At 40.8% G+C, this 59,910-nt stretch overlaps 1 protein-coding gene and 1 pseudogene across 1 annotated transcript; both read left to right on the top strand.

Moving 5' to 3' along the window:
• The first annotated feature begins 12,323 nt into the window (after positions 1–12,323).
• On the top strand, positions 12,324–13,997 carry LOC113100685 (CD48 antigen-like; annotated as a pseudogene).
• A 28,020-nt stretch (positions 13,998–42,017) lies between these two features.
• On the top strand, positions 42,018–45,967 carry LOC113100686 (CD48 antigen-like). Its single transcript, XM_026265315.1, has 3 exons — positions 42,018–42,366; positions 45,458–45,763; positions 45,849–45,967. The coding sequence occupies exons 1-3, from the start codon at positions 42,018–42,020 to the stop codon at positions 45,965–45,967; spliced, it is 774 nt and encodes a 257-aa protein (XP_026121100.1).
• Positions 45,968–59,910: the final 13,943 nt, after the last annotated feature.

The raw sequence follows: 59,910 nt of genomic DNA on the forward strand, positions 1-59,910 counted from the left end.
TCTTTTCCATGCATCCTTGTAAGCTTCCTCATCGTTTCTGTAAAAGATGCCTTCTAAGGTTTTCAGAGCAGACCCAGCAATATACTTCTTCAAATAGTATAACTTATCTGCTGAGGAAATATGTCTTTTGTCGATGAGTGATTGGAATGAAGCTTTCCACTCTATGAAGTGAATTGGGTCACCAGTAAAAACAGTGGGCTCTGGCATAGGAAGTCTGTTTAACGTTATACTGTCTTGGACAGCTTGTGCAAGGTAAGACACATCCACATTGGGTGTTGGCGATGAAACCCTTTCATTGAGTGTTGGCTTAACTGAGGATGAATACACAGGTTTGTGTGTGTAAATGCTTACAGGCTGTAGCAGCTCGTCATTTTGGTTAGCAGAGTGAGTGGTTTCTTCCTTGTCATACACTTCTAGTCTTGCTTTAGCAGCTCTTACCTCTTTCACTGCTTGTAATCTTTCAAACTCACTCCTTTGAGCATCCAGTTCTTTCCTTTGCTTCTCTTCTAGAAGTTGTATTTTTTCCCTTTGTTCCTTTTCCTCCATTATTGTTGCATATTCTGCTTCCTTTGCTGCAAGCTCTGCTGCTGCCTCTATTCGGTTAGCCATCAGGATGGAGTTCACTGAAGGTTGACTTATGGGCGTACTCGACTTTGAGCTGATATGTGAGACCGTAGATCCATAGATGGAGCGAGCATAATCTCAATCAAGCAGTTCACAAAGACGCCCCTTTACTTGCTCACTGTCAAAGTCTCCATCCACACCTGAGATCCTCTCATAAGCAATCTTTACAATATCCTTTGTCACGGCATCGCAAGCATCAATTCTTCTCCTTGTATCAGTGGGTGGCGTTGCATAACTTCGAACCTTTATGTATGCATTCATTACAGTTTCTCTTTCATTTTCCAATATGTCTATAATTGACGCTAATTGGCTTTCAGTGATGTCTGTTTTCAGCAGCCCTCTTGCCTTTCGAGCCTCATCCTTCCATTTTTCATATGCATGCATAAGCCTTTTTCCTGCCTTTTCTGACTCCTCTCTTTGATATGCAAGCATCTTTTCTGTTGGGACTCGTTCACGGACAGAGCGACGTACTTCATTTCTCTTTGCAACTTCAGATCGATCTTCTATCTCATCATCTGTTTCCTTGTTTTGTGCAACCTTTAATACTTCAATTTCCTTCACAGGAGTGCACAAATTTGATCCTTCGTCTGTCATCATTTACATCAGTAAATGGAATCAATAGCGCAAGCTCTTACTGTAACAGCCCGGTTGAAGAATAAAGGATTTAACTCATTCACTGATGTTGTACTGTCTTTCCTTTTGTGTTTATTGTCCTTATAGACTTCACAACACCGTAAGAGCTAAAACAGATGAATAAACAATATTGGAAATTGTAATGAGATCTTATACATAAAAATGAAACAAAACAATCAATCTTACAGCAATAAAATTACGCAATTAACACTAACATTCATCCTAAACAACATAAAATTGTCAACAGAGACACATGCAATATATGTGTGTTACGTTATATAAGAGCATAAATGATCTTAACTACCTTGTTCTCCTTTCCAACCAGGTGTCAAGCAACAAACTCAAAGCAAACAAAATACTGAAAATAAAACAACAATCTGATGCATAAATTCACTTAAAAGTGTCCTTAATTCCTAACGCCGTGTGCAGTCTCCGTCTTTGCGCGCTCTCTTTCTCCGTATTGCGCGCTCTCTGTGCATGAGCGGGCTCTGAGCACTTCCGTCAAGCCGCCTTTCAAAATAAAAGTCTCTATCGGTTAAATAACTTATAGAGTGTAAAATAACATTACAAAATATAACAAACAGTTGACTAATATTAAGAAAGAATATAATCAAATAATATAAGAATAATATATAAATCCTGGAAACGAATTAAATAACTGATGGTTATTTACACCAGGGCTTTCAATGGTTTTAAGGTAAGTTTATTTAATGTTTTCTTTAATAAATATTTTAAATTGGCAGAATTATAACTTTTTTTGCGGCAGCAATACTGTTAAATTTCTATAGGCCAACATTATTTACGTTAAATGATGAACTGTTTACCTCAAACGGGCAACCTACGTTACGTTACTTGCATAATCATGTTAAGGTATCTAAGACGACAGATTAATACAGTTTTATTAAGTTTCAGACAGTGACGGGTGGCTGAAATATGCGAATATCTTTGAAAATAGAGGAGAAATTAGTTTGTGACAGTGAAAAGCGAATTTAATATTTAAGTGATTCAAATTAGTTCAAATAAGTGAATACGACTTTCTGCTTTAATGTAAACGCCTGCATTTGTCCATATCGACATGTAAATCATACAAATTACGTACAATATAGTCAGACCGCAGGTCTAAAAGAACCAACGATCTGGTTCAAATAAACTGGTTCATTTATTCTCGAAAAAAGTGATTCCCTCTTTTACTGTCTATGGTGATTCCCGGTAAAGAATCGACGTCTCAGGGCATTTCAAAGTGAGCGCACGCACAGCGAGTGACGTAGGCCGCGTTAGTGAGGTGATTTGATGCTTTTGTGGTTTATAAAGTCTTTTTACATACAAGTTATAATTTAAAATGTTGTTTTTTCCTGTCAGAAAAGCACATGGATACATTTGTGAGAGAAAAACTCGTCGAGTGCAGTCTTATTGAGGCGTCTAACGGTAAGTTCATGTTTATTATACATTTTACATAATTGCTTGTATGTTATAATCAACTAACGTTAACCCTCACGTAACTTAAACGCACATATATTTTTGTTTCGTGCTTAAAGCTGCACTTTGTAACTTTATGTTCAGATTACATAATTTATGAGCGTAAACCTCATATACCCATTTTCCAGATCGTGTTTTTGACTTGTCCTTATCACTTTGGTACACCTATAAGTGTTTATATATGGACTGTTTTAAAGCTGCGGAGTAACCCAGTACCTACGTGACTTGTCATAGAAATGTCTGTGTGCGCGCATTCAGTGTGATCTCCCTGTGCCAGTGACTGTTCATGTGTGTTTGATATAGCCAGCCCAGCACATTAACATAAAACTGTGATTTATAATGACTGGAACATCCCATTGATTAGACCGTTTGAAAGCACACCTTTCAACCAATCACTAGAGCATATTCTGCTTCTGTAGACCAACTCATAGGTGAATTTAACAAATAATCATGATGGACTTAATTTCATGATGAACTTCACACAGTTAATTGAACTGAATCACTGTTATTAACAGTTAACAAATTAAAACAATTTGTATTTTCTTTTACTTTATTTTATAGGTTGGAACAAACATGGAATTCCTTAACTGAGCAGAGTCCACAAAACCCCATCCAATTGTTGTGGCGATTTAAAAATGCCAGCAGATCTCTCAGGCATTGATCATAATTAAAGGACAGGTAAGGATATTCTGGACAATTTTCAAAAGGAATTGCAAATTGTATATTTAATTGCATTTTTCCACATGTGGACGCATATATTGTGGCATAGTCCAAACGCAATTGAAAAGCATTTGAATTTCAGATGCCTTACACAGAAAGCTGTCAATTTGTGTCAAGGGTGGGACTATACTATGGGGCATGTTTGTATTGGGAGATATTTTGTAGTTTTTACCCCAAATCTCTCACTGTTTGCACTCTGATACACGTCAGCAAAACAACATTGCAGTTCTACTCTGATTGACCTATTTGCATCTTACCCTATATTTTATTCATCAGGTGAAAAGCATTTTGCACAATTGTCTTTGAGTGACGTCACCTCCCAATACAAACACTCTCCATAGTATGGTCCCACCTCTGGCAAAAATTGACAGCTTTCAATATGAGGCATTGGAAATTCAGATGCTAAAGTAATTGCGATTCCATTTGAGTTTTGGCAGGTAACATGTGCGACACAGTGAAAAAACAGACATGGTACACTGTTAAAAATCGCTGTAAAAAAACGGCCAAATTTTGACAGTAACATACTGTTTTTCATTAAAAAAAATGCATTCTGGGTAATATTCATCATTTTCGAGAAGGTAGCCTGCTGCTATATATCGTTAATTAACAACGTTCAAAGTCGACACTCAGCGGCTGTGTTTCAAATCACACCCTACACCCTCATTCACTATTCCTTACATGAGTTTACTAATATAGTCCACCTGACAGAGAGAATGACAACTAATAAGTGAATTGAACTACATGAACTACAACTGACTTCAGCCACAGCTTTAGATGAAATCAACTGAAGATTTAAACAATCAACAAACAGCTTTACCAACTTCACTCATTACTAACCAGACTGACTTTATTTCTATCAGATCAGAGATCACAGATCGAAAGATCTTACTGAGAATTACAGAGATTTAGATGATAATGTTACTGTTTCGTTTGACGTTACCATTGTGGAGATCAGTGTTTCCTTTAGTTGGGCTCCTGACCCTTAACTTTTGTACTTTAAATTTTGTAATATTAATTATACCAATATTAATTTTGGTAGTCAAGTTATTATGGCTGTTTCTGTCAGGCATGATCTACTAGAATGACTTAAAGTGTTACTATAGTAGTCAAATATTAGTTTGGTGTTGCAATATTTGAGTGAATTACACAATTTGTTTAATTTCTTTTTTTTGTTGTTGTTTCTAACATTTTATGATAATGAACTGTAATGTGATAATCTGAACATATTGATTTAACAACAGTTTGAGTTTTAAATATTTTGGCCAGCGGTGTCCGCAACACTCAAAGAGAGACATCAACAATCAGCATATGAATCTCAACAATGGTGATAATCAAAAGGTTTATGATGCAAAGCATGCTGGGTACCAGCACAGGATAAAACTCATCCATGACTCCCAGCATGCATTGCGGCATGAATAAATTATGATGCTGAATTGTTCACTTATTTTCTTGAATTCTTATGTACTTATAATTTTGCTTTTGTCTTAAGTTTTAGTAGCATGTTTTGTGAAGTTCAGAACCTATCTGTTTATTTATTTTGTGGATTGTTACCATTGTTGTGATTCATACACTGATTATTGATGTTTCTGTCTAAATATCAGCACAGGTTTTTTTATGAGTGAAATTTTCTTAACAGTCTTTCATAACTTAAGGCTCAGCAGTGTTTCTTATTTTGCTGTAGTGTAAATATTCAATAAGAGAAGGGACACGGGATTGGATCAGAAATAATAGAGTGTTTGTTGTTGTCAATCTATGAACAGCAACACCAGATTTTTTTTTTCTTCTGGTTACTTGTTTTTTCTTTTTTCCCGCTATAACAGGCTCCAAAAATGCATTGTTACAGCATGTAAAAAAAAAACATAGTTGTTTTAAAGTCACGTTTAAGAGCCCAACTAAAGTAAACACTGATCTCCATCATGGTAGTGAAAAAAAAAACACCTAAACCTATTTAACTCTCAATAAGATCTTCTGTAGACATCTGACAGAAATAAAGTCAGTCTGGTTAGTAATGTGAATCTGGTGAAGCTGTTTTATGAGTTATTTAATCAGATCTTGAGAGATTTTATGAATTATTTTATTTCAGTTGATTTCATCTAAGGCAGTGGCTCAAGTCAGTTGTATTCCTTGTGTTTCTCTTTCCTTTAGTAATTTTGTTTGTTAATAGCAGGTGTTCATCACTCATGCTCAATCATCAATTAATCACATAATTATCTCATTAACTTCACTAATTCAGTGTTACTCAAACACTCTGTAGTGTGCACACATTATAAGTCTTCATTTAAAACTGAGGATTTTGTTGTGGGGTTTAAAGGGTTAAAAATTTAATATGAAGAAAAAACAGCATGAAACATAATTTAACAGTAATAAACTGTAATTAATTTACAGGAAACAAACTGTAGAAAAACAGTTATTTACTGGCACCCCTGCTGCCAGTAAATAACTGTTTTTCTACAGTTTGTTGCCGTAAATTAATGGTTGCCAGCAAAAAAAGTGTTTTTCTACAGTTTGTTGCCGTTAAGTCAAGGAAAAACAGTAATATACTGTTAAATGTAAATGTCAGATTTACCAAATGAAAAAAAAAAAAATAATTTAACTAAAATATTTGTGAACATCCATAGAAAAAAAATGTATGCAAAGTCATACACTGATAATGAGAGTAAATACTGAACTCAACTGTATTAATGTGTTTTCACAAGAGATATCTGTTAGTTTAATAGAGTTTTGTTGTTCACCATTGTTCTGGAGAGTAGAGCCTGTGCTTCAGTCAATGATGAGCCACAATTTCTGATTTTCTGCTGCTTTATATAAAGATGCTGATACAGTGGTGATCTCTGTGTTAAGTACTTCAGCACATACATGTGTGCTATAGCTGACAATTAACTGCAGTGATTTAAGTTAAAGTCATGCATTTAGTTTCTTTACTACTACACATTAAGTGTTTGCATTTTTATATTAAGAAATATTCCTTCTCAGTGGACTCAAATGAAATAAGTTCATAGTACTAACATCATAGGAATGCTAGCTTTTAAACTCGAACTGTTTGAAGCAGTGGGAGTGGAGTTAATTTCCATGGTATAATTTACGGTAAAATATTGTAAAAAAAAATAAGAGTGGTAAATTAATGGTTGAAAGCTGTAAATTAACAGTACTTTACTGGCGCCCCTACTGCCAGTAAATTACTGTTATTTAACGGCAAAATTTTTTACAGTGTATAATTCATAAAACCTCATGTACTTGTTCTTATGATGCATCTATGCTAACAACAGTCACCCGGATCCAGTACGTATCCAGACCAGATGGTGGATCAGCACCTAGAAAGGACCTCTACTGCCCCGAAAGACAGCGGAGACCAGGACAACTAGAGCCCCAGATACAGATCCCCTGTAAAGACCTTGTCTCAGATGACCACCAGGACAAGACCACAGGAAACAGATGATTCTTCTGCACAATCTGACTTTGCTGCAGCCTGGAATTGAACTGAGTGTTTACTGTTGTCCCTTTGCATTATTACACACTATTTTCCTATTTAATATTGTGAAGCTGCTATGATGCAGTATTTGTTTAATATGACAGGCTTATTACTCATAATACATGGAAAATACAGCTGCAAATGGACTTTGCTTTTCCATTTGAAATTTGGCAGTCCCTGTGCATTCATGAAAACTGAAAAGGTAATTTTTGTTCAGTGTTTTTGAAACAGTGTTTTTGTTCAAGATTTGCAATTGTGTTTGGATTATGTCACAATGTGTCACATGTGGAAAACGCAATTGAAAATATAATTTGCAATTCCTTTTGAAAATTGTCCTTCCATAGACAGGCTCTATAACAGAGTACACTGCTCTCAGGTGTAGATCTTTACTTCAAATCTTAAGTGTTTGACAATAGTACACCCAAAAATGTAAGATTGTCATTAATTATTCACCCTGGTCTGAAAGCTCTCGAATTTCATCGAAAATATCTTAACTTGTGTTCTGAAGATGAACGAATGTCTTACGGGTTTGTAACGACATGATATAAATTTATAATATACATTTTAGGAAATCTTTAAATGATTTTACATTTAAAATTACAATTTAATTTTAAAAAATGTGAATTGTCATTGTCATTTCACTGTGTATTTAAATAGCTAAACATGTCAAAATGTAATAGTCAAACAGCTAGACACAGGTCATTCAGAAATAATTTTCTTATTTATTGCAACTTTATTTTTATTTTTTTTGGGGATTTGCTGAAAACAAAACAAAAAGGGAAAATTGCATGTTGTTTGTCATTGGTACAAATTTGTGAATGTCAGATGCCATTAAAATTATTTTTTACCAGTCTAAATAACCTGTATTCTTCATTATTTATTAATCCATGATTGCTTTGTTAAGCAAAAGTGAAATTCTGAGAATAACACCGCAAGAATAACCCAGAACCAAAAAAATGCAAACACACAAATGGTAAAAATGACTATAACTTGGGTTTTCTCAATAACCCAGCATGCTAGTTTACTTTAACCCAGCATGTGTTCTGTCCAAATATTTACCCAGCACTGGGTTGCCAATTGGGTTATTTTTAACCCAGCCATTTTTAGTGTATTAGCGAACAATGAAGCCTACGTTTTGTTAAGTTAACATTAACGTTACATATTTTCTAACTGAATCATAACATAATTGTTTTCACATGTACTTTTAAATGTGTAAACAATTATGTTATGATTCAGTTAGCCTAACGTTAATTGTCTAAGATGCAGTTTTTAAAGATTAAAAGTTTTAAAATGAGTGTTGGGTGATCAGCATCACAAGTGTTGGCTAAGGCGTTAGCTACAGAACGAATAGGCTAGCTAGTTACGTTACTTGTTGCTCAAAAATATGTAACGTTAATGTTAACTTACTTAACAAAACGTAGGCTTCATCGTTCGCAAATATATACATCGATGGTAATTGATTTAACTATGATCTGCCCAGCATTTTATACGTGCAGAGACATTTTATGACTCATTTAAAACTCATTCTAATTCATTCCCATAATCCCATTTCCCACTCTTCTTCGGTGGTAACTTAACCCAACTCCGTGCTTCCTGTAATGAGAGCTGTCAATCAAGGTACAAGGATGTCCCTGTGTGAAAGTGACCAATCATAAGAGGGCCAGTGCCCTCCTTGGTTTCTGCCCCCAAATTGTCAAAAGTCATGTAGACTCGAGCGAGCAGAAATCCACTGCGTGGGCAAATCAGCACTCCGCGAGCAAAACAGCACTCCGTGAGCAGAAGCCCGCTGCGCGCGAGCAGGATTCCACTGCACAAGCAGAGTTAACCTATGCGAGTATGCCAGGCGCTCGCTCGCAGCTACATGTACACCTCTCGGTTGTTGAATTTGTGCGCGAGTACTTTTATCATGCCAGCTGAAGGTTCATTTTTGCGCGTGTGAAATATCATAATGTGCTCGTGAGCATGTCTTACACGCTCATAACTTTTGACAAAAAAAATAACGCCATACTTAAGTAGCCTACATGTGATGCATGTACTCATATGTGTCACGGTGCAGGGTGCCGTCTCAGCTTTCCCTGTGGTCTGTGTTGTCCTGTCTGTTCAGTAGCTCGTGGTCTAGGCAATCAGCGCTGATCATGGCGGGGTTGTGCAGATCACGAGCTGATTCTTCCCCACCTGTCGCTCATTCCCCCACTCCCTTTGTATGTCGCTGTTTTTCTGTCTGTGGTCGTGAGTAGATTGTTTAGAATAAAACAATTGTCGAGAATAAAGATTCTCCTTTTTCTTTACTCTGCATCTGAGTCCTCTGTCCAGTACGCACCCCTGACAATATGATGTTTTTATTTTTTGAAGAAAGGTGTTGTAATAAAACACAACAAATAATGTGCTATTTAAAATAATGTTCTGCAATAGTTATCAGTATTAACTATGTCTGTGTAATGTGGTTCATTGATGGACACTGAATGAAGCACTTGACAAAATCTCAGTAACATCTGAATGAATATTTCCAGTTTAAGAGCCAATCTAACCTGACAAACCCAGGTCATGTGATTTAAAGTGACTGATGAATCGAGTTTTATCTTTATTCAAATTGTTTGAATGTAATTTTAGTTTATATAAATGTTGCAAGTTTGCTTTTTGTTGTTGTTGCTTCACTTATTTTGTACTTAAAGTGTTTGAAGGCTGTTGAAGTGATTTGTCTATTACTGAATAAAAATAATTTCTTCTTACTGATTTTTTTTCTCTTTATGCTAGTAAAGTCCTGGGCCCGTATTCATAAAGAATCTTAATGCAAAAAGTAGCTCCTAGTGACAAAATTCTAAGAAAATTCTTAGAAATGTGGGCGTTTACTCTTAAAATTAAAGAAAAAATCCTAGTAAAGAAAAAAGTAATTCAGAAAGCATTTTAACCCTTAAAAGAGGTCTTAAGGTCAAACTTGTTAGGAGCACAGACGAGGACTTTTAAGAGGCTTAAGAGTTTCTTTAGCAGCAGAGAAAATGGCAGAAAGACGAAGAGGCAGAAGAAATGTGTTGCAGACAATGGATGACAGGGAGTTAATAAGACACTATAGATTAGATAGTGTCTATCACATTTTCTTACTGTTTTTAAATTCATTTTAAGTAAACGTTTTAATCATTTTAAAAGTTTTAAAATTTCTTGTTTTATTTTTGTTATTATTTTTCTTCATGATTATTTTACTTTCTTTTATGTAAAGGACTTTGCATTACCAATGTGCACGAAATGTGCTATATAAATAAACTTGCCTTGCCTTGCCTTGCCTAGATCGTGCAGGGAACATGTTTGTGACTGATCTTATTAGAGACGTGCTAACATCTCCGACACAGTGCAGAAATGCCATAGCGCCAGAAATTAAAGTAATCACTACATTACGATATTTGGCAACTGGGAAAATGCAACAATGCAATATGATGATTTGGGTCTGTCACAACCTTCTGTAAGCAGAGTGATCACACAAACAATTACAGCATTTTCAGAACATCTTATTGTGTCGCAGTTCATTTCGTTTCCACTGGACTTTCCCACCTTGCAGGCTCAAAAAACTGTATTTATGAATATAGCAGGCTTATAGGTGCGCATAAGCAGGGGGAATGAATCGTTAATAGTTTGTGCTATACGCTCCCATGTCTGCTTCTTGTCCCTTGCTGTGACACCCGGCCCGAATTATCCTTTAAGAATGGCCTTGTGTTCATCCACTAACTGGGCTAACAGTAAACACTGTTTGGCTTTCTCGTCCTTCTTGGTTTTGATACCATGTTTGATACATTAAAACCAACATTCAAACCGCCACTTCAATCACTGTAATTGGAAAGAGTGAAACAATTTTTATCATTCTAAGCCAATCAAATACCTTATAGGAAATTAAAAGCATGGTAAATAAAAAAAATTATTTATATACACACATATAATATGTGTGTGTGTGTGTGTGTGTGTGTGTGTGTGTGTGTGTGTGTGTGTAAGAAAGAGGGAGAGAAAGAGAGAGAATTAGAATAGACCCTATACTTAAAATCACTCTTTTTTTCCTTCTTGTACAACCAACCAATCACAGTCTTCAAAAGATTGTGTCATACATAGCAACGGGGTCAACCCCGCCTCCTCACTAAGATGAAAGTTTTTGTCTTTTCCTTACTCAGAGTTGCTCTCAGATCAGTCCTGAATAGCTTTTAAGCTAAGACTCCTACGTAAAAGTTTTTATGCTAAATTAAGAGTTTTCTGAGAGGATTCTTAGAATCTTTATGAATACGGGCCCTGATGTTGTTCATGGAAATCTGATGCACATTTTTAATTCTATTTTTATGAATACCAGAATCAGATGTTGTTTTCAGTCATACGATTGGATTCTTACATTATTGACAGTATGGTTAAAGCTAAAGCCTGTGGTTTCACAGGATGTGAACTGTATTTGTAAGTGAGATATGGGGAAGAGAAATTTAACATCATAACCTTAACATCATGAGAAATTTTTCATTTGTTTTTGAGTGGTTAACTGATCCTTCTTACAGTTTGACATTACACAACATTACACAACTGAATTGCGATGTCTGTTTTTAAAGACGTGAAAAGTCTTGGTGGTAAATGCTGAACTCTTAATGAGGTCAGTGCGTCAGGGGTCTGAGCTCGGTGCATGTGGTTATTTTTCTGGGTAAATGCACAAAGCAGAATTCAGTGTGAGTGTGTTTGTGTTAAATATGTGGTTTTGTCGCACCCACAAGTGAACGTTATGATGAAAACAGCAGTGTGTGAACAACCAGCGTGAAGCTCAGGTGATCTAAAGTGATTTTCTAATTAAAGGCACAGTTCACCTAAAAATTTCAATAACAGCATGATTTACTCACTCTCTCTTTATTAGTGTGTGAACAACCAGCGTGAAGCTCAGGTGATCTAAAGTGATTTTCTAATTAAAGGCACAGTTCACCTAAAAATTTCAATAACAGCATGATTTACTCACTCTCTCTTTATTCAGCATTGTCTTCTCTTCCAGGTCTGTTGTGAGATTTCAAAACACTGCAGTTTAGTGATATCCGGTTCATGAATGAATCATTCAATGTAACTTTTGGCAAGGAGTTTGTCCTTTTTTCGGGGTGGCGTAGTAATTTACTAGATGAGCCACGTTCTACATATGCTATTTCATTTTTTTCTCTGTCTTCAACAGAAATCTTATCAGAGTTAAACTGTGTGGCCTGTGATATATTTACACAGGACAGTGAAACTGATGCTGATAAAGATCGGTTCAATACACACGTCTGATCAAATGATTAATTAACGAATCACCAAAAATCTAAAAATAAAAACAATATACTACAGCTTTATAAACAGGATGTATATAAAATGGAAACTGTATTTATTACAATGCAATATAAATTTCTACTAAAACAATGTCACAATGGTTTCTCATGTGGGTGTGTTATTATATTTGAATGTGATATGATGATTCTTGACAACATTTTGATGTATTTTGTAAAATATTTCATTTTGGAAGTCATTCGATGCCATACTGTGAGTGTGAAGCAACACATGTTGACACTTTTGAGTCAGATCTTGTTTTACTGCGGTCAGTAAATGTGTGTGAGCTGAATGCATGTGGTCTGAAATGCTGAGAGGATGTTCAGATAATGCACAAAGTTTTAGACGGTGTGTGTTCTTGAGAATGTGAGGGGCCAGTTTCATCTCATAACCACAAATAAATCTTCTGAGAACCTGTTAGACTCAAACCTGTGATATATATATATCTGAAATCAGAGTTTCCAGAACCAGCATGATGTTCTCTCATCTCTGCGCTCTCCTCCTTATTATCCCGTGCTGTAAGTAACTTCTCAACACATTTTTTAAAATGACTAAATACTCTGCCAAAAAAATTGCCTTTTTTATCGGTATGTCAAACTTAAGGGAATTATATATATATTTATATATATAAACAATTAACAGAATTAAGATTTAGAGCTGTGTTTGTATATGTAAAATAATATTTGATAGAGTCTGATAATAATATACTGTGTTTTATGTATTTCAGGTTTGTTTGGTGATGAAATGAAGACAGTATCAGTTATTGAGAGAGATTCTATCACATTAAATACAGATATTAAAATACAGAGCAAGGATATGTTATTGTGGATGTTTGGAGCACAGGAGACTCGCATTGCTGAAATATATAACCAGAACATGTTTATGTATAAAAGTAATGCGACTTTTAGAGACAGATTCCAGATGGACAATCAAACTGGATCTCTAACCATCAGAAACATCAGAACTGAACACTCTGGACTTTATAAGCTACTGATCCTCAGCAACAGAGAAATGTCATACAAGAGATTCAGTGTCAAAGTCTACGGTGAGTAAAGTATTACTCTAATAATCTCATTTTAATATTACACTGTTTGTGAATGTGAGAAACCTTGTTTGTTTGTGCTATTGTTTCAGTCAGGACCATTAATTTTCCCAATTTGATATTCACACATCGTTAGAAGTTGTCTTATTTTGCTAAATATATTTTGGAGAATCTGGATAATGTTTTTCCTTCATTATTTTCCAGCTCGTCTGCCTGTTCCTGTCATCACCTGTGACTCTTCAAACTGTTCATCATCATCATCATCATCATCATCAGGATCATCATCAGTGTCCAGATGTGTGCTGCTGTGTTCAGTTGTGAATGTGAGTGCTGTGACTCTCTCCTGGTACAAAGGAAACAGTTTATTGTCCAGCATCAGTGTGTCTGATCTCAGCATCAGTCTCTATCTTCCTCTGGAGGTGGAATATCAGGAGAACAACATCTACAGCTGTGTGATCAACAATCCCATCACAAACCGGACCACACATCTCAACATCTCACAACTCTGCCACACATGTCCAGGTACGTCAGTGGTAATGTTAGTGCTCTTTACAGACCTGAAAGGGTTAAAATGAACACTAATGTCTCCGTGTTCTTCTGTTTCTTTCCTCAGACTGTGTTCATTGTTGTGGTTCTACTGAAGCTGTGATCCGATTGGTCGTCTCTGCTCTGGTGGGCGTGGCTGCAGTTGTTGCTGTAGTTTATGACTTCAGATCTGGAAGAGCTCAGTAAAACAGAACATATAGAGACAGCAGGGGGCGATGTTTTCTAATCTAACAACATATATATTAAATACTTTACAACATTTGTTACATTTGATGACAAGCTGCACAAAACCTTTCAGAATCAGCTGTTTTTTGGTTAATTTTGGGTTGTGTTTGGTTTTGAATCTCTGTTGTGATCAGCAACCTTGTAGGATACATCGTTTCTTTTTCTTCGTTTGCAATATTTAACAAATACAATCTTATCTAAAAGTGAGTAAAGAAAGAAGCAAAAAAAAAAAAAAAAAAAAAAAAAACAAGGATTTGAAAAATAATTTTGTGTTTATACATAGACATAAGAGATATAAAATAACTGATCGCTGTGAGCCTCAGCAAGTTCCTTCTGTAAATGACAGCAGCTGAGCAGTGAAGGGAGAAACAAAGCTTTTCGGAGTTCTGAATCAACTGAACCAATTGTTCTGAAGCGGACAAACATTAAAATTAGTCTATATTATAAAACTGACTGGAGATCCATTAGACGCTTGTTCAAATAATCATAAAACATATAATATTCACATGGACGTACAGTAACATAGTGCTCATTCAATACATGCATAGCTAAACAGATGAGTTTCGAGTCTAGATTTAAAAGTGGCTAATGTTTTAGTAGATCTGATCTCTTCTGGAAGCTGATTCCCCTTGTTTTGTGTGAACCCTTGGTATTTCTAACTGACTCGATCCCAATGATCTGAGCTGTCTGTTAGGTTTATATTCAGTGAACATATCTGCAGTGTATTTATGTCCCAGTCCATTGAGTGAAAGTACTTTCAAATCAGTCCTAAATGTAACTGGATGTAACTGTAATGTAACTTTAGTATCTACTCTGTCCATCTCAAATGCATTTTAAGAGGATGATAATGAAAGTATTAAATATAATCTAGAGAATACAGACGGAGAGAAACAGGGAACAAAGACTAAAATCACTTCACTTTTTACTTCAATCAGTCTAGATTTAGAAAATAGATGCAGCTTTTGTTCAGGAAGTCACTCTTCTGTGTCTGAAGTGACTCTCAGCTGGACTTCTGTAACAGAAGTCTTCTGTATTCTGTATGTCCTCTCATCTGTGCTCTTACCCTGTTTGTTCTGTGATGTGAGAAACTCTTAATATTACATATTACTGTATATACAAATATGGTTTACCATTTTAATTGTGCTTCATTAAACTCCATAAAAAATTATTATATTAAGTCTCTGTCTTATATGGAAGTTCTAAGCGGCCATGCTTTATAATTTTTTTTCCTTTTTGTTTTCTCGTTATAACGACTTAATTTTCTCGTTATCTCGACATAACGAAAGTCGTTTTCTCGTTATAACGACTTATTCTTCTCGTTATCTCGACATAACGAAAGTCGATCGTTTTCTCTTTATAACGACTTAATTTTCTCTAATTAGTTACAAAACTGCACCAGCAGGTGGCACTATAGAGCTGAATATAACTGATGGGGTGTTGTACACTGTTCACTTCACTGTACGCGGAGCTTCCTCGTGATCGCTATAATTTGTGCAGTCTTGTTCATTACTGACATTTAATTAATTCATAAATGTTAAATGCTTGAATCAATATGATTAATTTGTGTATTAAGTTCTTGCTAGATGCATGAGTTTCACCAATGCGTTCTGGGTCAAAAAATAACTGCTTATCAAAACCAAGGTTAATGTCACTGTATTCTGTTTGCACCTGTATCTTTATTTGTGCTTCCTTTAGACACATGATTAGGTAGTTAATAAGCGGAGATGTTCTGTTTCTCTACAGTAGGACGGGATTTAACAATGTAGGCTATTTGTGATGTGTTCGCGGTGTTGCCAATTAAACATGTTATTTACAAAAACAAAACGTTTGCTGTACTGTCTCTGGAAAAATCAACAGTGATTGATCAGCCTTTATTTATGTACAGTATTGTAGACGTTGTTACCTAGGCGAAGCAAAATTTGCTGAAATATAGGCTACAGTAAGAGCGCCTGCATGGTGCATCAGATGCCTGTCAAAGCTGAGTTTGTTGCTATTGCAACAGTAAAATTGTCATGTCGTTATAACGAGAAAACAAACTTTCGTTATGTCGAGATAACGAGAAAAATAAGTCTTTATAACGAGAAAACGACTTTCGTTATGTCGAGATAACAAGTAAATTAAGTCGTTATTACAAGAAAACCAAAAGATTTTTTTTTAGAACAGACTCTGAAACCAAAATATTTTTTTTTAGAACAGACTCTGGACATTCCATGTTACTGGCTACGGTAAGACAAACATGTTTTAAAAACCTCTTATAATAGACACAATGCGCCAGCCCCGCCGACTGTTTCCCCACCGCCGTTCAGAACAACGGGACATCTCGGAGCCCCGCCTCCCCGTGCCACAGACGTATTCCGGTGAGCCTGACTAACCTCAACAAATGTTCTCTTCACTTCACTTTACAGCCCCGTACGTTCGAGAGGGAGGAGTCCAAAGTGGCATTCGTGCTCACGCTACTCACGGGGGAAGGCGGCGCTGTGGGGAACGGCGCTTTGGGAGAACCGTGATCCTTGTTGCTCCTCGTTCACGGCACTCGCCGCCGAGATGAGGAGGGTGTTCGACCGTGCGGTGGCGGGCAAGGAAGCCGCCCGGAAGCTCACCGCACTCAAACAAGGCAACCGCACGGTCGCTGATTATGCCATCGAGTTCCGCACCCTCGAGGCGGAGTGTCGGTGGAACGAGGAGGCGCAGTGGGACGTTTTCCTGCATGGGCTGGCTGATCGCGTCCACCGTGAAATCTACACCCTGGACTTACCTGAGACTTTTATTGGCCTGGTAGAGCTGGCATTACGTGTTGATTCACGCCTTCGACGAGTGGAGGCTATGGAGGAGTCTGGAGAGCGATGCAGCGGTCTTCGAGTCATTCCGGTGGATGCGGTCAGCCCAGCATCCGATCCTGAGCCCATGCAGGTGGGGAGAGCACGGCTTTCCCGGGAGGAGAGGGAACGGCGGAGGTCCCTGGGACTTTGCCTCTACTGTGGAACATCTGGTCATCTCGTTAGAAACTGCCCGGTAAAAGGACCAGACCCGTTAGTAAACTCGAGGCTACTATCGGGCGGGATCTCTGCCGATAAGTCCTCACCATCTACCCTCCTTCCGGTAAGACTGAGATGGGCCACCAACGACGTCACCTGCAGTGCACTTCTGGATTCCGGGGCCGAGGGCAATTTCATGGATTACAACTTCGCTCAGCAACATGGCATCTCCACTTCCTCCCTCGAGCACCCCATCTCCGTCAGTGCACTCAATGGACAGTCACTACCTACTCTCTCACACATCACTGATTTCATCACACTCATCACCTCTGGTAACCACTCCGAAGAGACTCAGTTCCTTCTCATGGACTCACCTCACGCTCCCATCGTCCTGGGCCACCCCTGGCTCAGGAGGCACAATCCCCGCATAAACTGGATTCTGGGAACTGTCACTGAGTGGAGCACCCGTTGTCATAAGTCTTGTCTTTTGTCTGCTTGTTCCACGGTGTCTGTTTCTGTTTTGCAGGATGAGACCGTGGATCTGTCTAATGTGCCCAAGGAGTACCTCGACCTGAAGGAGGTGTTCAGTAAGTCCCGGGCTGCTTCTCTCCCTCCACATCGTCCCTACGATTGTGCTATAGACCTAGTGCCAGGTAAGTCTCCGCCTAAGGGCAAATTATACTCTTTGTCTGTTCCCGAGAGGGAGGCCATGGAGAAATACATTTCTGATTCTCTGGCAGCCAGGATCATTCGCCCTTCCTCTTCTCCAGCGGGGGCGGGGTTCTTTTTTGTGGGGAAGAAGGACGGTTCCTTGTGACCTTGTATTGATTACTGGGGGCTGAACAACATCACGGTTAAGAATACCTATCCTTTGCCGTTGATGTCTTCGGCCTTCGAGAGGTTGCAAGGAGCATCCGTCTTCACTAAATTGGACTTGCGTAATGCTTATCATTTGGTCCGCATCAGGGAGGGAGATGAGTGGAAGACCGCTTTTAACACCCCCAGAGGGCACTTTGAATACTTTCCAACTCGCCTGCAGTCTTCCAGGCACTCGTAAATTATGTGTTGAGAGACATGGTTGATCAGTTCATATATGTCTACCTGGATGACATATTGATATTTTCTTCATCTCTCCAGGAACATGTTCAACACGTCAGACGAGTGCTTCAGCGGCTGTTAGAGAATGGTCTTTTTGTCAAGGTGGAGAAATGCGAATTTCATGCACAATCTGTTTCCTTCCTAGGGTACATCGTCTCGTCTGAGGGAATTCACATGGATCCTGACAAGGTTAAGGCTGTGGTGGATTGGCCAAGTCCAGATTCCCGTAAGGCCCTACAGCGGTTTCTGGTGTTCGCCAATTTCTACAGGTGTTTTATTCGCAACTTCAGCCAACTAGCCGCACCTCTGACTGCCTTGACCTCCCCCAGAACGGCCTTCAGGTGGTCAGATGCAGCCGAGGCTGCATTTGCTAAACTGAAGTGTCACTTCGTTTCGGCTCCCATTCTGATTGCCCCTGATCCATCACGTCAGTTCGTGGTGGAGGTCGATGTGTCAGAGGTGGGGATAGGAGCAGTTCTTTCCCAGCGGTCTTGGCCTTCAGATAACAAGATGCACCCTTGCGCGTTTTACTCTCACCGTTTATCTCCCGCGGAAAGTAATTATGATATTGGTAACAGAGAGTTGTTGGCGGTCAAATTAGCGTTAGAGGAGTGGTGTCACTGGTTGGAGGGTTCGGGGGTGCCCTTTATCGTTTGGACTGATCACAAGAACTTAGAGTATATACGATCAGCTAAAAGGCTCAATTCCAGGCAGGCTCGGTGGGCACTTTTTTTTCGGTCGTTTTGATTTCGGTCGTTTTTGATCGTACCGCCCGGGCTCCAAAAACATCAAGCCCGATGCTCTTTCTCGTATTTTTGGTCCGTCCGAACGCCCGTCCACTCCCGAGTGTATTCTTCCTGAGACATTAGTGGTCTCCACTCTGACATGGGAGGTCGAATCGAAGGTCCTGGCAGCCTTAGAAGGGGTAACGCCTCCGCCCGCATGCCCACTGAACCGTTTATTTGTGCCGGATGAGTTAAGGTCCTGCATCATTAAGTGGGGTCATTGCTCTAACATAGCTTGCCATCCAGGGGTTAATCGAACCAGATGTTTGGTCAAGCAACGATTCTGGTGGCCAGGTATGGCTCGCGACATCCGCGATTTTGTTTTGGCTTGCTCGGTTTGCGCCACTGGTAAGACTTCCAACCGTCCTCCAGATGGGTTACTCCAACCGCTGTCTGTCCCTTCGAGACCCTGGTCCCACATCGCGCTAGATTTTGTCACCGCCCTCCCACCCTCCCAAGGGTATACAGTTGTTTTGACCGTTGTGGACCGGTTCTCGAAAGCGACCCATTTCATACCCTTGGCCAAATTACCTTCTGCCAAGGAGACAGCGGTCACTGTCATTGACCACATCTTCCAGATACATGGCCTCCCGGTGGATGTGGTTTCTGACAGGGGGGCCCCAGTTTGTGTCCAAATTCTGGCAGGAGTTTTGTAAGTTGCTGGGGGCAACGCTTAGTCTTTCCTCTGGGTTCCATCCCCAGACCAATGGTCAGACCGAGAGAGCCAACCAGGATTTAGAGCGTATGTTGCGATGTTTGGCGTCCAAGAATCCTTCCTCCTGGAGTCAACAACTCTCTATGATTGAGTACGCACATAACTCGTTACCAGTGTCTTCTACGGGCCTCTCCCCGTTTGAATCTAGATAGGTTACCAGCCACCTGTTTTTCCCAGTCTGGAATCCGAAGTTGCGGTCCCCTCTGCCCACGCCTTTGTCCAGAGGTGCCGCCGCACCTGGAACAGAGCCCATGAGACTCTGTTGCAGGTGAGGGCGTGCACCAAGGCTAAGACCGATCGCCACCGGTCAAAGCCACCCGTATACGTCATTGGTCAAAAAGTGTGGCTTTCTACTAAGAATATTCCGCTCCGCTCCGTTGCTAATAAACTTGCTCCCAAATTCATTGGCCCGTTTACTGTCACCAAAATCATTAGTCCGGTGGCAGTCCGCCTCAAATTGCCTCCAGCGTACAGGAGGATTCATCCCGCCTTTCATGTTTCCAAAATTAAACCAGTTTTTCATTCACCGCTTAATCCGCCTGCCCCGGTTCCTCCACCGCTGCGACTCATAGACTGGGAACCAACCTATTCGGTTAAACGTATTCTCGACTCGAGGCAGAGGGGACGTGGATTCCAGTACTTGGTGGACTGGGAAGGTTACGGTCCAGAGGAGAAAAGTTGGGTACCTGCCCGGGACATTCTGGATCACTCCCTTATCGATGATTACAATCGACAGGTAAGGGGTGGTGGGAACGCCAAGAGGTGTTCCTAGGAGGAGCGGTACTGTCACGGTTCATAGATATATGATGTCATCTTGTTGTCTGTGTGTAGGTTGCGGGGTGTATCACCTGATTGTTCTGTGTGGGCGTCGCCGCTGATTACTGATCAGCAGCAGCTGCGGCTTATTACATCTTGCCTATATTAACGCCTTGTCTTTCGTCTCATGTTTGTCAGATCGTTTGTTGGAGTCCTGGTGTTGTTCGTGTCTCTCGTAGTGTTGTACCTGCTCTGGATTACTCGTCGCTGTTTCCTGTTGCCTGTCTGTTCCTGTGGATATTCGTTCTGGTCTTCCTCGTTCATCACTTCAGCCACGGTTACTTCACGGACTCCACTCACCACGGACACCATCGCCCATCAAGGTCCCTGTGTTGCCATCTCTCCTGCTGCTTGTTTGTCTTGTCATTTCTGGAACATCTGACTTTATCAGCTAAAGCTCTATTAACTTACTTTTATATTCCTCCATGCTGAAAACTGTAACCAATATCATTTCTTAAGACAGGATGAATTCATCCTTTTAAAGTAATATGTAATGCAGGCTTTATTTATTTATTTATTGTAATGTATGTTTTGTATATTGTTATTCCTTTGGAAAGTTTATTCTTCAGCGTGAAAGCTTAGTGTAAATGACATGCGGAGTCCCACAAGGGTTTATTCTTGCACCGCTCTTGTTTAGCCTGTATATGATTCCACTAAGTCACATAATGAGAAGGAACAAAATTGCCTATCACAGCTATGCTGATGATACCCAGATTTACCTAGCCTTATCTCCAAATGACTACAGCCCCATTGACTCCCTCTGCCAATGCATTGATGAAATTAATAGTTGAATGTGCCAGAACTTTCTTCAGTTAAACAAGGAAAAAACTGAAGTCATTGCATTTGGAAACAAAGATGACATTTTTTAAGGTGAATGCATACCTTGACTCTAGGGGTCAAACAACTAAAAATCAAGTCAGGAATCTTGGTGTGATTCTGGAGACAGACCTTAGTTTCAGTAGTCATGTCAAAGCAGTAACTAAATCAGCATACTATCTGTAATAATAAAACCTTTATATTCATCCGGAAGAAGGAGGCGGGAACCGGCGGACAATCCAATGAAACTTTAATAATACAAAGATAAACACAAAACAGCGCACCAGCCCCTCACGGACGACTGATGCGCTCAAATAAAAACCAAAACATAAAATAAAGCCCAGGCCTGGTCCTCTCTCGTCCTTCACTGTCGCCGCTCCAGTTTTATATCCTTCCACCTCCTCTGTGGGACTCGAGACCGGTGGTGGGTCGCAGGTCACTCCACCGGCCTCGCTCATGTTCCCACATCCCTCGGCCCCGCCCCACCCGTGACACTATCATTTAAAAAACATTGCAAGAATTAGATGTTTTGTTTCCAGCCAAGACTTGGAGAAACTTGTTTATGCCTTTATCACCAGCAGGGTGGACTATTGTAATGGGCTCCTCACCGGCCTTCCCAAAAAGACCATTAGACAGCTGCAGCTTATCCAGAATGCTGCTGCCAGGATTCTGACTAGAAACAGAAAATCTGAGCATATCACACCAGTCCTCAGGTCCTTACACTGGCTTCCAGTTACATTTAGGATTGATTTTAAAGTACTTTTAATCAAATATAAGTCACTAAATGACCTAGGAGCTAAATATTTTGCAGATATGCTCACTGAATATAAGCCTAACAGACCACTCAGATCATTAGGATCGAGTCGGTTGAAAATACCAAGGGTTCACACAAAACAAGGGGAGTCCTCTAGGGCTGTGACGGTTGCCCTGACAACTGCGTCACCACGGTGGTCGGTTGCTACCGCGGTTGTCTACGCTATAGCAAGCATAATACAAAGTTTTGTATATAAGTGTAATAACTGTAATAGTTGCAAATTCTAAGTCTATGGTAATTAACAAATTACCTCAAACACAGCATTTCCTTTAGATTGGCATATTTGAGCGCAGAAAAATACAGTTTATGCATCCAGCAAATTAATTTAGTGTTGGGCGATGGATCTTGTTGGGAAAGCAAATACCACATTGCCGATCTGGAGTCATCTGCATTCATGTCACCCATCAGCCTTTGCACAAGTTCTCGTGATCGCAAACGCTGGCTGGTCAGGTTTGGTGAGGCTTTCTTCAAACTGGCCAAATAAAAACGAGACAGCGATGAATAAAAGATGGTAACAAGAAATACTGCAACGATTCCTATTTCAAAGAGAGCGTGCAGATGAAGAGTTACTGAGCTCGCTTGGTGGCGGAAAAGTAAACCGGACGCAACACAACCGCGTTGCGACAGGTTTAGTCTGTCTAGTGTCTATACAGGACATTTGAACTTTGTGTCAGTACCTCACAGACCGGACAGGGATTTATCATGTCTTGTCGTGCAGCTTCCAGTGTAGCATCACTGATTATAATGAGTATTTTGTCGCGCGGCGTCGCTCGCGTCCGTTAAGCCTCCTTTCCACTGCACACGACATTCGGACACGATTGTCGCATTTCTCCCTCTAGCGGCAGTCACGCATAACTTTCAAACTGGTCGTGCAGCAACCGTTACCTTGGCATATTCACCATGGTAAAATTAATAATTTTAATGAACATAGTTAATGTATGAATGGATCGTCACAAATCAGGTGACCCCCAAAATAAAAACAGTAGGTTTTATGGGGCTAATCAACGTAAATAATGGTTTAATAATTATTAAATAATTATTTCTGCCATAAGTATTATAAACCACCATTTTACATAAATAGCGTTTAAAGGATAATGTTAATGTTAACAAAATATTGGTAATTCTGACCTCGCACCGATAGTTTTGATTAGAATACATCAAATCCAGTTGGGCGTTCGCATACGGTCTAGTCGCAGAAGTTCAAATATTTGAACGTATCCGAGGCTCAAATCGGATCCGAAATTTCCGCATATGCATTTGATCGGAACTCCATGTAGCTCCCGCATTACTTTCCATTGGAAATGAATGACTTCCGGTCTGTCGCTTGTCGTTCGTCGGAGACAGTGGAAAGGTAGCTTTAGACGGGGTGTATTTAACTTTCTTATTTAGGCTACTTTCTTGTTTAACTGCATTGATTCTTTGATATTTATTTAACTGACCATGACACTACTTGCACATAGTTTATTTCGCAGTTTGATATGAAAGGATATGCACAAAGGAAGTGCGCACCGGCGACTTTGAGCACAGGACCGTCCGCGCTCGCTTAACTTGCACCTGATAATAAAGTGAAGTGGAGCGCGTTTGAAACGTCTCCTGTTCAGTCATTCTGTGACTGAATAAATTCACTTCTTGTCATGAGAAAAAGTGACAGAAGCAGTGAGTGGTCATCCCCGCCCCTACGTTAAATATTTTGAATATGTTAAAATGAAAAAAATTATCGCCTTCGTTAACGAGCAAATTTTGACACTAATATATTTATACATTAATATATATATATATATATATATATATTTTTTTTAACACCGCGCCACCGGCGGTTGTTGGTACATGACTACCGCGGTGGTAAATATCAACCACCGTCACAGCCCTAGAGTCCTCCTGTAATGACGCGGAGGCGGCGTTAGAATCCATGTGCAGTTTAATAACTTCCACAGCAGACAAATCCAAACAGTAGGCAGAGAATCGTAGTCGTAGGAGGCAGAGAATCATACACAGATAGGCAGTCCAATCCAAACAACAAGACAGTTGGCAAATCCAAAGACAGAGACAGGGAAACCAGGCAAAGATACACAAGAAGGCAAACTATGGCAATGGGAAAAACGCTCGGTAAGGCAGACAGGCTGGCAATACTTCGCAACGTGATAGTGGCTGCGGCCATGCTTATATATTGCACAAACAGGAAGTACAGGTGAAGCAGAGGGAGCGGAACACAGTCAGTACTCGGGAGAGGGCTCCCTCTGCTGGCGTGGCGTTACAGAATCCCCCCCCACGGGCGCCTCCTGGCGCTCTACGAGGACGTCCCCGTGGTCGCGGTGCTGGACGATCGGGTCTGGCTTGATGAAATTCCTGAATTAACGAGGGATCCAGTATGTCGTGGGCAGCCACCCAAGATCTCTCCTCTGGACCGTATCCCTCCCAGTCCACCAAGTATTGAAGCTGACCCCCTCTTCGTCTGGAGTCCAACAACTCCTTTACCGCATAAGCCGGAGTTCCATCAATGTCCAGCGGTGGAGGTGGCTCCCGGTTCTCGACGTTGGGGTCAGTATTCGGGTGGAATGGTTTCAGGAGGGAAACATGGAAGGAGGGAGAGATACGGTAGTTAACAGGCAGCTCCAGTTCATAAGTGACCGCATTAATCTGTCTCAAGATTTTAAATGGGCCTACGTACCGTGGGCTGAGTTTCTTGCTGGGCAGCCGCAACTTGAGGTCCCGAGTGGAGAGCCAGACCCTTTGTCCCGGTTGATAGGGAGGATGTGGACGACGTCTTCGATTGGCCTGAATTTCCTGACTCCTGATGGCCCTTTGCAGACATACATGAGCACTGTCCCATACCCTCTCGCTCCGACAAATCCAGTCGTCAACTGCAGGTACCAGTGATGGTTCTCCAGACCACGGGAACATGGGGGGTTGGTATCCTAGCACACACTGGAACGGAGTAAGGCCTGTGGATGAATGTCTTAAAGAGTTTTGAGCTTACTCTGCCCATGGAAGGAACTCTGACCATCGATGCTGCTCACGTCCACAGTAGGATCTAAGGTATCTGCCGATCTCCTGATTCATTCTCTCCACTTGTCCATTCGATTGAGGGTGGTAACCTGAAGTTAAACTGATATTGATATCCAATTGTTTACAGAAAGCTCTCCATACCTGGGACGTGAATTGTGTTCCATGGTCTGAGACAATATCCTCGGGGATACCGTAAATCCTGAAGACATGGTGGAACATTGCTTGAGCTGTATCCATGGCTGTGGGAAGACCTTTCAGCGGTATGAGTCTACATGCCTTAGAGAAGCGGTCAATAATTACAAGGATAGTGGTGAAACCCTCAAATGGGGGAAGATCGGTGACAAAGTCAATCGATAGGTGTGACCAAGGTCTTTGTGGTATGGGTAAGGGTTGCAGCAAACCTGATGGGAGTTCCTTGGGGGTCTTAGACTGTGCACACACAGGACATGACTTGACGTAATTTGCTACATCCTTGACCATAGCAGGCCACCAGAAAGAGTTCTGCGTGAGATGTAGTGTGCGAGAGATACCTGGATGTCCGGAACATAGTGAAGAATGGACCCACTGTAAGACTCTTGGTCGAATCCTGAATGGAACATAGTGTCGACTAGCAGGACAGCCTTGAGGCGTAGGCTCGTTGCGTTGTTCCCTTTGAATCTCCTCCATTATGTCCCACGTGACTGGTGCTATGATGATGGACGGTGGCAGGATAGATTCGGGTTGATGATCGTTCAATGGGTGGTCATGCCTTCTGGACAGGGCATCAGCCTTACTGTTCTTACTGCCAGGGCGGTAAGTCACTGCAAATTGGAACCTGATAAAAAACAAGGACCAGCGAGCCTGGCGAGGATTTAATCTTTTGGCACTCTTTATGTATTCGAGGTTCTCATGATCAGTGATTACCTGGAAGGGGTGAGCGGAACCCTCCAACCAGTGCCTCCATTCTTCAATGGCTGCCTTCATAGCCAGTAGCTCCTTGTTTCCGACATCATAGTTTCGTTCAGCATCCGTGAGTTTTCTGGAAAAGTAAGCACAGGGGAAGAGCTTGCCTGGTTGTCCGTGGCGTTGAGAGAGCACTGCACCGATCCCACAATCGGAGGCATCAACTTCCAGTATAAATGGTAAGTCGGGGTCAGGGTGTTTCAGGATAGGCACAGTGGAAAAGCTGTTCTTGAGGTTAGTGAATGCCTGTGTAGCTTGATCAGTCCATTTCAACTTGGATGGCTTCCCCTTCAATAATGATGTCATAGGTGCGGCTGTGATACTGTAGTTCCTTATGAAACGTCGGTAGAAATTAGCGAATCCTAGAAAACATTGAAGCTCCTTCACGGTGGTGGGTTGTGGCCATTCAGTGACTGCCTTGATCTTGGACTGATCCACTTCCACACCCTGATGGTTGACGTTATAGCCTAGAAAGGAGGTTCTTGACACATGGAATTCACATTTCTCTGCCTTGACATAGAGTTGATTTTCTAATAATCTGGTAAGTACTGTTCTGACATGACCCTTGTGTTCCTCTTCAGTCTTGGAGTAGATCAGGATATCATCATTGTAGACTATCACAAATTTGTTCAAGAGGTCCCTGAAAATCTCATTCATGAACGACTGGAATACCGCAGGTGCATTTGCTAGCCCATACGGCATAACCTGGTACTCATAGTGCCCCCTAGTGGTCAGAAATGCAGTCTTCCATTCATCACCCTCTCTGATGAGGTTATAGGCACTTCTCAAATCTAATTTGGTGTAGATCTTGGCCTCCCTGAGTTGTTCAAGTGCTGCAGGAACTAATGGCAGTGGATAACGAAACTTGACAGTAACATTGTTCAAACCTCTATAATCGATGCAGGGGCATAGACCTCCATCCTTTTTCTCCACGAAGAAGAATCCTGCTGCAGCTGGTGAAGTGGATGGACGGATAAACCCAGAGCTGAGAGCTTCCTCAATATATGCGTCCATAGCTTGACTCTCCGGAAGTGACAGTGGATAGATCTTCCTTTTGGGTGACATGGCGTTAGGTTATAGATCTATGGCGCAGTCCCAATGATGATGAGGTGGTAGTTGAGTGGCCTTGGTTTTACTGAAGACTTCCTGAAGATCCTGATAAGGGGATGGAATGGTGACAGGCTTACATTCTGGACTCTCGACGCTGGTGGTGAGACAAGGCTTAGAAAAGACATTATTCAGACATGTGGAAAAACAGAATTGTGACCAACATTTTATCTCACCACTCTGCCAGGAGATGGCTGGGTCATGAACAGATAACCAGGGGTATCCAAGGATGATTTCATGGCATGGTGAGTCGATGACATAGAAAGTAATAGTTTCCTGGTGAAATAGGCCTATCTGCATCTTTACAGGTTGTGTTTGTTGAGTGATGCCGCTTCCAATGGGTTTGTTATTCACGGCTTTTACTTCAATAGGTGGGTCACATGGTAGAACGGGGATATGGTATGTATCAGCAAGATCCCGATGAATGAGGTTTAATGCCGAGCCAGAGTCAATCAGCGCTGTGAATTCAAACGAGTTGTTCTCAGTAGATATCTTGACCATGGTAGTGAGATTCTTTACATTATGCTTGGAAACACTCACCCGGCTGTTATCATTGTAGTCTCTTCGGGCCTTGAGTGGACACATTGCGTTGCGATGGGCCGCACTACCGCAGTAGAAACGTAATCTCTGAGTGACCCTTCTTGATCTCTCTTCGGATGACAGCCTGGTAATTCCTAGTTGCATAGGCTCAGAATTGGCATGATCACTGACATGATATGTTTCAGACATCTGTGTAGTTAAAGGGGCAGGCATGACATTCGTAAACTTGGTTTGAGGGCGATGGGTACGGATGAGATTATCGATCCTGATAGCCAACGTAATATAATCAGAAAAGGAACAGTCCTTACCTTTACAAGCGAGCTCTGCCTGTAACTCCAGGTTTAAACTGCGACGAAACATGGCCTTAAGTGCAACGTCGTTCCATCCACTCTGAGCAGCAATTGTTCTGAATTCGATAGCATGGTCGGCGGCCGATTTGCGGCCTTGAGTGAGTTGCATTAGCTGAGTGGAAACATCCTTGCCCACTGCTGGGTATTCAAACACATCTCTGAGTTGTTTAATGAAATATTGGAAAGATGTTTGTAACATACGGTCGGTTTCCCAAACTGCTGCGGCCCACTCGATCGCTTTGCCCGTTAGCAAGGACATGAGGAACGCACACTTCTTCCCATCAGGGTCAAAGCTCTCCTCTTGATACATGAAAAAGATCTCAACTTGCCGAATGAAACCTTTACATTGTTCTGCAGAACCGTAAAATTTATCAGGAAGAGCAAAATGTACCTTTATGGGCTTGGGTGGTGGTAGCGATCGCAGATACTGCGTGAGATAGTCGTTAGCCACTTGAGCTTTAGCCAGTTGGTCGCGGTACTCCATGAGAACGTTGTTCTGATAAGTCAACGCGGCCTGTAGATCTGTTACTTCTGCTGGATTCTTCGGAGGTGAAGTATTATGTAATGACGCGGAGGCGGCGTTAGAATCCATGTGCAGTTTAATAACTTCCACAGCAGACAAATCCAAACAGTAGGCAGAGAATCGTAGTCGTAGGAGGCAGAGAATCATACACAGATAGGCAGTCCAATCCAAACAACAAGACAGTGGGCAAATCCAAAGACAGAGACAGGGAAACCAGGCAAAGATCATACACAAGAAGGCAAACTATGGCAATGGGAAAAACGCTCGGTAAGGCAGACAGGCTGGCAATACTTCGCAACGTGATAGTGGTTGCGGCCATGCTTATATATTGCACAAACAGGAAGTACAGGTGAAGCAGAGGGAGCGGAACACAGTCAGTACTCGGGAGAGGGCTCCCTCTGCTGGCGTGGCGTTACACCTCCTTTAGTTACTATGCCGCCCGCAGTTGGAATCAACTTCCAGAAGAGATCAGATGTGCAAAAACACTGGTCACATTTAAATCTAGACTTAAAACTCATCTGTTTAGCTGTGCATTTCTTGAATGAGCACTGTTCAATTTCGGAACTGATTGCACTATATTTTCACTGTTTTTTTATGTAAAATCATTTTCTGTTTCTAACTGTTTTTAAATTCATTTTAAATAAGTACATTTTAAAATCATTTTAAAAGTTTAAAGTGTAAAAAATAGTTTTATTTTTGTTATTTTTCTGCATGATTATTTTACTTTCTTTTATGTAAAGCACTTTGAATTACCATTGTGTACGAAATGTGCTATATAAATAAACTTGCCTTGCCTTGCCTTGAAAAAACCAAAAACTGTTCCTCAGGGGACCCTTTATGTATAAAATTGTAATGGAGCTGACAAGTCGTGAGACGTGCGGATCCATCTGCAAGTTTATATTTTGCAGAGACGAGGTCATAACAGGCATGGGTCAAAAATAGGCAAACAGGAAGTGAAGTGCATCACGGAGGAGCTGACGGAACTGGAGTCCACCAGGGTGGAGCAGATGGGGCTGGGACCCATGGCAGATACCGGGGCCAAGGAGAAACAGAGACAAACAACACAGGCAGTGCATCCATGGTCTCAGGGACCAAGGCAGGGAACACAGAGAGTTCATAAATGGTCTCATGACACGACAGAACGAGAGTTCATAGATGGCTTTCATAGCTGTGACAGGGCAGGACGAAGTTTCACCAACGGCATCCGTGACAGGACAGAATAAGAGTTCATAGTCAGCCATGACAGGAGTGAACGAGAGTTCATAGATGGATACTACTGACGCCTGTTTCACATATACTCCATCTGCAGTGCATATGCAGTCCGTGTGCATTACGTATGTGGTGCTGAAGCAGCACGGACTCATTGTGCTTTCACACAGGACGCGTTTGCAGTCCGCTACTGATCCGCAACTGTTTAAGCCACAAAACACACAAAAAATGTAAAATTCAAAAAGCTTTTTCAGCATTGTGATACTCTTTCATCACAGTACAGTAACAATCTTTCAGAGACATTTTAAATCAAATATAAACAACGTATTACTCATGCATTTGACTGCTAGGTTTTTGTTGGCCTATGTTGCTTGCTTCTTCCTGACTGCGGGTGTCGCTGTTGGACAGTGTTTTCTCTACTTCCTGTTGGCCTTCGGTTGCTAATCGTAGCTCCATGTAGCTGTTTTTATTTTTTTTATTTTTTATCTAGAATCTTTATCTTACTATCACTCTCAGTTTTTTTTTAAGTGATAAAATATAACTTAATTCGCACCATATTTCTGATATTATCGATCAATCTTATCAGATTAATTTTGATCGTTCACTTTTATTTTATAGTTTTATAGTATATATATTTTGCAGTACACCTGCAAAGCGTTTGCACTCGTTAGCTTGTCATTAGCGTTTTCATTCGAACCTATCACTGTTTTCTTTTCTCCTCTCCTCTCTCTCGCTCCAGTTTTTCACAAGTTCATCAAACAACCGCAGTAAGAATATTTCATCAAGCACGGTGAGTAATGGCTTTACCTGCTATTGTTATTTGCACCTCTTGCCACATGTACAGTTTATCTATCTCTGTCGCAGATGAGGGATTCACATGTGATAAATGCAGGGAAATAGTTAGGCTGACAGAGAAGATTTCAGAATTAGAGACACGCATCCAAACTTTAATTGAGGAAAGTAAGAATGTTAGGGCTCTAGATACGGCTTTGGATGCATCTAGCATAGGTTTCATAGACAATTGGACGAGCTTTTGGGGCAGACCTGACCTGTTGTAAAGAGATGGTCTTCATCCCTCCTGGGGTAGCGCCACTCTTCTCTCTAGAAATATGGCAAATAGTCATCGTGTTTATACTTGACTAACTGGGGCCCAGGTCAGGAAGCAGACAGACTGGCTAAACCGACCGTCTGCTAGCTGCCTCACGTCACAGAGATCATCTTATTCTCAGCACATAGAGACTCTTTCACCTAGATATCACACTATAGAGACTGTGTCTATTCCCCGAACTTGAATATACAAAAAACATCCAAACCAAGTTAATATTAACAATTTAATTGAGGTTCAACAAATAAAAAACAGATGCAATATGGATAAACAAATGATAAAGCTTGGCTTATTGCATATCAGATACCTTTCTACGAAAACACTTTTTGTAAATAGTATGATCACGGATCATAATCTAGATGTGCTCTGTTTGACAGAAACCTGGCTAAAACCTGATGATTACATTATTTTAAATGAGTCCACCCCCCAAGATTACTGTTATAAACATGAGCCGCGTCTAAAACGCAAAGGGGGAGGTGTTGCTTCAATTTATAATAACGTTTTCAGGATTTCTCAGAGGGCAGGCTTCAAGTATAACTCGTTTGAAATAATGGTGCTTCATATTACACTATCCAGAGAAACAAATATTATGTCACGGTTGGTAAACCGTGATCTCTGGGTTTTGCACTTTGTGGTGAAGTCTGTGTGTTTCGCGTCTGCACTGATTAGCTTGTGGGCGTTTCCGTTAATTGTCATCAGCAGCAGTAGCTGTCACTCATCACTCTCTCCCTATATAATGGCTTGTCTCACGTCTTGTGTTTGTGAGAGCGTTGTTTCATGTCGTTAACTGTGCTTTGCTTTTGTGTTGTTCTGCGTCTGGATGCCCGTGTCTTCCCCCAGAACCTCATCCACTCATCGCAACCATCACAAGCATCACCACTTACCTTCAGCTCGATTCCCCGCAGTTCCTGTGCCATCCTCTCCTGCTGCCAACTCAGCACCACCATCTGGATTACTCACTGCCCCTCACCACCTTGGATTATCGTCTTCCCAGCATTGTTTGTGTTCTAGTTTGTTTTGTTTGGGTCTTCATTAAATCCTGTTCTAACTCGCACTTGTTTCCAGTCTCTCCTTCACCCAGTCGTCACATATTAATGATAAATCCCCTGTTTTGTTTGTACTGGCTACTGTATACAGGCCACCAGGGCACCATACAGACTTTATTAAAGAGTTTGGTGATTTTACATCCGAGTTAGTTCTGGCTGCAGATACAGTTTTAATAGTTGGTGATTTTAATATCCATGTTGATAATGAAAAAGATGCATTGGGATCAGTATTTATAGACATTCTGAACTCTATTGGGGTTAGACAACACGTTTCAGGACCTACTCATTGTCGAAATCATACTCTAGATTTAATACTGTCACATGGAATTGATGTTGATAGTGTTGAAATTATGCAGCCAAGTGATGATATCTCAGATCATTATTTAGTTTTGTGCAAACTTCATATAGCCATAATTGTAAATTCTACTTCTTGTTACAAGTATGGTAGAACCATCACTTCTACCACAAAAGACTTGACCACAAATCTTCCTGATGTATCCAAATTCCTTAGCATATCCAAAACCTCAGAACAACTTGATGATGTAACAGAAACTATGGACTCTCTCTTTTCTAGCACTTTAAATACAGTTGCTCCTTTATGCTTAAAGAAGGTTAAGGAAAACAGTTTGACACCATGGTATAATGAGCATACTCGCAACCTAAAGAGAGCAGCCCGAAAAATGGAGCGCAGCTGGAGGAAAACAAAACTAGAGGTATTTCGTATTGCTTGGCGGGAAAGTAACCTATCCTACAGAAAAGCATTAAAAACTGCTAGATCCGATTACTTTTCTTCTCTTTTAAAAGAAAACAAACATAACCCCAGGTATTTATTCAATACAGTGGCTAAATAAACGAAAAATAAAGCCTCAACAAGTGTTGACATTTCCCAACACCACAGCAGTAATGACTTTATGAACTACTTTCCTTCTAAAATTGATACTATTAGAGATAAAATTGCAACCATTCAGCCGTCAGCTACAGTATCGCATCAGTGCACTATAGACCCCCTGAGGAACAGTTCCACTCATTCTCTACTATAGGAGAGGAAGAATTGTATAAACTTGTTAAATCTTCTAAACCAACAACATGTATGTTAGACCCTATACCATCTAAGCTCCTAAAAGAGGTGCTTCCAGAAGTCATGGATCCTCTTCTGACTATTATAAATTCCTCATTGTCATTAGGATATGTCCCCAAAACCTTTAAACATGCTGTTATTAAGCCTCTCATCAAAAAAAAAAAAAAAAAAAAAAAAAAAAATACACAACTTGACCCCAAAGAACTAGTTAATTATAGACCAATCTTGAATCTCCCTTTTCTGTCCAAGATACTAGAAAAGGTGGTATCCTCACAATTATATTCCTTCTTAGAGAAAAATGGTATATGTGAGGATTTCCAGTCAGGATTTAGACCGTATCATAGCACTGAGACTGCTCTCCTTAGAGTTACAAATGATCTGCTCTTATCATCTGATCGTGGGTGTATCTCGCTATTAGTTTTATTGGATCTTAGTGCTGTGTTTGACACAATTGACCACAACATTCTTTTGCATAGACTTAAACACTTTGTTGGCATTAATGGAAGTGCATTAGCATGGTTTAAATCGTACTTATATGACCGCCATCAGTTCGTAGCAGTGAATGAAGATGTATCATATCGATCACAAGTGCAGTATGGGTACCTCAAGGCTCAGTACTAGGGCTGCTACTCTTCACGCTTTATATATATTACCCTTGGGAGATATCATCAGGAAACATGGTGTTAGCTTTCACTGTTATGCTGATGATACTCAGCTCTATATTTCTTCGCGGCTGGGTGAAACACCAATTTGAAAAACGAATGGAATGCATAGTCGATATAAAAAACTGGATGACGAGTAATTTCTTACTGCTTAATTCTGAAAAAACAGAGGTGTTAGTTATAGGACCTAAAAACTCTGCTTGTAAAAACCTAGAACACTGTCTAAGACTTGATGGCTGCTCTGTCAATTCTTCGTCATCAGTAAGGAACCTTGGTGTGCTATTTGATCGCAATCTTTCCTTAGAAAGCCACGTTTCTAGCATTTGTAAAACTGCATTTTTCCATCTCAAAAATATATCTAAATTAGGGCCTATGCTCTCAATGTCCAATGCAGAAATGTTAATCCATGCATTTATGACCTCAAGGTTAGATTATTTTAATGCTTTATTGGGTGGTTGTTCTGCATGCTTAGTAAACAAACTACAGCTAGTCCAAAATGTTCTTATTAGAACCAGGAAGTATGACCATATTAGCCCGGTCCTGTCAACACTGCACAGGCTCCCTATCAAACATTGTATGGATTTTAAAATATTTCTTATTACTTATAAAGCCCTGAATGGTTTAGCACCTCAGTATTTGAATGAGCTCCTTTTACATTATAATCCTCTACGTCCGCCATGTTCTCAAAACTCAGGCAATTTGATAATACCTAGAATATCAAAATCAACTGCGGGCGGCAGATCCTTTTCCTATTTGGCACCTAAACTCTGGAATAACCTACCTAACATTGTTCGGGAGGCAGACACACTCTTGCAGTTTAAATCTAGATTAAAGACCCATCTCTTTATCCTGGCTTACACATAACATACTAATATGCTTTTAATATCCAAATCCGTTAAAGGATTTTTAGGCTGCATTAATTAGGTAAACCGGAACCGGGAACATTTCCCATAACACCCTGTGTACTTGCTACATCATTAGAAGAATGGCATCTACGCTAATATTTGTCTGTTTCTCTCTTATTCCGAGGTCACCGTAGCCACCAGATCCAGTCTGTATCCAGATCAGAGGGTCACTGCAGTCACCCGGATCCAGTACGTATCCAGACCAGATGGTGGATCAGCACCTAGAAAGGACCTCTACATCCCTGAAAGACAGCGGAGACCAGGACAACTAGAGCCCCAGATACAGATCCCATATAAATACCTTGTCTCAGAGGAGCACCAGGACAAGACCACAGGAAACAGATGATTCTTCTGCACAATCTGACTTTGCTGCAGCCTGGAATTGAACTACTGGTTTCGTCTGGTCAGAGGAGAACTGGCCCCCCATCTGAACCTGGTTTCTCCCAAGGTTTTTTTTCTCCATTCTGTCACCGATGGAGTTTCGGTTCCTTGCCGCTGTCGCCTCTGGCTTGCTTAGTTGGGGTCACTTCATCTACAGCGATATCGTTGACTTGATTGCAAATAAATGCACAGACACTATTTAAACTGAATGGAGATGACATCACTGAATTCAATGATGAACTGCCTTTAACTATCATTTTGCATTATTGACACACTGTTTTCCTAATGAATGTTGTTCAGTTGCTTTGACGCAATGTATTTTGTTTAAATATAAATAAAGGTGACTTGACTTGACTATAATAAGTTGCTGAAACAAGCTGCAACACATTTAAACAGAATATTAGCCTACTTTTCTTTTTAGACTATCACAAACATTTAAAATTAAAACTCACCGCTGACAGAAACAGTCAACTCTCGTGCCTTCCCCCCCCCCCCCCATTCCTGGAGAGGAAGTCGGCCACAGCCATCTGCGCCCCTGGCCTGTGAATCACCTTGAACTTAAACGGCTGCAGAGCCAGATACCAACGAGTGATTCGCGCGTTGGTATCCTTCATGCGGTGGAGCCACTGGAGGGGCGCGTGGTCCGAGCAGAGGGTGAACTCCCGCCCCAGGAGGTAATAGCGAAGGGTGAGAACCGCCCACCTGATGGCTAAACACTCCTTCTCTATGGTGCTGTACTTAGTCTCTCTCTTTGAGAGCTTACGACTAATGTACAGCACCGGACGGTCCACCCCCTCCACCTCCTGGGACAGGACTGCGCCCAGCCCCCTGTCCGACGTGTCAGTCTGCAACAAAAAGGAGAGAGAAAAGTTAGGAGAGTGCAGGAGCGGCCCGCCACACAGGGCAGCCTTAACCCGGGTGAAGGCCTGTTGGCACTGCTCCGTCCACTGGACCATATCTGGAACACCCTTTTTAGTGAGGTCAGTCAACGGGCTGGAGAGGTCCGAATAGTCAGGGATAAACCTCCTGTAATATCCCGCCAGCCCCAGGAACTGCCTCACCTCCTTTTTGGTCTTGGGCCTGGGGCAGGCTGCAATCGCTGCTGTCTTATCAATTTGGGGACGCACCTGCCCGTGACCCAAGTGGAAGCCCAGATACCTTACCTCCAACTGCCCAACTGTGCACTTCTTCGGTTTGGCCGTTAGCCCCCGCCCGTCTCAGCACCCCAAGGAAGGCCCTCACATGCTCCATGTGCCGCTGCCAGTCTCCACTATAGATGATGATATCATCCAGATAGGCCACGGCATATGCAGCATGGGGTCTTAGCACCCTATCCGTGAGACGCTGGAATGTAGCCGGGGCCCCGAACAAACCAAACGGAAGCGTCACGAATTGGTGCAATCCAAACGGCTGTTTTTTCTTTGGACACTGGAGATAAGGGGATCTGCCAATATCCCTTTGTCAAGTCCAATGTCGAGTAAAAGCGAGCCGTGCCTAACCGATCGAGCAACTCGTCAATCCACGGCATTGGATAAGCATCAAACTTTGATACTGCGTTCACCCTGCGGTAGTCCAACCAAAACGCACCGAGCCGTCCGTTTTAGGCACCAAAACTATCGGACTCGCCCAATCACTGTGGGACTCCTTGATTACCCCATCCCTAGCATAGCTTCTAATTCCCCCTGAACTACCTTTTTTTTGTGCTCAGGTAACCTATACGGCTGGCTGCGAACCACCACGTTCGGCTCTGTCTCAATATGGTGCGGAATCAGATTAGTACGACCCAGCAGAGGCGAAAACACGTCGGCAAATTCGGACTGCAACCGCCCGATGTCAGTGAGCTGCGAGGGCGAGAGGTGATCCCCCCCCCCGGGGCCAGGGCGAGGGATTTTCCTTTGATAATCGCTTCTGGCCCGAGATCATCCTCTCCGCTCACTGCCGTCGCTAACAGCACTGATGCCTCCGCACTCCATTTTTTGAGGAGGTTGAGGTGGTAAATTTGCCAAGCGTTGCCTCTATCCGTTCGTACTAATTCATAATAGAGATCTCCTATCCGCTGTGTGACCTCAAAGGGTCCTTGCCACTTCGCTAATAATTTGGCAGCTAGAGGTGGGTAGTAACACGAGCACTTTCCCGGAGCAAATTCTCGTAGCTTAGTTCCCCTGTTATAACGACTGGCTCTGTCTGTCCTGGGCCTGAAGCAAATTCTCCATAGAGAGCCGCCCCAGTGTATGGAGTTTTGCCCTCAGGTCCATGACATATTGAATTTCGTTTTTACTCTCCGAGCGTCCGTCCTCCCAAGTTTCTTTCAGGACGTCCAACACCCCTTGGGGTTTGGCGTCCGTAAAGAAGCTCGAAGGGGAAAAACCCTGTGGAGGCCTGGGGGACCTCGCGCACAGCGAATAAGAGGGGTTCCAGCCATCTGTCCCAATTTTTTCGCGTCTTCTTGCTATTAAAGTGTTCGACCAGACCGTCTGTTTGTGGTGATAGACGCTGGTACGTACCGCTTTAATGCCCAATAATTCGTACAATTCGCGTAACGTGCGTGACATAAACGCGGTTCCCTGGTCCGTGAGAATCTCTTTTGGGATTTCCACGCGGGAGATTAAACGAAACAGGGCGTCCGCCACACTCTTTGCCGAGATGTTGCGGAGCCCCACTGCTTCGGGATATCGGGTTGCGTCATCCCAATTCGTTCGAAGGGGACCTGCACTAGAGGAAGAGGGTGCAACAGCGCTTTTGGGGTGGCCGGTGGGTTTACTAACTGGCATTCACGACGCGCACCATCTACGCACGTTCTCATGAATGCCCGGCCAAAAAAAAAGGGTCATTAGGCGATTTAGTGTCGCTGTCATTCCCAAATGCCCTGCCATAGGGTTACAATGCGCCGCCTGGAAAAGCATTTCCCGACGGCTCCGAGGTACTAACAACTGGGTTGTATCCTCCTTTGTTTGAGTGTCGTGGGTCACTCGATACAACCGGTCTTTGATAATGGCAAAATATGGATAAGAGAGCGCGCGGTCAGGATGGAGGACCTGTCCATCGATGGCCCGGACCTGTTCAAACGCATGTTTGAGGGTTTCAACCTGGGACTGTTCCAGGGGAAAGTCATCGCAACTGGAAAGGGTCAGCCTCGCCAAGCCGCTCAGTTCCCCTGAGACCGTCCCACTGGGTCCTGGCACAGATTCTCCCACCTGAGCACACGCTCCCCTGTCCTGCCGATTCTTATTCCCAGAGGCACCCACTGTTAAACACCCCAGTAATTGTTCGAATCCTGGCCAATTGGTCCCCAAAATTAGCGTGTACCGGAGGCGCGGACTAACGACCACCTCTACATAATGTTTTTGACCCCTAAATTTGATAGCTATGGCCTTTACGGGATATTCCACAATATCCCCATGCACACACCTCACTTTAACCATGCGGCCCATATCCAGTGCCCCCGATTGTATCAGGCTTTGATGAATGGAGGTCTGGTTACAACCTGAATCCACCAAAGCCCGATAGCTACCCCCCTTTATACTCACTGGTATTTGGTACAACCCGGCTTGATCGGGGGCAGCCTGCGGGTCTTCCGGGATCCAGACCAAGGTCCCCACCTCCATCACCGGGCACCTATCCACGAAATGGCCCGGATCCCCGCAACGCCAGCAGGCCGGCCCAGGCCTCCCCGCCGCCCTAGTGGCCGGAAGTGGGTCCAGTAATTGGCGTGGGGAAGCAACAGGAGGTTCCTCGCCGCCCTCCCAGCGCGGGGAGCCCATTCCCCTGGCCGGACAACAACACCTACAGCTGTGTCATCAACAATCCCACCACAAACCAGACCACACATCTGTATATTGGTTGGCTTTGCTGGCCATGGTCAGGTACATTACAAATATATTTTTTTTTCAGCACATTTTCTTTCTAAATAGTGCCATTTATATACAATCCACTAAGGATTGTACTGACAATGCAAATGAATCAAAGGCATTAGCATCACCCAACTTAAGAGGCGGGGTGCTCAGGATGGCACCCAACTCGGACTGAACAATCTGTCTTGGCTGTCCATACTTGTCTTGAAGTGTCTCAGCAGTGTAAGGCTGGGGGTGGTACATGAAGGATTTAGCTAGCTGATGAGCATTGGAAAGTTTCAAATGGCTTAGTAGAACATGGTATTTATACTGTTCACTGATATAATTGTGATTACTCAACAAATTGTCCAATGCTAATTTAAACAATGCAAGTCACTCTCGGCACCACTTTCCAAAACTGGTAACGTGGGTCGTGGAATACCATAGGCTGATGCAAACAGGAGCTCTGGACTCGGGTGAGGTGAGTAGACAGCTGGGGGAAAAGGCACAGATAAAGATGCTTGAACGTAACCAGGAGCATGAAGTGTCGTCGCCGGTGCTTGGTGGCTGGAGACAGGGAGCTGTGATGACATAGTTGTGCAATGATGCAATATTAATGTAAACACACATCTGACGCAGTATAATAATACAGCCGATGCTAATACTGATTAGTGCATTTCTCTCACGGCAAATTACAGCCGTGAGACATCAATAAGATACATTAGATAGACATACATATGCAGATGTACTTACATCAAGGCATAAACGCATTATACAGAACATAAAACAATCGTGCAGAGATGAGCATTCACCAAACCGTCTTTTGTGTACCACATAGTAAATCAGTCCATGTAGATAACAACTCTGGTTCCTAGGACAGGCTTTCGTACAATAATATTTACCGTATATATTGTATATCGTCTTTTTTTACAGCGATATATGTTTAACTATGACTAAGATTCATGTTAATATGCCAAACTACTGCAGACTTTATCCTGGTCATATAACTTTATTAAAATTAAATAAAACAAAATGATAAATGTTTACTTCCAAGAGCCGTCAAGTATTTGCGAGAGCGAGTTTAAAGCTTGCAGGTTGCCGTACCCCGCCGTCCGCAGTGTTTTCAGGGATTTCTAACAGCTGGATTCTCTCAAGTCTGCACTCGATGCATCCTCGATATCAAGAACACATCCGGGCACTTCCATGCGTACTCTGTACTTGCGTTCTTGAGAATTGGAATTGAACTTTGACGGTTAATGATGACGTAAAGCGAGAACACAAGGACGCAAGATCGCTAAAGAACGCATATTGAGAAACAGCCATTTACTATATCCTCAGGATTCATGATCATAAACTTTTCATGTTTGGTGTAATTTTTAAAAGGTCTCTGTGTGATTGGTAAAATGGTCTCAATTTCACAGTACTCATTTATATTATGAGAAAACTTTTGTAGAATTGTGTTCTGGTGAAGAGGGTGTGTGTTCTTCTTTAAGGGTCTTTGAGAATGTTTATCTCAGCCAGGTGTGACCCTGATGTGATAACAGGAACCTGATTTGAAGATTTCTTTGTTGTCTGGTCTGAGTATTTAAGGGAAGTGACACAACACTACTGGGTGATTTTGTAGTCAGTGAAGTGAAGTGTTTTTTTTTTTTGTATGCTCAAGACTATGTATCTATGTATCTGAAGTCAGGTATATTATTATTTCTTAAAAAATGTAATTGTGTTAAACACATTGTGCCTATAGGGCACACTGTATAGTTTCTGCTACTACATGTGCACATTGGCTAGTTAAATTTGTTCTCTAGAACACCTGAGTGCTTTGCTATGCATTTTAGACAATGTGTCTTAAATTAGGATAACTGTTACATGTGTGACTATGTTAAATTAGTTTTGTCTCCTGGGTGGATCACTTGTAGCAAGGTTGCCAAGCAGTTACAATGTGTTTCACAATTGCACTATCCTAAATTGGCTTCAAATTGTTTTATTATGTAATCGTCATGATACAAGTTTACCTGACTAATAATAAATTGTTATATATGATTTATCCTAAACCCTCCTGAAATCATTATGACTATTAGACTGTGAGGATGCTTTTGCTACCGCAGATTTATGGTCAGGATAGTTCAAACTGAAGGCTCATGACTAAAAGGAGCAATAGGCACATCATCAGAGACCTTCTGATTTCTGATAGTTGAAAGTATAGTGAGTCCGGAATATCAAATATCTAAATTGATACATAATCGACCTTTGTGATCAGTTTTTAAAAATAAATATTGTCTAAATTCAGAGATCCCTTAAAACAGGAGTCAGACTGAACATGGAGACTAAAATTTACACTAAACATCAAAATAAGTAAAAGTAAAAGATCAAATACTTATTAAACCTTCGACCAGGCTGCTGGATTTTGCTTTTTGGGCTTTAAAACACTTAGAGTCATATGCAGGAGAATCTGGCCAATAAAATATTAAATTGTACTAAAATAGTGTAACAGACACACATAAACATTTAGTTATATGATCAAATTTTGTGTAAAAAGGTTTGAAAATGTTTCATGATTGATTGTAATGTGAGTGTGAAGCAGGGCGTGTTCATGAGATGTTTTGGAGTCAGATCTTGTGTTATTGAGGTCAGTAGATGCTGTGTTTGAGCTGAATGCATGTGGTTTAATGTACTTGGAGGATCTTCGGCTGATTCACACAATGTTAGATGATGTCTGTTTGTGTTCATGTTCAGGATAGTGTGAAACATACAGTTCTTTCTTAAAACCACAACTGAACCCTCTGAAAACCTGTAAGACTCAGAACTTTTCTGATAAAGAGCAATCCAGAATGATGTTGCAATGGAAAATTGTTTATGTAGTATATTTGAGATTGACAGTTTCTATATTTGGGAGTTTCTAGAACATTGAGATGAAGATAATTGAACTTAGAGCAAACGCTGAACTTGAACAAACACCAGTTCTCTTTATTTAGCTGAACTTGAACAAACACCAGTTCTCTTTATGTAGCTGTCTATGTTTAGCTGCAGTTTTTGTTCAGGAAGTTGCTCTTGTGTGTGTGAAGTGACTCTCGGCTGGACGTTTCTATCACAATGTCCTCTCATCTGTGTGCTCTGACCCTGTTTGTTCTTTGTGGTAAGTAAAATACTTTTATAATATGTTTAATCATTAAATATGGCATTTAAACACAAGTGCATTTCCACGAGATATTAAAAATACATATTTGACCTTTTAGAAGTGCCTGATTAGCGCCAGAAAATTAGATATCTGTCTAATAATAATGTGTTTTATTACTTCTCCAGGTGTGTTTGGTGATACAGATGTAATGAAGTCAGTGTCAGTGATAGAGGGAGATTCTGTCTCTCTAAACACTGATGTTACTAAAGTACAGAGAGACGATCAGATTCTGTGGATGTTTGGACCTCGAGAGATAAGAATAGCTGAAATCTATAAGAACAGCATTGATATGTTTAACAGTAATGTGATATTTGAAGACAGACTGCAGTTGGACTCTTTCTCTGGATCTCTGATCATCAGAAACATCAGAAGAACAGACTCTGGACTGTATAAACTACAGATCATCAGCAACAGAGGAAACTCAGACAAGACATACAGTGTTACTGTCTACGGTAAGACAAATATGACCTCAACTTATTTGTATAAATCGACGTGAAGCTTATTATTGATCTGGTAGTAGTGAATCAGAAATGACAACACTAAAAAATAGGGCTTGTTATAAATAAAATACATTTCTAATATACTTTTATTTTCCACCAGCAAGCTACAATCCAATATCCTTTCTTGAAAAGTGTATTTATCATGTGTATTTCTTACTATTTTAAACATACAATTACTGTAGCAATTCTATTATTGACGGTCCTTTATGTGTAATAAAATATAGGCTGTGTCTGTATGCCTTGCTATTTTAAAGAGCCGAAAATAGACTGCGCCATAGACCAACTCAAACCCGGTCTAAAGTCTGGCGCAATGTTTTTTCTTTGTTATGTAAAGAGCATGTCAGTATAGGCAGGTCTGCAACACGCGTACATGCTGCTATTAAACACAGGGATGCACAGCAGCACACAAACATGCCAAATATTACAAATTAAAGGATTGCAATGCATAATAATTTTTTGTAGGCTTATAATATATATATATATGCCTACATATCATAATGGATAGTCATCGCATGTATCAGAATTAGACTATCTGTTTGCTCGCACACAAACAGCTCCGTTACATCTCAGAGACGCGTTCTGTCTTTGCACTTGCCAAATTCTGCTGTGTAAATAGCAAGTCCGTCATGGCACATCCGCAACTGGCTCTTAAAGGGCATGGAAGATGAGACTCTTGAGATTGGTTTATTGCACGTTACGCACAAAAAACACCCATTACTCATTAAGAGAATAGGGACAACCCGTGTAGACCATGCGCCCGGGCGGGCCAACTGTTTTTCCGTTGTTAAAATAGCAAAAGTGGATTTGGACACACCCTGTGCCGTGCGCTTTACACTTTGCGTATAGATCATTAAAATATGGCCCTTAATGTTTTACCATAAAAAATCTATGATTGAAACACAGCGTTTTGTTTACCTGTCTTCTTGGTTAATTTACCTTCACTGTATCCACCTTATTTTACAATGTGGAAGCATGCTAGTTTCTTTGAATGTGCAAGACTTTCAATAGGCGCTAGGTGAAATTATTTACTACAAACCAGTGTGTTTACATCCTGTCCTTGAAGATCACCAGTGACTTGACTCTGTCCTTGAAGATCACCAGTGATTTGACAATGTCCTTGAAGATCACCAGTGACTTGACTTGACTCTGAAAGGTCAATGGTGACTAGCCTTGACTCTGGAAAGTCCATGGTAACTAGCCCTGACTCTGGAAGGTCAATGGTGACTAGTCCTGACTCTTAAAGGTCAACGGTGACTAGCCCTGACTCTGGAAGGTCAAAAGTGACTAACCCTGACTCTGGAAGGTCAACGGTGACTAACCCTGACTCTGGAAGGTCGACGGTGACTAACCCTGACTCTGGAGGGTCCATGAGCACCTGACTCGACTCTGGAGGGACCACGAGCACCTGACTCGACTCTGCAGGGTTCACGAGCACCTGACTCGACTTTGGAAAATCAACGGGCACCTGACTCGACTCTGGAAGGTCAACAGGAACTAGCCCTGACTCTGGAAGGTCAACTGTGACTAACCCTGACTCTGGAAGGTCGACGGTGACTAACCCTGACTCTGGAGGGTCCATGAGCACCTGACTCGACTCTGGAGGGACCACGAGCACCTGACTCGACTCTGGCAGTCAACCGGAACCTGACTCAACTCTGGAAAGTCAACGGGAACCTGACTCAACTCTGGAGGGTCAACGGGAATATGACTTGACTCTGGAAGGTCAACCGGAACCTGACTCAACTCTGGAGGGTCAACGGGAACCTGACTCAACTCTGGAGGGTCAACAGGAATATGACTCGAGTCTGGAAGGTCAACCGGAACCTGACTCAACTCCGTGCTGGCGGCCGCCTTGTGCAGTGGCGCTGGGTTGGTGGCCATCTTGTACTGTGGTGCTGGCTCAGCAGACGTGACGTGAACAGTCTCTGGATCGACAGACATGACGTGAACACTCCTGGGAATCTCTAGGATCTTTGACAGCATGGAGAAATAATCCAAAAACGTCTCAGCGCCATCTTGGGCGTTGTCGCTGAGTTGGCGGCCATCTTGCACCGTGGCGCTGGACTGGTGACCACTTTGTGCTGTGGCGCTGTGCTGGCGTCCATCTTGCCTCGTGGCGCTGGGTTGAGGGCCATCTTGTGCATTGTCGCTGGACCTGCGGCCATCCTGGGCAGTGGTGCTGGGCCGGCGGCCATCTTGTGCTGTGGCGCTGGGCTGGTGGCCATCTTGGCTCGTGGCGCTGAGCTGGCGGGTACCCTCAAAAACATTCCTCACCCGCTTGGTGACTGGGGAGGAAATATGACTAGACATACCGCTGGATCTCTTTTGGATGGAGTCCTTCTGTGACGATCGTGCACCAGAGAGACACAGGAGAGAGTAGACCAAAACGCAAGTATGTTTAATGGGATAATCCAAATCATTGTTAGACACAAGCCAGGGTCAAAACCAACACAGCAGTCCAAAGCAAACAAACAAATTATAAAACAAAGAAGGGAACAGGAAAGGGAACGGAACTGGAACTCTGAGGACGAGAAGAAAATGAAGGAACTTGGAATACGGGAAAGCTGGTAACATGAAGGGTAAGGACTCAATACAAACAACAGGAAAAGACTGGAATATATAGGGAGACTAATGACTATAGAGTGCCTGCACCTGGTGCAATTAACAGGAGTGCAATTATTGTCAAGACAGGACCAGACTAGAGGAATCCTAGTGCCTACGGTGAAGTGCCTAAGGGGAAGTGAGCCCACTAGTGGACACCCAGGGAAACAGAGACTAGACAGCGTGACATTACCCCCTCCTCCACGGAGTAGCTGCCAGATGCTCCACCCGAACCCAAGGGAAAACCAAAGACACAAAGAGACCAGGAGGGAGGTGGAGCGGCAGCGTGACAAAAATAAAATGATAAAAATACTAGTTTGTGATATCAGCCAAATAATAATTAGCTGCTTTGTATTACTAAAAATAACTGGAAGCCTTAAAACATTCAGGTCACAAATAACCACAAATGAGGTGAATATATTGCTCTTTACATGTTTTCCAGCTCGTCTACCTGTTCCCGTCATCACCAGAAACTCTTCAATCTGTTCATCATCATCATCAGGATCATCGTCAGTGTCTAATTGTTCACTGCTGTGTTCAGCTGTGAATGTGAGTGCTGTGACTCTCTCCTGGTACAAAGGAAACAGTTTATTGTCCAGCATCAGTGTGTCTGATCTCAGCATCAGTCTCTTTCTACTTCTGGAGGTGGAATATCAGGAGAACAACACCTACAGCTGTGTGATCAACAATCCCGTCAGAAGCCAGACCACACATCTGGACATCACTCAACTCTGTCACTCATGTGCAGGTATGGTAATGTTAGTGCTATTTACAGACCTGAAAGGCTTAAAATGCACACTAATGTCTCCGTGTTCTTTTGTTTCTTTCCTCAGACTCTGTTCATTGTTGTGGTTCTACTGAAGCTGTGATTCGATTGGTCGTCTCTGCTCTGGTGGGCGCGGCTGCAGTTGTTGCTGTAGTTTATGACTTCAGATCTGGAAGAGCTCAGTAAAACAGAACATAAAGAGACAGCCGGGGGGTTTCAAATCTAACAATATATGTATTAACCCTTTGAACGGTACGGGATTTAGAATGTTCAAATGCATATGTTTTTTATTCATATCAGATACACATGGTATAAGTAACTATAAAGTTCACTCTATTCTTCACCCAGTTCACTCGTCACTTATTACTTTTACACATTTCTTGAAACTATGCCTCATATTCTCAAAACAGTAAACACAAATCCATAACTTCTCACCCAATTCCCCAAACAACCTATTTTCAGGTCAAAATGAAGCTCTACACTCAAAACCATTCACTCTTGCTTTGGTTACTTTGGTTACTGTTTTTTTTTTTTTTTTGACAAGATTCTCTGGTCTGTTCCAGAACAAAGATGTGATGCTGGGGCAGAATTTTTTGTTGTTGTTGTTGTTTGGTGTATTGCACTGTAAAGGAAAATTAAGACGTGTAAATGTATACACATTTTCATCATATGAAAAGTTCCTTGAGGGGGAGAACCACAAGCAAAACAACTTATTACAGTTTTTACCAACTGCTTACAAAATCTTTTCATGTCACATGATTTTTTAAACCTCTCACTCAAAGTGCAAAACTACATGCCAAATCTTCAAAACCATGAGCTATTTCTCAGCCTTTGACTGTTTGAACACTTTTTTTCAAAACACTACACACAATTCTCTACCTAAAACACAAAGATATATCAGGAAGTGACTTTCTTTCCTTTCAAAACACAACCAATCAAAATGCTACACTTAGCATTTACCAGGTCACACAGACACACTCCTCACATCTGCAAACACTAATTGCTTAACTGATCACTAACCTATCAATGCTTTACTTTAGAGTAGTATAGATAGGCCTAAAAATATGTCAAAGGTCAGATTACCAGTTTTGAACAATGGATGCTAACAATGAACAGAGACCAAGAGGGGTAGAAGGAAGAGGAGGAGGAAGATGAAGAGGAAGGGGAAGGGGAACAGGAACAGGAACAGGAAGAGAAAGAGGAAGAGGAAGAAGAGGATGAGGACAAATAAGAGAAGGAAGGAGAGCCATCTCTGATGAGATTAGGGCAACACTTGTTAATCATATAATCAACCACGGTTTGACCATGAGAGAGGCTGGATTGAGAGTCCAACTTGAGTCGATTTACAGTGGCGTCCATAATTCGAACCTTCAGAAATGAGAACAGGTATGCAACTATCTAATTACTATTTTAGCATTATATAGTGTACTGTAAAATACGTATGACTGCATAGTATTGCATAAACATTTGTAACTCTAAGCCATCCATTTACTGCATTGCATTGAATGAATGAGGTTGGTTATCATGCTGTACTACATTTTTTTGTAAATGGTTTACAGTTCCTATGCTGAACACATACTGTGTTTGAATTCTGTACAGACTGGAAAGGCAAAGACATCATTTAGGACGAGGACGCTTGTTTACAGATGTACAAGAGACTGCAATTATAAATATGGTTTTGGCCAACAATGCAATTAGGATTTGAAAGATAAGAGAGCACATCTTGAATAATGACACCATATTCAACAACATCAACCATACAAACCATCCTTCAATGGCACCAAGTGACAATGAAACTTTACAAGGTGCCATTTGAGAGAAACTCTGACAGAGTCAAGAATCTGCAACATGACTTTGTAGAGGTATGTATGCAACACTACTTCCAGTACTTCAGACATACCATATTTACTCATCTGTACAGTATACTGTATGACAGCTGCTTCCGGCTTTGCTACCGTTTGGACGTTCTAGCTTACTGCTCTGTGCTTTGCTTCTTATTTCTGTACTTTTCTCTGATTTGTCTTCAGCAGATCAGCACAGCTAAAAAAAAAAAAAAAAAAAAAAAAAAACCCTATGGGACGGGAATAAAACTAAAAAAAAGAAAACTTTGCCTCCCACTGCCAGCAGCTTACATTCTGGAGACGGGATAACAACTGCCTACATTCAAACAGAAGAGAGAGAAAATGCCTCCTCTTGGATCTACTTGTTGCATGAACTGCTGCAAACTTCTACAAAGAATTGTGATTCTTGAAACAAAGTTACTTGCTGGATTTCCAAAACAGACGGAACACTTAACAGACCGTCGTCATGGACCCCCTCAGCATACAGCCGGTAAGTCCCATGAATCTTCTGAATCTCAACAGTTTATACCAAGTGTAGAGGAACAAGCAGAAACTGATCGCCACACTAATCAATGGCACAAACAGGGAGCGAGACCCAAAGGAACATGAGACATCAGATTGTCATGAGTTTCTCATATTGCTGCCAAATCTTCCTTATGACAAGGCTTGTAAATACTGGTATTCTACCACCCCCTATACATCTGGAGAACAGATTTGAAGCATTAATGAATGCGGGTGAGGAATCCCTAAATGTGATTAAACATCTATTGGATCACCCAGCAGCTAACATCGCTACTAACAGGCGCTCAAGGACGAGCAGACCGCAGCATTCAGCTCAGAGCACAGCCGAGCCCAGGACTCTGATAGTGGGTGACTCTGTTATCAGAAACATCCATAGCAGGGCTACAGCAACATGCTGCCTTCCTCAAGCAACGGTCTCTGAGGTGAACAAGGAACTTCAGAATATTCTGATGAAGCACAAGACTGTGAATCGAATAATCATCCGTGTGGGAAAGAATGATATTCGGAAAGAGCAGTCAGAACTCCTTAAGAAGGACTTCAGTGAACTCTTTGAAACACTTCGAAGACTCAAAGTTCAGTTGTTCATCAGTGGACCACTCCCAGCAAGAGGAACAAATATGTTTTCACGGTTGCTTGGGCTGAACACATGGTTACAAAGATCTTGTAATATAAAATGAGTGAATTTAATTGACAACTTCAATCTTTTCTGGGGCCATAGACAATTGTTTAAACCGGATGGCCTCCACCCAAAGAAACTTGGTGCTAGAGTGTTTAAGGACAATATCTACTTTTCCCTCCATCATCCTTCAGCAGAGTGTGTCAATCCATTCAGGACACACACACACTGGGTCCGAGTCATCATGTGGTTGACATATCCCACAAGGACACTGATAACTCCATGCAGCCAAAACAAGCACTGCTGATGGACACTATCCCGGCTGTGCCCTGCCCACAGATCTCCTCACAGACAGATTGTCATGTATCAAAACAGCTACAAGAACACCACTCGGTCGACATTCTGGAAAACAGCTAGAGAATCCAAGGCCAACATATCACAGCCACAGCAACATATCACAGCCACAGCCGTAAGGTGACTTGTTCGGTTTACTTAGTTGTGTCGTGGCCACGAAATAATAACTCGTTGGAACGTGATAATATGTCGTGGCCATGAGATATTAATTTTTTGGGAATGTCATATTAACTCGAGGGAACATCATATTATGTCGTGGCCACGAGATCATTTTGTCGAAGTAACCTCTTCTTGGGTTTCCCTGAGTCTCCACTAGTGGTCTCACTTCCCCATAGGCACCTCACCGTAGGCACTTCAATTCCCACAAAGCCTTGTCCCTTCATCACAGTAATTGCACTCCTGTTAATTGCACTCAGGTGTCTTCACTTATTAGTCATTATCCTCCCTATATTAACCAGTCCTTTTCTGTTTGTCTGCATGGAGTCCTTTCTTTCTGTCACCCAGTTTCCTCGCCTTCCGAGTTCCTCGTTTTCCGAGTTCCTGTTCCCGTTCCTTTTCCTATTCATGTTAATTTATATGTTTGTTTGTTTGGATGGATTTTTGGTTTTGACCCCTGCATGTTGGATTCTGAGTTGGATTACCCAAATAAACCCACACTGCGATTGGATCTCCTGCGTTTCACTGGGTCTCTGATCGTCACACATGGCCATGACAAAACTAAGTAAACCGAACAAGTCGCCTTACCGGCACCGTAGAAAGGTGCTCCACACATTCTGTTTATTATTATTTACAGGCCTCCAAAATACTCTCCAGCCTTTGAAGAGGTCACAGAAATGTTATCAATGATTTCCTCAGAATTTGACTGTTTTGCTATTGCAGGGGATTTTAATTTTCACATAGATAATGCAGAAAATAAAACTACAAAAGAAATGATAACGGTTCTAAACACTTTTGACCTGATTCAGCATGTGCATGGACCCAGACACAAAGGTGGACACACTGTAGACTTAATTATCAGTAGGGGTCTAAACATTTCATCCACTTGTTATTAAGGACATAGCACTATCTGATCACTTCTGTTCTTTGGTATTTTGATCTCTGCTTCCACTGAATCTGGATCTGTCTCTGTCAGAAGGAGATGCATTAACGAGAACACTAGTGTGCTGTTTATAGAGGCTATATCTTTAACACCAAGCATTTCTGCAGACTCTGTTGATATTCTCATTGATTCCTTCAACTAAAACGTTAAGATTGTTATTGATGATATTGCTTCTATAATAGTCAATAAGAAAATAAACATACAGAAATCAGTTTGGATAAGATCAACAGAAGTTCAGACTTTGAAAAGACAATGCTGAAAAGCCGAGCGGATGGGGCAGAAAACAAAACTTGAAATTCACTATAGCATCTATAAAGACAGCCTTCATGCTTTTAATGTGAAACTAGCCACAGCTAGACAGAATTTCTTCTCAAACCTTATAAACAGTAACTTAAATAACACTCGTGCTCTTTTTGCCACTGTTGAGAGACTGACAAACCCCCCAAGTCAGATTCCCAGTGATATGCTATCAGACAGCAAATGCAATGAGTTTGCTTCCTTCTTTTCTGAGAAGATCATCAATATCAGCAAGGCGATTAGCACATCCTTAAGTAATGCAGAGGTCAGTCAGATTAGGCCACAATATCAAAAAGATACTATGTCTATTTTTGAAGCAATTGATAGCAAAATTCTGGAAGACATACTGCAGCACCTAAAATCGTCAACCTGCTATCTTGACACACTTTGCACAACTTTTTTCAAAAGTGTGCTTAACTGCTTAGAAGCAGATCTTTTAGAAGTGGTAAATGCCTCACTTCTTTTTAATATATTTTCAAACTGCTTAAAAATGGCAGTTGTTAAGCCCCTCCTGAAAAAGAGCAATCTTGATAACACCATTTTTAGCAATTTTAGACCAATATCAAATCTTCCTTTAATAGGCAAAATTATAGAAAAGGTAGTTTTTAATCAGCTGAACAAATACTTACCTGGACAATTTTCAATCTGGTTTTCGACCACATCACAGCACAGAGACAGCACTCATTAAGATAATAAATGATATTCGCTTAAATTGTGACTCTGGCAAAATATCAGTGCTGTTATTGCTAGATCTCAGTGCTGCGTTTGACACTGTCGATCATAACATACTTTTGCAGATACTGGAAAACTTGTTCATGCCTTTATCACCAGCAGGGTGGACTATTGTAACGGGCTCCTCACCGGCCTTCCCAAAAAGATCATTAGACAGCTGCAGCTCATCCAGAACGCTGCTGCCAGGATTCTGACTAGAACCAGAAAATCTGAGCATATCACACCAGTCCTCAGGTCCTTACAGTGGCTTCCAGTTACATTTAGGATTGATTTTAAAGTACTTTTACTCGAATATAAGTCACTAAATGACCTAGGACCGAAATATGTTGCAGATATGCTCACTGAATATAAGCCTAACAGACCACTCAATTCATTAGGATCGAGTCAGTTAGAAATACCAAGGGTTCACACAAAACAAGGGGAGTCCACCTTTAGTTACTATGCTGCCCACAGTTGGAATCAGCTTCCAGAAGAGATCAGATGTGCTAAAACACTAGTCACATTTAAATCTAGACTTAAAACTCATCTGTTTAGCTGTGCATTTCTTGAATGAGCACTGTGCAATGTCCGAACTGATTGCACTATATTTTCACTGTTTTATTTTATGTAAAATCATTTTCTAACTGTTTTAAATTCATTTTAAATAAGTATTTTTTTTATAATTTTAAAATTAAATTAAAATTAAAAATTTCTTGTTATTATTTTCTTCATTATTATTTTACTTTATTTTATGTAAAGCACTTTGAATTACCATTGTGTACAAAATGTGCTATATAAATAAACTTTCCTTGCCTTGCCTTATATAATTTTGTCTGTTACAGAGAGTATTGGAGATGGATGCCCATGTAATTCGCCACAAAGTTATTTATGTGGATGAGGTTGGCTTCAACCTCACCAAAACCAGGCGCCGTGAACGAAATGTAATAGAACAGAGGCCAATTACCAAAGTCCCTGAACAGCGTGGGGATAATATAACCATGTGTGCTGCCATCACTCAAAACGGGGTCCTCCATCACAATGCCACACTTGGTATATACAACACCAGCCATAAACTCACTTTTCTGGATTCAATTCACACAATGCGACAAGCATTGATCCAGATCAGACGAATGCTAGATTTGTGGTTATATGGGACAATGTTAGCTTTCACCAGGCTGTTGTGGTCCAAAACTGGCACAATTTGTAGTTTTGTACCTAGCCCCATATTCCCCTTTTCTAAATCCCATAGAGGAATTCTTCTCGGCCTGGTGATGGAAAGTCATTCACATGTGATAAATGCAGGGAAATAGTTAGGCTGGCAGAGAAGATTTCAGAATTAGAGACACGCATCCAAAAATATAGAGACACCAGCCACCATAGTCAATGTTTACTGGGAGCTAGAGTGCCTGAAATCTTGGCAAATTTAAAAGTACTGGCTAATGCTAAACGTAAATGCAGTAAGATTGTTATTCATGCCGGCGCTAATGATGTTCAACTTCGCCAGTCTGAGATCACTAAAAATAACATTAAAGAAGTGTGTGAACTTGCAAGCACGATGTCAGATACTGTAATATGCTCTGGACCCCTCCCTGCTTACCATGTTGACGAGATGCATTGCAGACTGTCATCACTCAATGGCTGGATGTCTAAGTGGTGTCCGCAAAATAACATAGGTTTCATAGACAATTGGACGAGCTTTTGGGGCAGACCTGACCTGTTGAAAAGAGATGGTCTTCATCCCTCTTGGGGTGGCTCTGCTCTTCTCTCTAGAAATATGGCACATAACCTTAGAGTTTATACTTGACTAACTGGGGCCCAGGTCAGGAACCCTGCTCTTATCATCTGATCGTGGTTATATCTCTCTATAGCCACTTTCACACTGCACATCAGACCCGGCATATTGCCGGAACATTGCCGGGTCACCTTCGGTGTGAAAGCAACCACGTCCCGGGATTGATTCCTGCATTGAACCCGGGTCGGGGACCTAGTAACATTGCCGGGTTCAACTTGGAACGAGCGCTGTGTGAACAAAAGCCAGATCTAATGCCGTGTCGAAGTGATGACGCGCGTTATTAACCACAACATTCTTTTGCATAGACTATAACACTTTGTTGGCATAAATGGAAGTGCATTAGCATGGATTAAATAGTACTTATATGACCGCCATCAATTCGTAGCAGTGAATGAAGAGGTATCATATCGATCACAAGTGCAGTATGAAGTACCTCAAGGCTCATTACTAGGGCCGCTACTTTTCACAATTTACATGTTACCCTTGGGAGATTTCATCAGGAAACATGGTGTTAGCTTTAACTGTTATGCTGATGATGCTCAACTCTATACTTATTTGCGGCCTGGTGAAACTCACCAATTTAAAAAACTAATGGAATGGATAGTTGATATAAAAAAACTGGATGATTTCTTACTGCTAAATTCTAAAAAAAAAAAAACATAGGTGTTAATTATAGGACCTAAAAATTCTGCATGTAATAACCTAGAACACTGTCTAAGACTTGATGGCTGCTCTGTCAATTCTTCATCATCAGTTAGGAACCTAGGTGTGCTATTTGATAGCAATCTTTCCGTAGAAAGCCACGTTTCTAGCATTTGTAAAACTGCATTTTTCCATCTCAAAAATATATCTAAATTATGGCCTATGCTCTCAATGTCAAATGCAGAAATGTTAATCCATGCATTTTAGATTATTGTAATGCTTTATTGGGTGGTTGTTCTGCAAACTTAGTACACAAACTACAGCTATTACAAAACTAGAACCAGGAAGTATGACCATATTAGCCGGTCCTGTCAACACTGCACTGGCTCCCTATCAAACATCGTATAGATTTTAAAATATTACTCATTACTTATAAAGCCCTGAATGGTTTAGCACCTCAGTATTTGAATGAGCCTTTGTTACATTATAATCCTCCACGTCCACTGCATTCTCAAAACTCAGGCAATTTGATAATACCTAGAATATCAAAATCAACTGCGGGTGGCAGATCCTTTTCCTATTTGGCGCCTAAATTTTGGAATAACCTACCTAACATTGTTCGGGAGGCAGACACACTCTTGCAGTTTAAATTTAGATTAAAGACCCATCTCTTTAACCTGGCTTACCCATAACACACTAATATGCTTCTAATATCCAAATCCGTTAAAGGATTTTTAGGCTGCATTAATTAGGTAAACTGGAACCCGGGAACACTTACCATGACACCTGATGTACTTGCTACATCATTAGAAGAATGGCATCTACGCTAATATTAGTCTGTTTCTCTTTTATTTCGAGCCACCAGATCCAGTCTGTATCCAGATCAGAGGTTCACTGCAGTCACCCGGATCCAGTACGCATCCAGACCAGATGGCGGATCAACACCTAGAAAGGACCGCTACATCCCTGAAAGACAGCGGAGACCAGGACATCTAGAACCCCAGATACAGATCCCCTGTAAAGACCTTGTCTCAGACGACCACCAGGACAAGACCACATGAAACAGATGATTCTCCATTCTGTCACCGATGGAGTTTTGGTTCCTAGCCGCCGTCGCCTCTGGCTTGCTTAGTTGGGGTCACTTCATTTACAGTGATATCGTTGACTTGATTGCAAATGAATGCACAAACACTGTTTAAACTGAACAGAGATGACATCACTGAATTCTGTCATTTTGCATTATTGACACACTGTTTTCCTAATGAATGTTGTTCAGTTGCGTTGATGCAATGTAATTTGTTTAAAGCGCTATATAAATAAGGGCGACTTGACTTGATGTTTGGCAAGTGAAAACGTTTCTTGTGATGTGGATGAAGTATTGTGGCCAGACCCAGCTCGGAGAAGAGATGAAGCTTAGCACTGGGGACTGCACCCTCCACCCCCCTTGCCAATTCCTGGACCGTGACCCCACACACAATTTACATTTGGTTACATGTTTATAACATACTTTTGGTTTAAATGTTTATAGTTTTGTTGTATGCTAATGTATACAACAGTAATGTTTGGCCTAATAAATATTTTCTGTTTCTAGGTTGCATTGGCATTTCCGGTGTACTTGTTACCCCTCTCAGCAAATTACTTTCACTGTAGAGCATTGTATTGAAATGTAGATATAAGCCTATGAAAGACCAAAGAGCTTTAAATTTAGAACAGCAGTGTTTACATGGTATATCCAAAAATATTATTATTATCATATTATTATGAAATAAGTTTTTGCCATTTTTTGCAAATGCTTCATTCTGACATGTGTTTATGGCAATTTGAATGCAGTGTTGCATTTTGAAGGAGATGTGAGGCAGTTTGTGTGTAGTAGTTTTGAGAATTGTGTGTAAAGTTTTGAAAAAAAGGAGACTTAGTTTTAAAAACGTATGTAAGCAATTGGTAAAAACTGTAATGGTTTTTGGTTTTGGTTTTTGTAGTATTGTTTTGAATTTATCTCACCAATGTGTTAGACTATGTTGTAGTGTGTGTGTTTTTGAGGGCTTGTGTGTGATGTCTGAGGGCAAAGTTTGGATTTTCAGCAAAAGTGAATGGTTTTGAGTGTAGATCTTGATTTCAACAGGATGTTTGGGGAAGACCTTATAGATTTGTGTTTTCTGCTTTGAGGATATGAGGCATAGTTTCAAGAAATGTGTTTAGGCAATCAAGAAAAAAAATAAAAAATCATTAAACTAATTGAAAATGAGTCTACATTATAAAACTGACAGGAGATCAGTTGCTTTATGGATGACCAAAACACATCCATCTAAAAGCAAACATTTTGAAATGTTTCGTAAGCAGCTGATCTGTTATTCACCAAACTATGTTTGTTAATAGTGTGCTGCTTTATCTCCAAATGATTTATAAAAGTTGTTGAATTCACATTGTCATGTATTTGTGATCATTGTTGGGGAAATGTACTTTTAAAGTAATTGCATTATTTTTTGTCACCTTGGCTGGGCTTGCTTATTTTATTTTTTTTATAACAAAAAAAGCAGAAGTTATATTTTTTGCACTTGTAAGAACCCCTTCTGAAGGAAGTGTCCCTGCTCCTCACTCTCAATGTCTCTCAACACAAAGACAGGACAGCTGTCAGTGAATAAAGGACAAAACTGAGTAACTTGCATTACTTGCATTACTAATCTTTTCTGATTACTTCGTTACTTAACTCAGATTAACACAGAAAAACTCAGATACCAATTTACAAGAACTCATGTAGAAAGGTTTGATTTCCTGGAGAGCTTTGTATTAAGGTACACTAAACTTTCAATTAATTATTGTGTCAAAACATGTGAAAGAGATTTGTGATTGCACACGTTCATGAGATGTTTTGGAGTCAGATCTTGTGTCATTAAGGTCAGTAAATCTGTGTCTGAGCTGAATGTGAATGCACTCGATGTTAGAGGATGAGTGTTTGTGTTCATGTTCCTGAGCAGGTGTGTTAGAAGTACAATTTATGATGTTCTGATGGAAAATACTGTCATTTAAGAAGAAAATAAAGAATGCATAAAATATTGACATTAAACTTTGACATTGCATTAAACTGTGAACTTGCACAAGTCAGATCTTGTGTTATTGAGGTCAGTAAATGTGTGTCTGAGCTGTGAGAATGTGGTTTAAAGTGATACAATGATCTTCAGCTGAAGCACACAGTGTTAGATGATGTTTCTGTGTGAAAGTGTAAGATCTTCTGCAGTTTTTTTAAAAGTAAATCACAATTAAATTAAATCTAGTTAGTTTTGTTGTCTAATAATTACAGTATATGGCATATATATTATTTTCAGGAGTGTTTGGTGATACAGATGAAGTGAAGTCAGTATCAGTGACTGAGGGAGATTCTGTCTCTAAAAACTGATGTTACTGTACTACAGAGAGACAATCAGATTCTGTGGATGTTTGGACCTAAAGAGACGAGAATAGCTGAAATCCACAGACAGAACCTTTATTTGGATGCCACTAATACAATATTTGAGAAAAGATGGACAATCAAACTGGATCTCTGATCATCAGAAACATCAGAAATGAACACTCTGGACTTTATAAACTACTGATCATCAACAACAGAGGAAACTCAAACAAGAGATTAAATGTTTCTGTCTATGTTATATGTTACAAAATATGCATAAAAAGTTGTGTTCTTTTTTATTATAAGTATGCTTATATGTATATTTAGTATGCTGAATATTTTCTTTATATTATTTTACATTATTAATACCATGTTTGTTTGATTATTGCATTATTTTTCTACTTTAGATGGATGTGTAATCCATATCAGATGTTTATCTCCCTAAGTTTAATTATTTTCTTGTTTTGTGCAAATGAAAAAAATAATTTTACACATGCATATTTCTAAAGAACTGAAACCGGACAAAGAGCTTCATGTTAACCACATTGATTAAAAAAAAAAAAAAATCTTCACACTTGACCTCCCAATCGAGGCTCATATCTGCCTTTAACTTGTTTCTGTTCTGTTTTGAAGTGAAATGTATTTTGTATACAGATGCATTTATGTACTAATCATAGCTTGTGATACATGTTATACTTCAAATGCTGTTAAACTTACTTCACTCCTCTCCTGACTCTCTAATGTATGAGATCTCATCTGTTTTCTCTTTCTAATCGCTTCAACAATTAATATTTCAGTGAACACAGAAGAGGATATTCTGAATAATGTTGATAAGCATAGCATCACTGACTTATACAGTATGGAAAATAAAATACATTGAAAGTCAATAAGAACCAGCAACTGTTTGGTTACCAACATTATTCAGAATATCTTCTTTGTGTTCAACAGAAGAAAGAAACTCATACTGGTTTGAAACAACTAGAAAGTGATGACAGTATTTTCATTTTTGGGTGAAGTATCCCTTGAAGGGAATTACAGCTTTTGTGCTTTCGTATATGTATAATATTATTTTCAATATTAACTAAGATTTTCACATTTAATGCTTAATAAAATATAGTTGTTGTAGTAGAATAAGGTCATGCGGAATAAACAACCAATATCTACAAAGAATATTAAAAGTTTATTGTTCTAAAATGATATTTGTTTCCCTCATGTTCTCCAGCTCTTCTGTCTCTTCCTGTCATCACCAGAGACTGTTTTCATTGTTCATCATCAGAAACATCATCAAACAAGAATTGTTCACTGTTGTGTTCAGTTGTGAATGTGAGTGCTGTGACTCTCTCCTGGTACAAAGGAAACAGTTTATTGTCCAGCATCAGTGTGTCTGATCTCAGCATCAGTCTCTCTCTTCCTCTGGAGCTTGAGTGTCTGGATGATTCCTACAGATGTGTTGTTGCTTATTCATTCACTAACAGGACTAAACATCTCAACAACACTGATCTTTGTCAGACATGTTCAGGTGAGAAGCAACATTTTCAACATATTTTCTTTCTAAATGTGCAGTTCGTAGCATTTGGATGAATGTGCAGGTATATATAAGCAGTAAATGCAATTTACAGGCCTGAAAGAGTTAAAGTGCACTAATGTCTCCTTGTTCTTCTGTTTCAGACTATGTTCAGTTTTGTGGTTCTACTGAAGCTGTGATCCGATTGGTCATCTCTGCTGTGGTGGGCGTGGCTACTGTTGCAGTAGTCGTTTATGACATCACATCTAGAAGAGCTCAGTAAGACAAGACTTTAAGGGACACCAGGGGGCGATGTTTTCTATTCTAACCCCATGTGCATTACATCTGCCAGTCTGAATTCAGTTTAGAAAACTATGAACAAATTAAACTTATGTTCTCTGATCAATTTCAGATGGCTAGAGGCTTTTGCATCTGAACTCTTCATATTTTAATTCATTTGTTTTAGGGTCTTCAGGGTAAGCATTGGTGCAAAGTCTAGCAAATGCGAAAAAAAAAAAAAAAAAAAAAAAACCTGTTTAAAACCTAACAATGCAAAACATTTTGGAAGGTCAAAGTTCAGTGGAGGCGGTCCAAACATGTCCATTGTGATTTTCCCACCACATTGAAAACATCATTAAATTTATCTTTAAATGTATAGATTTTAAAATTGGTTCCTGTGTCATTAAATCATTAAAAATAATAGTTTCAATTGTTTTGCAAAAAAAAAAAAAAAAAATGGTGTAATTTGATTTATATAGGTGATTTAGTGCTTTCTGACAATGCCCCAATGTGTGATGGGATTATGGTTTCTCTGTTTTTCTTGGTTGTTCTTGACAAGTTTCAGAGGATGTGGTTTGTAAGTGAGAGATGAAGGAAATGTGAAGTCACACAACACAGAAACCAAGTGTCCATTCTCTTAAAGGGATAGTTCACACAAAAATGGCCATACTGTTATCATTTCCTATCATGCTCTAATAAAACCTGTATGATCTTCTTTCCCCTGTGAAGATATTTTCATAAATGTCTTTATCCATACAGTGAAAGTCTAGTGGATCACTATTATTTTGAACACAAATTACTTTTTCTGTATATAGACAAAAACTGAATATAATATCACAAATGTAATTGCGAACAAAAATGTTGATGTAAATACAAACCACTGTTAAATGAATTTCCTTTAAAATTAATTATCCAAGTGATTGTGCATTTTGCATGGCACATATTTAATGTATATTTGTTTGTTTGTTCGCAGAAAGCAGAATAAACACTAGGTTGTTTGTGCTCTGTGGCACACTTTCCAGCTCAGTACTGAATCTAAGTGAGATGTTCTGTGCTCATTGCCTAGGCTCTTGGCCTAAAGCTAGGA

This window comes from Carassius auratus, unplaced genomic scaffold, assembly GCF_003368295.1.
Source record: "Carassius auratus strain Wakin unplaced genomic scaffold, ASM336829v1 scaf_tig00217334, whole genome shotgun sequence".
NCBI classification, from domain to species: domain Eukaryota; kingdom Metazoa; phylum Chordata; class Actinopteri; order Cypriniformes; family Cyprinidae; genus Carassius; species Carassius auratus.

Excerpts from the sequence above, each read along its gene's own strand:
- LOC113100686 (XM_026265315.1), top strand. The coding sequence starts at position 42,018 with ATGTGTTTTATTACTTCTCCAGGTGTGTTTGGTGATACAGATGTAATG. Across the intron at positions 42,367-45,457 it reads ATACAGTGTTACTGTCTACG|CTCGTCTACCTGTTCCCGTC; the intron begins GTAAGACAAATA and ends CATGTTTTCCAG. Across the intron at positions 45,764-45,848 it reads ACTCTGTCACTCATGTGCAG|ACTCTGTTCATTGTTGTGGT; the intron begins GTATGGTAATGT and ends TTCTTTCCTCAG.